The 72089-nt window shown below is 35.7% G+C and overlaps 1 protein-coding gene across 4 annotated transcripts; it reads left to right on the top strand.

Moving 5' to 3' along the window:
- The first annotated feature begins 22471 nt into the window (after nucleotides 1–22471).
- UACA (uveal autoantigen with coiled-coil domains and ankyrin repeats) lies at nucleotides 22472–65312 on the top strand. 4 transcript variants are annotated; one of them, XM_032244662.1, is made up of 19 exons: nucleotides 22472–25557; nucleotides 27751–27884; nucleotides 31959–32047; nucleotides 34960–35024; nucleotides 35822–35879; nucleotides 38523–38593; nucleotides 38697–38803; nucleotides 41277–41458; nucleotides 42817–42854; nucleotides 45915–45983; nucleotides 47352–47459; nucleotides 48433–48465; nucleotides 48992–49090; nucleotides 51689–51725; nucleotides 52573–52625; nucleotides 54678–57416; nucleotides 59580–59732; nucleotides 61920–61985; nucleotides 65117–65312. In XM_032244662.1, exons 1-19 carry the CDS (start codon nucleotides 25519–25521, stop codon nucleotides 65186–65188), a joined length of 4212 nt encoding a protein of 1403 aa, XP_032100553.1. In that variant the 5' UTR covers nucleotides 22472–25518; the 3' UTR covers nucleotides 65189–65312. The 4 variants fall into 4 exon arrangements, with proteins under 4 accessions (XP_032100553.1, XP_032100552.1, XP_032100554.1 ...); XM_032244661.1 differs by lacking the exon at nucleotides 22472–25557 and adding an exon at nucleotides 27056–27649; XM_032244663.1 differs by lacking the exons at nucleotides 22472–25557; nucleotides 41277–41458.
- Nucleotides 65313–72089: the final 6777 nt, after the last annotated feature.

The following is a 72089-nucleotide window of genomic DNA, read 5'->3' as shown; positions in this document are numbered from 1 at the left end:
TATGTGTTTGTTACTTGTGTATATTGTGTGTTGCTGAGGTGTGTGGCATGAATGGTCCTGTAACCCAGGTATTGAGCAGAGTACCCAATATGTAGTTTTTCAGGCCTTTCATCTGCTCCTTCTCTCTGCCCTCTAGTGTCTTTTGTTCCAGTCTTTATGTCCATGTGTACTCAGAGTTTAGCTCCCACAGCATGTGGGATTTAGTTTTCTGTTTCTTCATTCATTTGTGTGGGATAATAGCTTCTGATTACATCTATGTTGCAGCAAACACATGGTTTCATTCTTTTTTATGGCTAAGTAGTATTCCATGGTATATATGTATCACATTTTCTTTTTCCAGTACATTGTTGATGGGCACCGAAGTTGGTTCCATGTATTTGTTATTGTGAATAGTGCTGCAATGAACATACAAGTGAAGTGTCTTTTGGGTGGAATTATTTTTTTTCCTTTGAGTATATACCAAGTAATGGGATTGCTGAGTTGAATGGTAGTTCTATTTTTAATTCTTTGAGAAATCTCCAAACTGCTTTCCACAGTGGCTGAACTAATTTACATTCTCACCAGCAGTACATATATGCATTCCGTTTTCTCCGTAGCCTTGCCAATATCTGTTATTTTTTGACTTTCTAAGAATAGCCATTCTGATTCATTTGAGATGGTAACTGATGGTGGTTTTTGATTTGCATTTATCTGATGATTAATGTTGTTGAGCACTTTTTTTTCATATGCTTGGTGGCCACTTGTATGTCTTCCTTTGAGAGGTGTCTATTCATGTTCTCTGCTCACTTTTTAATAGGGTTATTTGCTTTTCGCTTGTTGCATTAACTTACACATAGATTTAGTATATTAAACCTTTGTTGGATGCATAGTTTGTGACTATTTTCTCCTGTAAGTTGTCTGTTTACTCTGTTGAGTTTCTTTTGCTGTGAGGAAGCTCTTCAGTTTGATTAGGTCCCACTTGTAAATTTTTGCTTTTGTTACAGTTGCCTTTGAGGACTTAGTTGTAAATGTTTTGCATAAATGCAAACCATTTTCTTCTATGGTTTTTTTTTTTTTTTTTTTTTTTTAAGATGGAGTTTTGCTTTTGTTGCCCAGGCTGGAGTGCAATGGCGTGATCTCGGCTCACTGTAACCTCTGCTTCCTGGGTTCAAGCAATTCTCCTGCCTCAGTCTCCTGAGTAGCTGGGATTACAGGCATGCTCCACCATACCCAGCTAATTTTGTATTTTTAGTAGAGACAGAGTTTCTCCATGTTGGTCAGGCTGATCTGGAACTCCTGACCTCAAGTGATCTGCCTGCCTCAGCCTCGCAAAGTGCTGGGATTACAGGCATGAGCCACCGTGCCCAGCCTCTTCTATGATTTTTTATAGTTTTAGACCTTACATTTAAGTCTTTAATCCATCTTGAGTTAATTTTTGTATTTGGTGAAAGATAAGGGTATAGTTTCATTCTTCTATGTGTGGCTAGCCTATTATCCCGGTATTATTTAATGAATATAGGGAGTCCTTTCCCACCATTGCTTATTTTTGTCAGTTTTGTCAAAGATCAGATGGTTATAGGAATTTGGCTTTATTTCTGGGTTCTGTCTTCTGTTCCATTGGTCTGTGTGTCTGTTTTTGTACCAGTATCATGCTGTTTTGGTTAGTATTGTTAATGTTATGCACCAGGTTATTTTGATGAAAACCGTTTGCCTGCTATCTTTGAGCTGCTCTGTGAAGAGCCTTAGGTGGTTCAGGGAAAGAATACAGGCAGTGAAGAGGCCCTACTTTCAAACAGCGCCACCTTTCTTTCTGTCTTTGTTCATTTCAAGGCTTTTAAGAAAACTTCTGAAATTAGAAAGGTTTGAAACCCACTGTCTGAGATTACTGGCTATATTAAGTATAAGTTCTAGAACAGTTATATATAGTAATTAATACATTAAACATCACTGCCTTATGTGTATTTGTTTAGTTTCATAACACTTTCACAATTATTTTAATATTAACCAATTAAACCTGAACAAGACTAATGAAATGTATAATAAGAATTGAAATACTTCTACAGTGATGAGGCATTTTATATAATTTATAAATAGGTTGTTACTGTAAACTTGTCTACTCTGTGGACAGTAAAGTTCAGAAAAATGTCCCTTTAAAATAGAACCAGTCAATTTTAAAGTGCTTCTTATTATTTATATATGATGCGGTATCAAGTAATTTTAAAGTGAACTGTTTTTGCTTTTTGATTATCTATATTTTCTGGTTATACAGCAGTTTTTAACTTATGTAATAAAATGAGAGAAAACATAGGATATTGTGGCTTGTTAAATAATATTTTTATGATTTTTGGAAACATGCATCAATTATAAATTCTGTCATAGATTACTTTCTCTTCCCCCCAAAATATGCCAGGGAATGGGAATGGAGGGAAGGAGATTTTTTTTTAATATACCCTTCTTTATACTCTTGGATCTTTTTTAAAGCTATGATTATGTGTATTCCTTATATAATCTAAAAAGCATCAAATTTAATCCTTAAGAAAAATCTGCATGTTTTTCTAACCTTCTTATACCACAGCCTTATACTTAAAATGAAAGGAATTTGAAGTTTAAGATGGAGGCCAAAAAAGAATGTTTACAGCTGATAGTGAGTGGAAAACATGTGGAATAGAGCTCTGAGCAGTGTGCATGGCTGAGCATTGGCTGCGGTGCCTCTCATCCTCTGCTTGAGATTCCTGGAACAGAATTGACTCCCAGGCCACCCTCTAGCTCCTGACTTTATAGGGCTCTGCTCAGTTGTGGTTCCCATTATTTTCTGTGAGATTTCCTTTGTGATTCTTTGTATAGCTTTGTGATAAATCACAAAGAAATTGGATTGGTACTTGTTTCTTCCTAATAAAGAATCCTGGACAGAACAATATTTCTTGTAGAAAATTTAGAATGTAACTAACATAAAGAGAAAAAAAAAATCTTCTGTAATCTCATATCCCATAGCTGATAATTTTTTGGCTATTCCCTTACATTAGTCTTCTGAGTGTTTGTTTCTTAAAATGTGGTCTTAAAACCTTTTCAGGGTGCTGAGGTTTGTGATCTTATGTCTATTTCAGAAGAAAAGTTAAAGCCAAATGAAGTGAATGGAGGAACTTGTGAATACATATTTTTAATATCTGTATTTTGGAGATAATTTTGCTTCATTTTATACACGAACAGCAAAGAATATGGTTCTAAGCTGAAAATCAGTGCTGTCTATCTTTTTTTTTTTTTTTAAACAATTTCCTGCATGTTGCTCAGATACACATCTTGTAAAGGTTTGAGGAGTTTTGTTGGGGAAGATCCAATCCTCTGTTGCCAGGCGAAGGCCTTTTGTCATCTTGACAAATTTACCTTAGGCTTATTTAAGCAGAAACTCAATCTTGATTGGATTTGGGGGTGCTGAGTTACCCTGAAAGTTTACTGATGTTTAAATGTCATTTTATTAATGTGTTAGGAGAACTAAATAGCTGGTTGGTGGACTGAATACTTCCATGCAGTCTCTCCCTGTAGGGAAGCAAATTTATTGGAAGCTTGATTATTGAAGGTGGGAACAGTGGGAATGAATAAGATTCAAATGTTGAACGTCATCCTCTTTATTTATTTCAATACATTATATTTGTACATATTTATGGGGTACCTGTGAAATTTTGTTACATTCATAGAATGGGTAATGATCAAGTCAGGATATTCAGGGCACCCGTCACTTTGGTGTTTATCATTTCTGTGTGTTGGGTACATTTCAGGTTCTCTCTTCTAGCAGCTAGTTTGATGACTTTGTGTTTCCTTCATCTTCCTTGGATTGTTTCTGCATGGCTAGCGCCTGAATTCTCGAAAATCTTCCTTCTTAATATACGTCTGTTGGTTTTTATTTCTTGGTTAAATAGTAACATAGGAAATCTATTTATTGAATAAGATCACAGTTCTATCCACCTTCGTGGAGACTGGAGAATTAAGAGATCCAACATGAGAGATCCTCCTTAAGGTTAAAAGGACACTATGAAAATAGAAAGATTTCCTTTTCAGACAGGGAGAAGGCAAGTTTCCCTAAAGTTATCAGCTACTTCCTTTCACAACCATTGACAGCAAATGTTCCCTGTGACAATTAAAATGACCATGATGCTTTGCTTATATTACAGACTAGTGCCATATCCTCAGGAACCTGGGAGGTCTGTGGACATTCTTGGTCAGAGGAAATTGAGTGCTAAGCTTGATTTATCTGTATTCACCATGGGAGGGAGGCCAAATATAGTACCAATATTTACTTTTCCTGGACAAGATGAACCTCAAGGATTTGATTCTATTATAAATATGAGATATATTTTAAACTCTATTTTCCTTTAATCTAACAAGGGAAGAAATTAATTTTTTTATTTTTATATATCATGATGCAGCTTTTAGGGAAAAATAATTGCTGTTTTGGAGTCATAGGATTTACCAAAAATCTATCAGATAAATCTATCAAATATTCTATCAAATGAAGTTTTTTTTTTTTTTTTTTTTTTTTTTTTTTTTTTTTGCTGTGTTGCTCAGGCTAGAGTACAGCTGTGTGATTATGGCTCACTGCAGCCTTGACCTCCCTTGCTCAAGTGATCCTCCCAACTTAGCCTCCAGAATAGCTAGAACTACAAGGTACTTGCCTCCATACCTGACTAAACAATTTTTTTTTCTTTTTTTTTTTTTGTAGAGACAGAGTCTTTGCTATGTTGTTGAGGTTGGTCTCAAACTTCTGGGCTCAAGCATTCCTCTTGTCTTGGCCTCCCAAAGTGCTGGAGTTATAGGTGTGAGCTATAACTCATGGCCAACCCAAATCAAGATGTTAATGTAAGAGATGTATTGCAAACTTTGTAACTTTCTTTGGTTGGGGATTTCCAGATATCCTTTTTAATGGCTTGGTGAAAATGAATAGATGACAAAGATTGATACATTAATAAGCTTTGAAATTCTCAGTCAGGAATATTCATCAATAAGCAATTCCAGTGAACTCATATTAAGAATATGTTACCAAAATTTACTATGGGTTTGGGAATGCTTACTATATAGAGAAAGAGTTTAATCTATAAAAAGGCCACACTCTTTGAGGCAATTATAAGTGTACCTTGGTTTAAAATAGTTCAGTGCATACCTCCCAAGGAAGCCACGAAGCACACCTTTTAGCTAGTGATTGTTAGCTGTACTAGTTCATTCACCACAGTTTTTCTTGAAAAGTAAAACTATCTAGTACAGTTATAAAACACTCCGTTTTCAGACAAATTTTCAATTGGATATTTGCCACACAAAGCAAACCACGTATGTACTAAAATTTGAAAAAATTTAGAACTGAGGTGTTTAAAGGACTATCATTATATATTTAGGTTCTATGCTCTTAAGGATTCTTGTCCGAAGGGAATAACTTTCTCTGTGAGTATGGGTTAAATATATTTCTGAGTATTATTTTCTGTCAGCCTTTATGAACACTAGATAGCCTGAGAAGAAATACAGAGCGTGGTATTTGGAATATTATTTTACATTCCCATGACCATCTTTTATCTGAAGTAGGTTTTGAAAGAATTTTTTGATTGCAGTGTTGGTTAATTTTAGTTTGTTCAGTTGCTCAGCAGATACTTAAGTGCCTGCTCTATGTAGACAAACAGACTGCTAAGCTTGAACATGTACTCTTGCTCTTGAGAAATTTGTAGACAGAAAAGTGAGGGGAGACAGGATGAGAAGGCTAACACATTTAAAGTATAAAGCTACAGCTCTATGTAATAAGCTGTATGAAGTAGAGGTACACCAGAATGTATAATAGGGGGAGGGCCTGACTAAATCTGGGGAGTCAGGGGAAGTTTCTTTGAAAAAGTTGAGATGAGATCTGAAAAATGAGTTAGGATGAAGTAGCACAAAGGGGTAGCACTGTACCTTGGTACTCTGTGAGGGAACTTGGTACTTTTGAAGAACTTCGCTATGAAAAGAGATTGGAGGCTAGAGGGAGAGTGTCCAACTTCAATATTATACTTTAGAGGTAAGGAGGGACGAGACCATGGAGAATCTTAGAGGTCATTAAGGACTTTGGTCTTGAGGACAGCAAGTTTATTGTAAGAGTATCCCTGAGTAGCTGGGATTACAGACATATACCACCACTCCTGGCTAATTTTTTATAAAGACAGGATCTTACTATGCTGCCCAGGCTTGTCTCAGATGCCTGAGCTCAAGCGATCCTCCCTCTGGGCCTTCCAAAGTTTAGGATAACAGGTGTGAGCCACTGTGCCCACTGTTCTGTGTCAGTACTGTGGAGCATATTCAAAGTACAAATATATTAAGTCTAATTCTAATAACTAATGAAGTGGTTTATATTAGCATTATTTTTTAAATGAGGAAACTGACGCTCAAGGGGATTAAGTAACTTGACTAAGGTCAACTAGCAAACAAATGTCAAGTCAGGAACTCTGTCCAGATTTTTCTGATGTCAAATCCCTGTTGGCTAATAGAAATTCACTCAGAAAATGTCCATTTTACACTTTCTGGCCAAATTGTATCTTCAGATAGGTTCTTAAAGATTTTTAATAATGATGAATACTAGTGCTTCTGAGTAGAGCCACTTTAATTTTTTTCAAACTGAATTGAAAAAAAAAAAAAATAGCTTCTCTTAGTTACCACCAGAGGGAGCCAGAAAGATTGATATATTAATAAGCTTTGAAATTCTCAGTCAGGAATATTTATCAATAAGCAATTCCAGTGAACTCATATTAAGAATATTCCTTAAAGTGGTATATGTGTATAGTATGTCCTCTTTTTGACTTAAAAGTTTAATGTGTGTCTAGATATTGAAAAGAAGTTTGGAAAGACATATAACAAAATATAACATTACTGTTATCTGTTAATGGTGCTTTTGCAGGCCAGAATCCCAGCACTTTGGGAGGCCAGGAGGATTGCTTGAGCTCAGGAGTTTAAGACCAGCCTGGGCAACATAGCAAGACCTCTTCTTTAGTAAAAATTTAAAAAATTAGCTCAGTGTGATGGCTCTTCTTTTACGAAAGAAGAGATTTTTACTCTTCTTTAGTAAAAATTTAAAAAATTAGCTCAGCTGGAACCTGTAGTTCCAGCTACTCAGGAGGCTGAGGTAAGAGGATCACTTGAGCCCAGGAGACTGAGGCTGCAGTGAGCAATGATGGCACCACAGCACTCCAGCCTGGGCAACAGAATGAGATCCTGTCTAAAAAAAAAAAAAAAGTTATTTTGCTAGATTGTCTTTTTCTTCCCTCTTGCCTTCCTTTCCTCTTTGAGTATGTATTAGTATTTTCTCATTAATGTTTTCTTTTTTTCTACTATGAATTTATTAATGCATAATAAAAATGACATTTATAGTAAATATGGGGAGATGAAGGCTAAGTGGTTTATTAAGTGTTTTAAATGTCCAAATTGCATCACCCATCATTTGCATTATTAATTTGCCTGGGAAACATTTTTCATATCGAAAATAGGCCATTCCTTATCTGAGTCTTCAGAGTTCTGAATTAGTATAGTCTAAATTTAAGAAAACTTACCGAACAGAGATACAGAATGTTTTTAACTAGGATTCAGACTTAGAACTGAGTTCATGGTATCACTTTTCTTTTGTATCTACCTTGTAGAAAGGGCAAATGGTATAAAATGAGGTAACCACTTCACCTGAATGTTGACCAAATAATCTGTACCCCTTTTTTTGACAGCATGGTATAGAAAAAAATTAAAGTTTAGAATTAAATAGTCTCAGGTTTGAGTTTTACGTGTTTCTTGGCAACTGTGTAACACTGGCAGGTGACTGAACTTCTGTAAGTTTCTTTCTTTTTATGAAGATGGTAATAAAAGCCTGTGTTGATTATAGTTGAAGACTGTGCAAAGCGCTTGCTTAATAAAAGTTAATTTATTTGAATTGCAACCCTGGTTTTATATTTTGTCACACATCACATTCAACAACCGAACTGAACTTATTTATCCTTTAAAGAATCTATATTTACCCACATCCATAGCCATTCTGGAAACAGAATGGCTGTTCTTTACTTCACTAACTGTACTCATTTTACCACCTGAGGCATCTCACACTATATTCAAGTACTAGAATAATACTTGTATGTAACATAATTCCTCCCACTTTAACCTTTTGTTTCATTTGATTTCTGTATTAATCAACTTCGCTGCAGAAACGAACAATCCCCAAATCTTGGTGGTTTGTCAGCATTACAGCTGATGTAGGCTTTGGGCTGACTGTGCAAGTGGCTGCACTCCATATTTTCATCCTAAGATCCAGAATGATGGGCAGCCTCTGTCTCTACCTGCCATTTTCATGGTAGTGAGCAGAACTCAGGGCTGGCTGCAACTTGTGATACCTGTTGAATCTTCTGCTCAGGTGTGGAGTATTTCATGACTGCCAAAGCATGTTACATGGTCAGGTGCAGAGTCATGAGGTGCAGGGACGCATATTCTTCAAAGACAGGGCTGGCAAATACCAAACAGTAATATTATCTACAGCAGTTTGTCCTCTTGATCACAAATATTAACTTTCTTCTCTTCTGCATAAAAAGATATTTATCTCTTCCTCAAGGAAAATACTCCAAGAATTTCCTTCAATAGCGTTAGTCTTGAAGCCTAAACCTCTTTAGAATTTCCACATCTTTTATGTAGATTTTCTTTATCTGGAGATCAATAACTAAAATACCAGTTCTGCCTTCCATCTCTCGCAGTAGTGGAACAGAGTCAAGATATCCACAATAAACATTTCTGTTAAGAAAGAGGAAGAATGGGTGGGACATGGTGGCTCATGCCTGTAGTCTGAGCACTTTCCCTCCCTCCCTTCCTCCGTCATTCCCTCCCCCCTCCCTCCCTCCCTCCCTCCCTCCCTTCCTTCCTTCCTTCCTCCCTCCTTCCTATGATGAGGAGATTTCTTTTTCCTTTAATGAGTTAATCTAATGATACTTTATTAAATCTACTTAATGACAAAGTACAGGTTTTATAATCTTTTTGCCAAATTATTCAACTTTTTATGTGACAGTTTTATTTACCATTGCCTTATGTGGTTTGCTATTTTTCCATTCTTCAATAACAGTTTTCTTGCTGTCTGTCACCTGGTTTCAGAGGCTGTATATCACATATTTTAAAATTATTTTTGGTGGTAGCAGTTGTTAAGGTAGCACCTCACTTTCGGTACCAAATTTTATAGTGTTCAGCCTTGTTATAGTAATTACCACCAAATTTAAGTGGCTTCTCAAGATAGAAGTGGGAACTTACATTTCCCACTAATTTTACATTATAGACTATGATTCAACATCAGTTCTGCCCTGACCCATGGCTGTGCTCCAGACTTTTTCTCATCTGGTAACCAAGACTGAAGGAAGTCCTCGTGTGATGCACACCAGTCTCTTCACAAAGCACTAAAGCAAGAAGGCTGGCCCTAACTCGGATTGCGGCTTAAAGCTTTTGGTAACATGCGGTGTACCTCTCTTTTGTTCACATTCTGTTTGCCAAACATATCACATGGCAGATTCCCCAAAGCAATAACCTAGGGATGTATACACACACACACACACACACACACAGCACTCTCTCTCACTCTTTCCCTGTCTCCCCACCCCCCGCTCCCTTTCCTTCCCCCTTCCATCCCTACCTCCCTTTTTCCCTCTCCCTCTGTCTCTCTCTCCCTCCTTTCCTCTCCCTCTATCTCTCTCTTCCACCTTGTAAGGAAGCAGGAGAATAAATCATTTCAAATAGTAATTCAATCTACAATGACTTTCAGAATATCCCTTTTTAAATGTAAGGACATACTACCTTAGCATGTCAATCAGGGTTATACAGAGAAATAAAACTAATAGGATATATGTATATATGTAAAACAAAATTTATTTTAAGGAATTGGCTGATGTGATTATGGTACTGGCAAATCTGAAATTTTTAGTGCAGGCAGGGAGGTCAGGCGGGATTTCTATATTACAGTCTTGAGGTAGAATTGCTTCTTCTCTGAGAATCCTGTTTTTGCTCTTCAGTCCTTCAAGGGATTGAGGCTTACCTACGTTATAGAGGGTTATCTCCTTTACTTCAGGTCAACTGATTACAGGTGCTAATCACATCTACAAAATACCTTCACAGTTACATCTAGGCTTGTATCTGACCAAACAGCTGGGCACCATAGCAGAACCAAATTGATACAAAATTTAACCATCACATATACATCGTGCAATTTTGCAGATAGCAAAATGTGAGTATAGTGAGTACTTTCTGGTAGGTCTTATGAGAAGGCAGTATATAGATTAGCTTGATCAGAGCCAATAAACTAGGTGTCTCTTAGCCAAAGATCATAGAGTACTTAAAACAAGGGTTGACAAACTATGGCCTACTGCCCATTTTTACAAATAAAGCATTAGTGGAAAACAGCCATGCTTATTCATTACATGTTGCCTGTGGCTGTTTTAGTTTACAGTGGCAGAGATGAATAGTTACAACAGAAACCACACACAGCCTGCAAAGTCTAAAATACTTATTATATAATCTTTTACTGAAAAAGTTTGCCAAACCCTAAAGGATACACATAGAGAAGGCTCATATTGTTCTTGCTCTGTTGTGGTCCATGCCTAGTTTAGTGTTTCCATTCAAGTATGAATGTATACTGATTAGATATTACAGTAGCAATGTTTCATTGTTTGAAGCCACAAATTTTATTAGATTAATAAAAATTAATTTATTTTTATTGCATGGCCATTCATATTGTCTTTTAGATCAGGTGCTGAGTTCAGCTTTTATCGATAAAACATAAATGAATGCTGTTAGGTTTTAAATGAATACTTTCATATCTTCGGGAAAGAGGAAAAAGTACTTTTTCTATAAAATTTTATCAGCTTTAATACTATTAACATCATGTCTATTTTCCTTTTAGGAGGGTAAAAAGATGTGTTTCTGTTCCCAACTCATCCCTATTTTTAGATAATGGATAAAAAAACTATAAACTATTATTTCTCAATGTGGCTGCCTCTTATATCTATAAAATTGAATTAGACTATAAGATGTAAGATGTTTGTATTTCTAAACCAAAGAGTAATTGCAGCTTTAGTTAGTGGAGAGAGTCTAGGATCTGGATTCAGACAGTCCTAGGTTTAAATTTAGTGGCTTATAATAACTGTTTTATTTGCTGATGACTCTGTAGGTTAGCAATTTGGGCTGGACTATGCTACATGGTTCTGCTGGTCTGTCTGGGGTCATTCATGTGGCTGGAGACGTCTGGTGGCTGCATGAGGACTGGATGGTCTAAAATGGCAGCACTGTTAATGTCTGGCACATGATGCTCACTGGCATGGCTGGGTGGCTGGGTGACTGAGCTCTTTTTCTGTCATGCTCTCCTATCCTCAAGGGGGCTAGCTTGTTCACAGCATGCTAGCAACATTCCCAGAGTAGAAAGGAAGCAGCAAGATCTCTTGAGACCTAGGTTCAGAAGTCCTGCAAGGTCACTTCTGCCACATTCTATTTGTCAAATTAAGTTACAAGTCCAGGCTGGATTCAACGGATGAGGAAATAAATGCCATTTCTTGATGTGAGGAGTGGCACAATCACATTGCAAAGGGATGGCTTGTAGCAGTGAAAGGAATGGATAATGGCTGTCATCATCCACTGCAGTAAATTAGTTAACTTCTTTATTCCCCATTTGAAAAGTGGAAATAATGGTCTGACTTAACTTGAAGGGTTCTTCTTCAAGTTTAATAATTTTGTGCATACAACACTTAGAAGTTTTCCTAAACAATTTTGAAATAGAATCCTTATTTATAATGCTATGTTTTTATTATAGACATAAATGTGAGAACAAACATTCTTTCTCATTATTAATTTGGCCAATTTGGCCATGTATTTTTAATATGGGAGACATGTATGAAGTCTTACTGGAAGGAGATCCTGTGTGAAATAGCTGTGTTTGGGGGAAGTTATGCCTTTGTGGAGAAGTATTATTTAATAAATAAAAGGAAGAGCAGCTAACTTCTAATGTGTTTACAAAAACACATGCTTTCCTGTAATCCTCTGCTTTTATATATATAACCTGATAATTCTCATTTGAGATTCTAAAAATATTGGCTAATAGTATAATGTTTGTTGTTTTCAGCTTAGTACTTGAAGAATCTTTTGAATTGTAGTGAACATATTTTTGTTTAATTAATGTTTCTTTGCAAAGCCAAGAAAAAGCCAAAGGTACAAAAATACCTTTTGTTGGTTTTCTTTGTGATCAACTCCATCAGAGGCTCTTTAATAAGCGTATCTATTTTGCGTTTTACTTTGTTGGGAATAAACAGAATGCTTTCTAAAACTCTTTTTGAGATATATATCAAACATTGGCAAAAATATCTGTTAAAACTCACTGTATTACTATGTTCATTGGTATGTATAGGGATAGAAGGCATAATGACCCTCCTTGGTTTTTAGCTTTATATTTAAAAAATTTTACTTATGACATTTAGGCTTTTTAAGAACTCTAATTTGAAAACACTTTTCAAAAAATATCAAGGAAACAAAATTTATTTTTTTCAGATAACCAGTTGCTTAGCATTTTTAAGGGACTATTAAACAAAATCTTAACCAGCCTGAGAGCTCCATTCTTTTTTATTTTTTTTTTTAAAGATGGGGTTTCACCATGATGGCCAGGCTGGTCTTGAACTCCTGACCTCAGGTGAGCCACCCACCTCGGCCTCCCAAAGTGCTAGGATTACAGGCATGGGCCACCGTGCCTGGCTGAGAACTCCATTCTTGTATGGTATGCATTATAATTTGTTCTGAGATCTGTGTTTATATTTACTTAGTAATTTAATCCATCTTCTCTTGAGGAAGGGTAAAATAAGTAATATTATGTACAAATGATAACTGTTAAACTTGGAGAAGCCACATCTTGTCTGTATTTTAAATAAACTCTTTTAAGTGCCTAGACAGTTCTAATAAAGGAACAAATACCTGCATTAGGGAGGGGTAGACAGTCTGGTATTTACATAACAGACTAGAATAGAATCAAACTGGGTGGTTAGGAAATCTTGGCAAAACAGTGCTTTCTGAATCTTTCTGACTCCAGTTCTTTAATTTTTTTTTCATATTTCATAGCCACCTTAAATGCTGAGGAGGTTAGATTTATTATTTAAATCATCAGCACCTTTTTTGTCCTTTATATTTTTATGTAGAAGAATCCAGCAAAGTGAGATTAAGCCTGTTCTTGCCTTGGTCAGGAAAATGACTGATAGGATATAATTTTCCCTTTCCTCTATTTGTTCCATTGAGGCCAAACTGCATACTTTCAAATCATACAGTGGAAGGATAACAGAAGCAAATGAAGCATAATTAACTAAGGATAAGGGAAATAATAAAGAGAAGAGAGTCATGGGTCAGGGAGAAAGAAGCTGGCTCTACAGCTTTTGTTTTCCTGGTATATTTTAACATTTTTTTTTTCTTTTCTATTACATAAGCTCTAATTTGCTGTTATATAAGTGGGAGGACTAAATCACCTTTGGACTAAATGGAATGGGGGAAATATTTCTAACCATCATCAATCCAATGAACTGCAGAACAGTTCTTAATTGTGCAGCCTAATCTTCAAGGAATGTTTATGCTTTGTAAGCTTTGCTCTGTTGTTCTGAATTGTGATAGTGCTTGTGTAAGGAAGAATGTTGGTACTTACAGGGTACTATAGAAGCCTGTTGTACTTGGTTAATTCGATGTTTTGGGGGAGTTTCCCTAAACATCAATGATGTTTAGTTTTATTTAGGATATATATTTTTTCCCACTGGAGAAGACTTTCTTTTCCTGGAACCTTATCTGGAGGATAGTGACTGTTTATGAAACTCTGTTTTGGGGAGTGCTATTTTTATACTGGATTTTTTTTTAGCATTGTTCATTGCAAAGTTTATTTAGATTTCTGGGTCAGAAGTGGGTGAGGTATGTAAGATATCTATTAAAATAATTGATTAATCTTGTAAACACTTCAAAGCAAGTTAAGATTCAACTGGTAATATTACTCAATATAAATTATTGGAAGTGAAAAAATATAGTATGTCAGGACGAATTATTTTTGTAGACTTGATTCCAAAGTGACCAAAAGAACTTCATGAAAATACAGTTGCCTTAATCCTTAAAGAAGTCCCTTTTGAAAATGTTTATGATAAAACTGAGGAACCCCATGTTATAGATCTGGTGGTGCCTGCCTTCTTATCTCATTCTGGGATTGGTCTTACTCATTATGCATCAGCTACACTGGCCTTCTTTCAGACCTGTCAAGCTCCTTTCCCTAATTGTTCCCACTGTCTGGGATGTAAATTCCCTGTCATTCAGCTATCACTGTCAAGATCCGGTTCTTACAACAGCCTTTTCCAGTTACCCAACCGAACAGTCAACTCTCAGCATTTCCATAACATCTCCTTCCCTATTCTTACGTGATAGTTTGTTTTCTTTAGTTGCTTACTTTCTGTCTTTCTTCATAGGAACATCAACTTCCATGAGAAGAGACAGTCGGGCTGCCCTCCATGCCTGACAGTAGTAGGTACTTCGTAAAAGTTTGCCTATGCAAATATGGAAGTTTTCATCCTTTTTGCTATAAAGGACATCTAAGTTTATTATGTTGAAATTTTAAAAAGATACCTTCATTTTTGCATTGAAGAATTTTTTCAGATGATTAGAGAAATGGAAATAGCTTAATTAGTAGAAAGGGCACTGGGCAAAAAGTCAAAACAACAGGATTCTTTAATCATTCTGCAACTAATTACAGTTGCCTTATAGCAGACCAAATCCTCTAATCTAGTGACTCCATTTCTGATGTATAAAATGAGAAACAGGGTTAACTTTCCATATGATATGAGGAGGCAAGTGAGGGCAGCACTGTGCAGGGATTTTTACCTCCGTCAAATAACTTTGTGTTTATCCTACAAGCAAAAGAAAGCTACTGAAAGAATTTTAACTGAGGTGGGATAGGATATAGGGAAGTGCTGGTGGTGGTAGTATGATTAAGTTTCTGTTTTAGAAAAATTACTGACTGCAGTGTGGAGAACACAAGGAAAGGGGCTAGAATGAACAGGAACAAACCATGTAGGAGAAAAATGCAGCCATCCTGGTGAGGGATGGTGCTAACTTGGAATAGGGTAATTTCGAAGGACATGGAGATGAGCAGGTAGATTCAAGTAAGATGGGGAGGTAAAATCAGCAGGATTTGGTGATGGGGACAAAGGAAAGGAAGGTGTCAAGATTAATATCTAGATTTCTGTCTGCAGGCAACCAGCTGGATTCTGGTATCTTTGCTGTATTAGTGAAACTTGGAATAGGATCAGAATTCAGGAGGAAGAACATGTCCCTTCATATTTAGGACATGTAGGTGCTTTTAAAACAAGAATCACGAAGACGGTATAAGGAGATACATATATGTATATATGTATATATATGCCTGGAGCTTAGAGAAGCCTGGGTTGCAGATGTGTCATTTGCATGTTGATTTTAATGGATACATTGATGAGTCATTTGCATGTAGATTTTAATGGATACATATATCATGAATATAAAGTACTTTGTAGACCATAAAAGGCCACACGTTGTGTTTGTAGTTGTAAACACATAAAACCATAAAAGGCCACACGTTGTAGTTTAATGGATATATATGTGAGTCATTTGCATGTAGATTTTAATGGATACATACATCATGAATATAAAGTGCTTTGTAGACCATAAAAGGCCACACGTTGTGTTTGTAGTTTCCTAAATCTGTGGTTGTATTTCAAACTTGATGATTTTCTGCTTACCTTGTGATAGGTAGGTTAGTCATCTTCTCTATTGGTACTTAATAACATTATGTAAATACATATTTTTTCTTTTTTTGCTGCTTCTCCTTATATTAGGGTTTAAAAAATTTATTTGGGGGTTTATGGATTCTATATTGAGTAAAGGAGGTCAATGAACCCTTTGAAAATAAATATAAATTTTTCTGAATTTGTTCTTATGATATTATGATGTTGAGAAAGGAGGAAGGAGACCCTTAATCCTCTTAAGCTTCTACGACCCCTTACCTCAGGACTTCTACATTGCATTTCAATAGAAATAAAGGCTGGCACACCGGGCGCCACCATTAATCTCACTCTTGTAGATCACAGGCATGGTATGGAGGAATCTTTCCAGAAGGCATTGTTTTTGCTTATACATGATCAAACCCCTATCTAGTCATGTACGCCATTCCTACTTCATGGATCAAGACCCTTTCACATGTAATTTCTGGAATTGTAAGCCTTTAAAGGGCAAGGATTTTCTTTGTCGAGGAGCTTGGTTGTTAAGGTATTTTCACCTGCCATAGCTCCTGGTCGAATAAATCACCACTTCCTTCCCTGTCCCTGCTTCAGTGTAACAAGAGAGATATATTTGATCCCTGCCTCTGGTTTCTGGCACACAACTACTAAAACCCTTGGAATCTCCAGAGAGAAAAGAGTGCCTTTTCTGTGCTAATGGGATGACTGGAAGCCCCTGCATAGTTTCAGGATGGGGTCTAGTCTTACAGAAAGACCAAAGCATGATTAGAGGGTTGGACTTTCAGCCCACCCCAACCTCAGGGGAGGAGAAAGGGGCTGATGGTTGAGTTATCACCAACAGCCAGTGATGTAATCAGTTACACCTATGCAGTGTGGCATCCATAAAAGCCCCAAAAGGAGAGGGTTCAGAGAGCTTCCTGGTTGCTGAACACATGGAGGCACCTGGAGGATGGTGAGCCAGGTGAGGGCAAGAAAGTCCTTCGTCCCTTCCCACATTCTTTGTGTTTTGCATCTCTTCCATCTGCAAGCTTTGTAATATCCTTTACAATAAATGAGTAAGCATAGGTAAAGTGTTTCCTTGAATCCTGTTAGCTACTCTAGCAAGTTAATCGTTGGTTAGAAGCACAGGTCAAAACCTGGGGCTTGTAATTGGCATCTGAAGGGTGGGAGTGACAGTCAGTCTTATGGGACTGAGTCTGTAGCTCTGTGGGATCTGACACTATCTCCAGGTAGCTAATGTCAGAAATGAGTTAAATTATAGGAGACCCAGATGTGTGCTGGAGAATTGCTCCGTAAGTGGGGAAAACCTTTCTACATTTGGTCACAGAAGTATTCTGTGGTGAATGTGAGAGTTGGGAAAAGTTTGATTTTTCCAATCTCACAAAGTGCTTATATGCAATTATAATAAAAAGAGGGTCCATTGCTTTTGTCAGAATTTTTGTTTTTCTGTTTTTGGCGACAGGGTCTCGCTGTAACAGACAGGCTGGAATGTAGTGTCATGAACTTGGCTCACTGCAGCCTCGACTTCCCAGGACCAGGTGATTCTCCCACCTCAGCATTCCGAGTAGCTGGGACTACAGGTGTGTGCCACCATGCCTAAGTTTTTGTGTTTTTTGTAGAGGCAGGGTTTCCTCATGTTGCCCAGGGTGGTCTCAATTCCTGAGCTCAAGTGATCCCAAAGTTCTGGGATTATACCTGAGAGCCACCGCGCTCTGCCTCATTAGATTTTTAAAGGGATCCATGACACCAAAATTATTAAGATCTGTGAATTAGATACATTTGTTCAGGATGACTCCTCTTGGCTTTAAGCAGTTTCCTATAAAGATTTTGCTATCATTCTATATAAATTGCCGTTAGGCTAAAACTAGTTACCTAATCATTTTAGCTATGATCTGTTGAGTCTACCTATTAAACAGTATAAGGTATTTCATATGGATTTGCATGTATGTTACTGTCTGCTTATTTATTTGCATCTATAAATTTCTTATCAGGAGACTTTCTGTCCTAAATATTGAATAAATTAATATTCAATATTGGACTCAGGGGTTTAAAGAAATCTTGTTTAGACTTTTTAATAGAAAAAAGTCTAGATGTAACATTTTTAATAATGTTTATTTCTGCATGCATGGTAGAATTGTGGGTTGTCTCTTTTTCATTTATAAACTTAAATGCATTCTAAACTTTCTATATTAAACATATATTACTTTTCAAATTAAAATTTTTATATATCATTTCTGGAAAAGTTATGAATTTATAATTGATATTAATATAAGAGTCAATGTCAAAACTTCTAAGTGATTTCTTTTATGTTGATTTAGAGTTTAAAGTTGTCCAGTTAGATCTACCTAGAGAAATAACTGATTTGTGTTAAAATACTTGTTATTAGAAACAACTATATTTTGCCTTTTACCATAGATACTTTGGCTTGCTGCATTCTGAATAAGATGAATGTCTCCTTTTCAAACCAACATAATAACTGTAGAAATTTACTTTTTATAAAATATGGTAAACATTAATGCCCCTCAAAAAATTTACCACTTCTTTTAGAAGGCTTTCATTTGATATTATGGGGCTTACCTTGTAAGTATATGACTGTGGACTCACCAAGATATATTGAAATGTTAATACTCTCTTTTGAAGCAGAGAGGTATCTTTTGTTAAAGGATTAGCGTGGAAAGGGTGTGCTGCTTTCCCTGCCACAGTAATGACTCAGTGAAAGGCATTGGTGATAATGATCTAATGCAGTTTAAAAATGTACACATCAGCCAACAATTTATTGGACCATGTATTAACAGTGAAATATATAGAAGTTGAGAGAATAGTTTACTATAATGAACTCCCATGAACCTACAACTCAGCTTTAGCAGTTATTAACCTGTGGCCAATCTTGCTTTATCTGTACTCCCAAATCCCTGATTGATTTAAAAAAAATTAATATTCGTATTAATCATGCAATAGGCCAGCTGGGAACAGTGGCTTACGCCTGTAATCCCAGCACTTTGGGAGGCTGAGGTGGGCAGATCACTTGAGGTCAGCAGTTCAAGACTAGCCTGGCTAACCTGGCGAAACCCTGTCTCTACTAAAAATACCATAAAATTAGCCAAACATAGGTGTTGTGTGCCTGTAACCCCAGCTACTCAGGAATGGCTTGAACCTGGAAGGTGGAGTTTGCAGTGAGCCGAGATTGTGCCATTGCACTCCAGCCTAGGTGATAGAACAAGACTCTGTCTCAAAAAAAAAAAAAAAAGATGATATTGTAAGAGATTGCATTTATGTTTTTATTTTTATTTGTTAATTGTACTGGAAACACATAACAATTTATTATCTTTACCATTTTAAATTCAGATGTTAAGTATGTTTATATTGTTATGCAACCAATCTTTAGAACTTTTTCATCTTGCAAAATTGAAACTCTATACGCATTAAACAATAGCTCCCCATCTCTGTCCCTGCCACAGCCCTGATATCCACCATTCTGTTTTGTTTCTATAAATTTGACTGCTTTGGGAACCTCATGTCAGTAAATCATGTAGTATTTGTCTTTTTTTGAGTGGCTAAGTTCTTTTAGCATAATGTTTTCAAGGTTCATCTATGTGGTAGCATGTGACAGGATTTCCTTCCTTTTAAAGGCTAAATAATATTCCATTGTATGTATATACCACATTTTGTTTATCTGTTTAACCATCAATGGACATTCAGATTATTTCCATCTCTTGGCTATTGTGAATAATGCTACTATGAATATGGATGTGCAAATATCTCTATGAGACCCTGCTTTCAACTCATTTGGATATATACCCAGAAGTAGGATGACTGGATCATATGGTAGTTCTATTTATAATTTTTTTGAGGAATCACCATATGCGTTCCATCATAGTTGCACTATTTTACAATCCCAACAGTGCACAAGGGTTCTAATTTCTACACATTCTTGCTAACACTTGTTCTTATTCCCTTTTTTGGGGGATGTTAAGCATGCCTAATGAGTGTGAGGTTATATCTCACTGTGGTTTTGATTTGCTTTTCTCTGATGATTAGTGACATTGGACATCTTTTTATATGTTTATTGGCTATTTGTGTATTGTTTTTGTAGAAATCTCTATTCAAGTCCTTGGCCCATTTAAAAATCTTTGTTGTTGTTGAGTCATGGTAATTAAAAAATGTAATTTATGTATTAGCCCCTTCTTTGACATGTGATTTGAAAATATTTCTGTGCATTCTCTAGGTTGTCTTTTTATTCTGTTGATTGTTTCCCTTGCTGCACAGAAGTCTGCTATAGTTTCATTGGTCTATTGGTCTATTTTTGGTTTTGTAGCTGAGCTTTTGGTGTCACATCCAGGAAATCATTGCCAAATCCAATTTATGAAGTTTTCTTCTAGGAGTTTTATAGTTTGGGGTCTTATGTTTAGGTCTTCAATCAATTTTGAGTCATTTTTCACATCTGGTATAAGATAAAGGTTCAACTTTATTCTTTTGCACGTGGATATCCAGTTTTCCCAACACTGTTGAAGAGATTGTTCTTTCTCCATTGAGTGCTCTTGGCACCTTGTTTAAGATCATTTCACTGTTGTGTGGGGGTTTATCTATGGGCTCTTGACTTTATTGCATTGGTTTGTATGTCTGTCTTTATGCCACTGTGACACTGTTTTGATTACTATAGCTTCGTAATATGCTTTGAAATCAGGAAGTGTAAGGCCTCCAACATCCTTCTTCCTTTTCAAGACTGTTTGCCTATTTGAGGTCCCTTGAGATTCCATATACATTTTAAGATTATTTTTCTATTTCTGCAAAAAATGCCATTGGGATTTTGATAGGGATTGCACTGATCTCTGGATTGCCTCGGGTGGTATTGACATCTTAACGGTATTAAATTTTCCAAATCTGTGAACCTGGGATATCTTTAGATTTATTTGTCACTTCTTTAATTTCAAAAATGTTTTGTCATTTTCAGTGTACAATTTTTTTTAACCTATTTGACTAGGCTTATTCCTAAAAATTAATTCTTTTTGATAATATTGTAAATGGAATCATTTTCTTAATTTTGTTTTTGGATTGTTCATTGTTATTGTATAGAAATGCAACAGATTTTTGTGTGCTGATGTTTCTCTCCCAAACCTTTCCTGAATTTATTCTAACAGGTTTTTGTTTCATTTGTGTGTGTGAGTATGTGTGTATGCGTAATCTTTAAAATCTTTTTTTTAAAAATAAGATCATGTCATTTGAGAACAGAGATGATTCAACTTCCTTTCTGGTTTGGATGTCTTTTGTTTGTTTTTCCTGCCTAATTGCCTTCCAATACTATGCTAAATGGAAATGGTGAGAACAGCATCTTTGTCTTCTGCCTGATCTTAGAGGAAAAGCTTTCAGTTTTCCACGGTCGAGTATAATGTTAGCAGTAGGCTTTTCCTATATGGTCTTTATTATACTGAGGCAGTTTCCTTCTAGTCCCAGTTTTTTGAGTATTTTTATCATGAAAGGATGTTGAATCTTGTCAAATGCTTTTTCTATATCAACTTACATGATCATTGTGATTTTTGGTCTTTATTCTGTTAAGGTGGTATATTACGTTGAGTTTCATATCTTGAAATGTCCTTGCATTCCAGGAATAAAGATTATACACTCGATCATGGTGTATAATCTTTTAAATGTGCTATTGGATTAGGTTTGACCCTTCATTGTTTTGATTGTTTTTGAAGCAAATACCAGGTGTCTTATCACTTGATTCATTTGATCTAAAAATATTTTAATATATATTTTTAAAACATGGGGATTTTAAGAAATAATTATAACATCATCACATCAGAAACCTCAGTTTACTGTAATTCTTTAATGCCATGTAATATCCCATCAGTAGTCTTATTTTCTCATTTTATTTTTATAGATATAGTTTGTTTAATCAGGGTACTTAAGTTCTATGACTTATGATTGCTTCATAGGTTTCTGGTCACTTTTAATCTATAGGTTAAATTCTGTCTTTTTAATCTTGCCATATTTTGTTTAAGAAACCATGGTTTACTCTATGATATGTCTTTCTGATCACATCCTGTGATGTAATCTTTGTGATATAGTTTATTATAGTTTCTGTCCCCTGTATTTCTTGTAAATTGTTAGTTCTAGAGGTTTGGTTGGATTTTTATTTTTAAATGTTTTCTTAAACTACTTCTTACATGGTGATAGGATGGCATATGACCATCAGAAGGTGCTTAAGATCTGGTTATCTTCTTGTAATGTTAGTAGCCACTGAGGATCATTGCCTAGATTTATTGAGTTGGGATTGCAAAATGGTGACATGCTATTAGTCTTTTTTTTTTTTTTTGCTGTAATCCTTTTATAAACTTACCTATATTAACTATTTGGTTATCCTGAGGTACAGTTGATGTAGGAAAGGCAGAATAAATGCTTGAACTTTTTTTTTTTTTTTACTTCTTTGTTAATTTTTTAAAGAAGTGTTTTTCTGCTTAGTAATGTTAAAGCAAACTAAATATGGCCTGAGAAGGACTCTGTACTTCTATATTTGAGTTCTTGTGCATGAACCTTAACCTAACTTAATAAGTAGACAAGATTGAAAACCAAATTTAGGAGTATGTGTCCGTAAAAATAGCTCAGTCTTGGCCAATCCCAGCAGCCACATACTTCAACCACTCATACACTGCTGAGTGTTCAAACTGTATTCAAATAAGGCAAATGCCAACCTGTAACCAATGCAGCTGTTTCTGTACCTCACTTCCGATTTCTATACATCATTTCCCTTTTTAATCTATAAATTTGTTCTGACCACGAGGCATCCCTGGAATCTCACGAAATCTGCTGTGATTCTGGGGACTGCCTGATTTCTGAATTGTTCATTGTTCATTTAAACTCCTTTAAATTTAATTTAGCTGAAGTTTTTCTTTTAACAGTAACTCTGACCTGGAGCAGGACCCCTTGCGACTATCGCCAGTGCCTACAATTTTGGGGCATAACCATCTGCCGTGCCTCGTACTAAGATCATTCACATCTATTAGCTATTTGATTTTACATAGATAGTTTCTCTGTTGTTATCTTTGCTTTGTAGTTGAGGGCACTGATGCCTAGAAAGTGTAAATAAATTGTGCCACTGGTGTACAGCAGGTAGGTATCAGAGCTGGACTCTGAACCCAGGTTTGCCTGACTTTTGAGTCAGGCAAAATTCTGAAGAACAAGTGTTTTAAAAACTAAAGTGCTTTTTGAAGAGTCCAGTGGGATTTGTAGACTGGTAAAGAAAGCTTGAGGTGTGGGATGTGCAGGAGTAAGTGTGAAGAAGAATCTTTTATTGACAACGAGCAATGGAATCATTTGCTCAGTTGCAATCAACTGAGCCACACTCACGGGCTAACTGCCATCATCTCAGGTCAATAGATATTTGTTGTCTGAATGTGGATAGTTTACTGGGAAACAATGTTGCTGGTAAATGGGTGTTACAGATTTAGCCTATTTAACAATTTAGTCAAAGAGGAAAGGATTCATGAAGCAGATATGGATTCTGGTCCTTAAGGTGGGTAAGAATCTAGTGACTACCAAATTACTTACTGAAAAATTAGTTTTATAGTTTCAAACCAGACACAGAAGAAACCTTAGATATAGTCAAATTAGAATGGAGCTGGGGAGACAGACAGTAAACTAATGAACAGGTAAACATCTGATATAGTGGCAGATACTAATGAGCTCCTTGCAGATAAATAAAACAGGGCACAAGGATAAAGAGTGGTGGGATAGAGTGGGACATGGGCTGTTTAGATGCCAAGGTCTGAGAAGCCCCCTCTGAGGAAGTGACATTGGAGAAGAACCTGAAAGTAGGGGAAGAAGAACTTTATAGGCAAAGGGGACAGCAAAGGGGTGGGAATTTGCTTAGGGCTCTTGGGAAATAGCTATGAAGGATGCTGTGAGAGCAGGATAGGAGATTAAGCCCCAGAGGCTGGGGAGGTGGCAGGCAGCTCAGGACATCCATAACACTAGGAGACACAAATCCTATCTCCTGAGGATGGGCAGCTCATTATATGGCTTTAGTTACTTGTTGCTGATTTCCCCCTTCCTTTGCCTTTGCTGTCCTATTTCTAGAAAGAATGTGCTTGCTTTGTTACTCAAAGGACAGGGCCTGAGTTCCATCACAGATTTCCTCTGAAGGAGGGTGAAATAGACTGGGCAGAGTCTCTGGGTTTAGCCAAATGAATCCATTGTGGTATCTTGTGGTTTGGGGGGAAAAATCATTGCTTCAGAAACAAGATATGGTCTATGACTCTTATATATTTTATAATTAGAATATGGGCCTAATGTTTTAAAGTTAAATTGTAGGAAACGCATTTCTTGTGGAAGTTCATGGCAGAATTTTTAATGGGCAGCATGATCTATAATTTAGCAGCTACCTCCTTTCTATAAACACTTGTGTTAGAATGTTTTGCATTCCCATGAAACAATTTTCCCAAATGTGTCTTTTTGGAGGAAGTGTAAATTATTCTCATGCTATTGTGGTAATGAGAACATGGTAAAAAAATAAATAAAATAAAAACAAAAACCCTGAGCTTGCACTGGTCTTGGTAATATAAGAAATGTTGATACAAGTATGTGATCATAGAGAATACAGAGAATTTATCTGCTTTGTCCCCAAATGGAGATTTTTTTTTTAAATAGTCTAGCTCATTGTCTTATGTGTATTTGCCTCTTTTAGTGTTTAATCAGTTTTTTTTAAATCCAATGAATCCAGGTAATTTGACTTTCCACCAATAAAATATTAACTTGTCATATTAGGCAGGCGCTAAACTTGGAAATTAAAAGTAATGAGTTAAATTTAAAATTTGTTGAAAAGTATTCATCATGATGTATTCTATTTAATGTTTTGGCAGTGCCTCTGGCTGTTCTCATTTAACATGCTAGGAGACAGACTGGCAGCAGTTGTAAGCTGAAACCTGGTTGTATGCAGAATGAGACTGATAGGGGTACAAAATAAAATGGAGAAAATTCGAAAGTGTTACTGTGTGTGTTTCCTTAAAGTGTGACACGTTTGCTTAAAATAGAATTTTATATTCTGTTTGTCAAGGCTATTATAACTTCATGTTAGATGATCCTAAGACTGAAATTGGTTTTACATTTTGTTTTGTGGAATAACCAAATTTGTCTCTTAAAATGTTGTCATTATGTCACACAATTTGTTTTGATATAATAAGCATATTTTACAATATGTTTGAGTCATTTTCCCTAGTAGACCTGAAATTTATTACTCAGAGGAAAAGCATGCATTTACAATATATTCTTAGCTGCTCCTTTCTATCATTCAGCTGTCAAGTCCTATGGAATCTAAAATAAAACTCAACCAATGGGAGACAGCCTCCACACTGTTTACTGGACGATTGGGATGTGGACAGTTTTATCATGCACTGCAGCGTCTGTGTTGCAGTGTTGAGGCAGCAGGATGCAGAGTGCTGTTCCAGTTTTCCAGAGGGGTCCCAGAACGGGACAACTTTGAAAGCTTCTAAAGCATAAGAAATAGACAGAGTTACTGTACCTGACTTGGGGCTGCTCTTAATCAAGTGCTGCGTTGCAAGGAAGATAATATTCGAGCGTTATGAAGGCGGAGAAGGATCCTGAAGAAGAAGAAAATATCGTTAGAGATCCAAGCTAAGTGTAGCACAGCATGTGAGGGACTGAGTCACTTCAGGAGTTTGTTTGAGGGTTTTCTTTGTTAGCAACAGAGATTTGTAACTTAATGCAAAGTGGTTTGCCGTTAGCAACAAGAAACTAAATCCTGTCTATGATGAACTGTTGGTTTTCTTGTGCTCCTAAGAACAGAGTAGGTATCCCAGTAGTCTAGTTTAACAAAAGATTATTGGTTAAGCTCTCAGAACTGTGTTCTTTGAAAGTGCACTACTGTTTTATTAATTTGGTTTGTTTTATTATTTTCTTTCTGATTTAGTTGATTAGTAGATTGGGGTTAGTAATAGAAAACAAAAGTTCTTCTTTCTTTCTCTGGGTTTAAAAAGCATATGATAAAATCTTAATAATTGTAGTGTTACTGTTACGTGACAGTAAACCAGAGCTGAAAATGGTGCTTGATATGAAAATCATATGCTAATGTGAGATTTTAATCACATTTAATTCTCTTTAAAGAAAGCCTTACATTTGGATTTTTACAACTTTTTGGTGATTTAAATAGCTCTTTTCTCCACCAGTAAGATTACTTGGAAATAAACTTGAGATTGTTTTAATTGTAAGGCTAGACTAATCAATGTAGAGCAAGCATTTGTGTGTTAAACATGATTTAATTTTTTAGGCATTTAAAAACACAATGTCTTGTAAGCTTATGTCCATTACCATTCCCCAAATTAGAGTCAGTAAACTGTTTTGTTTCTGTTTTAAAGCTTAAGAAAGGTGATGCGTAAAATGTAGTTTAGACTTGGAGCCCGTAGGTCGAGTTATTTTATACTTGTAGTTGGCACTTTAAACTTTGAAGCCTGGAGGAAGTGGGTTCATCACCAAATTTAACTAATTTAGAGACAATTCTAAAATCTGTATGGGTGCTTGAACCAGGTTCCATTAAAATATTAAATTTCAGCAGTGAGTTAAAATTTTAATGTATTTTTCTTTTTTCATATTTAGTTTTCATATTCATTTTCTACATCAAGTATTTAATTTTACATTGCTTAAGAAAATTGGTGATGGTGATTTTTTTTAACTTTATGTTTATAGGGAATAGTAAATATAAAATTATCATATTGATCAAACATTTAGAGGATATTCAGGTGATTTGAGTTTTTTTTCTCAAGAGATTTGTTAGGGTATTTGTGGCCATGTGATTTATTTTGTCAGTTAAGTGAAAAATGCCATGTCTTTTTTTGTTGTTGTTCTAGAAATAATAGTGGATTTAGCATAGAATTTACTAGTAAATTGGTATATTTTAAAAGGCTAAAATATCACCTGTTTAAGTAAGATGTGTTTTAGTTCTGTGTTTCAACATTTCTGCTTGAGAAAGGATCTAAGTTTTTGACTTCAGAATGCCTTGAATGTATTTTCTCTGATCAAAGTTAAATATAACCCTGATACGATTAAAATGTACATTATATGAGACACCCTCCGTAAAAACCCCACCTTTAATCTTCTAAATACACATACACAGAATTTTTATTAAAGTTAAAAATCCATTTTTTTTTTTACAAAATAATACATGTGGAATGTAAAAAGGGAGAAAATGAAAGTAACCTGTAATCTTAATATTTTCAGATTTTAAACGGTTAATACTTTAGAGTCTGTCATTTTTAGTTTTTTCTCTGTAAAAGTTTCATTTGATTCTAATATATAAACATAATGAATTGCTTTCTCTGTAGAATGTGTGTGTGTGAATATATAATTTGCCTCCATAAATATATTTCCAACAGTACTTTTTAAATAAATGTGTATGGGGGTTGGGGGGAGTAGTTTCTTAAAATGTATATAGAATTCCACTGCATCTAAGAGTCCTAGGAAATGTGTAACCAGAGCCAAATCTGAAAGTGTGATTTGAAATCCGAAAGGGTATGGGAAAAGCACACTGATTTTAGAACTACTGAAGTCATGGTTGGGCTTGAACACTTAAGACATTTACTGTTCCTGGGGCCTTGGCTTTTCTTACCTGCTGAATGGAGATGATAATTTTAGTTTACTAGGGTTTATTGGGACTTTAGTGCCTGGTACAGGGTAGGTGTTCGGTAGTTATTTATTTCTTTTTTTGCCCCAAAGGCATAGAGAACTGGGCAGAGAACAAAAGAAACATGCTTTCCCTCAAAAGTATAATTTTAAATGTTTCTTGTATATCGTGTGTTTTGGGAAGATTTTATAACTCTGCTCTCCTAATGAAGTTAGCACAGAAGGGAGAAGGAAATTTGGAATGCAATTGGAAAATAAGTGATGTATTATGCAGCACTACTTTCCCTTCTCTTTTCTTTCCTTCTTTGGAAAACCTTAAGTAATGTAGTATGCCATATTTACTTTTTTTTTTTCCTTTTTGTAGCATGCAACAGATTGGAATAAATATGATGACCGATTGATGAAAGCAGCAGAAAGGGGGGATGTAGAAAAAGTGTCCTCAATCCTTGCTAAAAAGGGTGTCAATCCAGGCAAACTAGATGTGGAAGGCAGATCTGTGTAAGTATTATTGGTGATAAAAGCATGTCTGAAGGGAATTTGGATAGTCTTGGGATACAAATGAAACTTGTGAATTGTGGTTATCAATTAAGAAATTCTTATTAAGAATTAAGAAATTATTACTTATTAAGAAATTCTGCTAAAACCTGCACTATAAAATCTTTTAAACAAACTAATAATTGTTCTCAATTTAAAAGTTTCCAGTCTAGAGAAAGAACACTAGAATACTATCCAGTGGTTTAGAATTGTTTAAGCCCTGTGACAAACCACAGCCTGAGGTTATTTGGTACATTTTCATTATAAGCTTTTTTATATTCCTTATCATATTTGCTCTTTGAAGCAGCCTGATAAAAGAAGTGGGAAAAAGTTTATGGAGGTTAAATAATTTGGTCTCATTTCAGGTAAAGTCACAGAGCTGGAAAGTGAACCCAAGCTTTCTGTCTTTGAAGAGTTCTGTAAATCATACTATCTTTTCTCCCAACCCTCAGTCCATTTTTATACTTGGATAATTTGTTTAAATGAGAATGCTTAGAGCAGAAAGGAGGCAGAATAACTAGTGTGGTTTAGGGAGATACAGGTAATAATCTTGCCCTTTTGTTTTGTGTTACTGAGGAGAACAGCTGGTTGTATATATGCTCATGGACCATATGCCTGTCTTCTCCCCCTCCCTGTCCCAAATCTTCATTATTTCCCTTCTCGTTGTGGATGGGGAGCAGTTGGGTTAAAGGGTAGATCTAAGGTCTGTTACAACTCTCTATACTTACAGCATTTAAAACCTTATCTGGGAACTCTTCCAAAGTTAGAGGTGAAAAGTCTCATTTCTTAAAATTCTTCTCAGTCTTGTACTTGCATGAGTTTATTCAGAATATTATAACTGGAACCAGATACTAAATATAGAAATGAATATGAGGAAGTGAATAGTTAATGTGTGATGTGGGTCACTACCTTGGAATGCTTAGATATTAAATACAGTAAAGATAACAAAACAGGACTATAAATTACGTAGTTTTTAAGAGCAATGAAGTTTGAAAAGTTTCAAGTTCATAATGTTTCACTTTTATCAAGCAGCGTTTTGATAGCTATGGAAACGCTGGTTATTTTGAAACTTGCCCGTTTTTACTGAATTTTAAGCTAATTTATAGGGCTCATCGTGTAAATTGTGAAAATTTAATATCCAAAAGTGACATTGCTTTCATGTTTCTTTTTTCTCAAATGTTAATATGTTAAAAGGTGAAGGGAATCTTCTTTGGGATAAAACTTTTCAGTGAAACCTACATCACTGAAATCAGTTCTGCCCTTCTTACTTTGAATGTTTTGAGTGAATGGTGGCCCGAGTTTTCTTTGGAGTTTTTGATATAAGGTCCAATTTTGAGTGACATTAAATAGATATAATGGTGTAATTTGATGAACTATGAACTTTGTGAAATATTTGAGGAGTGTTAGTCTTGAGGTTTTCATTGTAGAGACTGGAATTCTTTCTAGGATTCATAAAATATTTCTCTTTTTTTACTCACACATACACTTTATTCTTAAAGCATATTGTATTTAGTCAAGTATGGGACATGTTACAAATATATTTTCTTTATAATTTGCAATTATAAAAACAATTTGTTTCAAATGATTATTTTTAATTTTGAAATTCATTTATAAATTTAAGACAAAAGAATATGTGCTTCTTGAGGTCAATTTGATTTCAAAAATGAAATAGAAGCCTATCCATAGTTACTGCAAGGATCTGCTTTCTTCCTGTTCACCTCTCTCCTAAGGTACAGTCCTTCGAGGGCCAACCCAAGATGGGGAAGATTCACCAAAGATTCTCTTGCTACTTGGAGAGCAGTGGACTCCAGTTCGTATCTCCCCATTTCCTCAGGGCTGTCACACTGCTGTTCAGCCTCCTGTTTATCTGGAATCAGCAAATGTTCCCCGGGAAAAAGTGGCCTCAAATACTAAGCTCAATTCTCTGGGCCTTCGTCCTACCCTGCATCCTGGCCCAGTAATTTTTTGCTATTTTGTTAGCTCACTGACACCGTTAAGCATAAGTCTCATATTTTGTGCAGTTTTTCTAGTTGCCCTCAGTAGTAACGTTTGTACAAGTTACATATATCTCCTGTTACGGAAGCAGAAGTCCATGTCTTGTTTTTTAAAAAAGAAAACATAGAGTTGCTTTTTAAATTGCAAAACAGTATTTTTTATAAAGCAATTTTTCAAATTTCCTATACAATTCTTTGCATATGTTTTAATGATTGATATATCTTCTTTCCAAAACACATCTATTTATAGCACATCAGCATTAATAATGCATTGTAGATTTGTTGTGATTTCTGCCCTATTGTACATCATCATTATGTTGATCTCTTTTGAAGAAAGAGGTCTTCCAAATTTTGTGAGCTAAGAAATGAAAACAAGCAAACAACAAAAACAATGATATCTCTAAGATTGCTGGGAGACTACCTTTGCTTAAAGGAAATTAGCATTCTTCAAAAGGTTCTAATGGTACATTGCATAATATAATTCCCAGTTTCAGTGTGACAGAGAGATTATAAGATGGAGATACTCAGCCTTATAGCAATTTAATTATTCTAGTAGAAGGAGAACTTACCTGACTCTTAAGAACACAATATTCCTTTTACCAGAAACATCTTTCTAATTCAGATTGTACACAAGCCTGCTTTACTTGGTAGTGCTTGGTCTATTTGCATTTATATCTGTTATAACACTAATGGCATCGCAAGACTGAGTCTTGTAATATCTGGAAATTTGCAAGCTATCTTGAGATTTTGTCTCCAAGCATGCAGTTATTCAAATATTTGAGGATTTGCCATTTGTCTGGCACTGTTATTGTTTCTGGGGATGTAATAGGAAGCAAAACCAGAGAAAAATCCCTGCTTTGGTTGAGTTTATAGTTGATAGACCATACAGAAAGTTGGTAATGAATTTGTCTATTGTGTTACAAAATATTAAGTCCTGTATAGAATAATAAAGGCAGAGATTGGGGGAACTGGGAATACTGAGGTTTGGGTGAATGGGGAAATGTGAACAATTTTAATGATGTGGTCAGGGAAGACCTCTGCTGAGAGTGTGCTACAAGATTGTACCTGTATCCTGGAACCTCCTGAGCACTTTCACATCCTTCGTTTCCTGGCATCTTCAGAATGATTATTGCACTTGTTTAAGGCCTCAGTTCTCTTTCCACCTGAGTTCAACATCCTTTGCCAACAACTATTGTATTTACCAGTTTGGATTTGGTAGAGTGCTATTCAGTGTCAGTGGCAGTTCTGTTTTTGGTTTTTTTTTTTTTAACTCAGCATAATTCATAGGTTCACAGAATGTCAGTTCTCCTTACACGCAAAATATCTCTGTAAATGTTTGTTGATTAATAAAATATTAGATGATCAAATAAATAATGAAATACTGTTAATTAGAATTTTGAATACTTGATGGCTTAAAGTTAGGTTTTTAACTTTAACTTGCCTTATTAGGAAACTTATTCAATTTTTCCTGTTCATGTCCCCAGGCCTTTGAACAAAAGGAAGAATTAGTTGATAGTTGGTGATTAGTTGACACCGTTTGGGAAGAAGGCGCTGGTTCTTTTCTGATTTTAAGGGTAGTTTAGCTTGTTTTGAAAGCTTTTCTAAGTCAGGTTTAGTTTGATAATTCTAAAGAGAAGAGGTAAGTGTTTGGATCTCTCTTTGGCCTCAGCATTCTGTTAAACTAAATAAATAATGAAACTATGTGAAACTACATAAAATAATCTGATAGAAATTTTTCAGTGCATTTATTAAGCTCCAAGCACCAGTACTTTTGCTATTAAAATGATAAACTTTAGAGTTAATGGTATTATAGTATAAACTTACTCTTATTAAGGCTTTTGCACATAACCATAGTTCATTGATTCTAAGCAGGTATTTTTAGAAAGTATTGGCCCCTTATTAAATGAGATAGGTGTTCTAATGTTTAAAATGTGTGTGTGTGTGTGTGTGTGTGTATGTTAAATAAGGGAGGTGACATTAATGTAACATTTAAAGTGACCTTTGGTAGCTTCCTTAGCATAACAAATATTTTGTTTTTGTTTAGCTTCCATGTTGTGGCCTCAAAGGGGAATCTTGAGTGTTTGAATGCCATCCTTATACATGGAGTTGATATTACAACCAGTGACACTGCAGGTATGTTTGCCTCTGTCGTTAATTGCAAAACATAAACCAAATACAAACATTGTCCACTGCTAATATTTTTACCCAGCCCTAAATGTGATTTAAAAAGAGATGTCCTCAATTTTCTGTTTTTAAATACCCGAGAAAGAGTTTACTTCTGAGGTATTGTGGGAGTGGTCAAGTATAGGGAATTTAGGAGAAAGGATTGCTTTACTGACGAGCAGTTGGAGACCTGAATTCTAGTGCAAGTCCTAGTAGTGTTACAGGATCCTAAAATCTCAGATTTTGAAGAACCATTAGGGGCCATTTAGTTTATATTCATACACTATTGATTAATGAATCATTTCTATTGTGAGGTCATTTGGCATTTGGTTGGACGTTTCTTGTGGTGGAGAACCAACTGCCTCATAACAACATTATCATCAATGACGACAATAATAACAAGAGTAGCTGACAGGTGTATAACATTTAATAGCTATTCTTCTAAGCGCTTTGCCTACTCATTTTATCCCCACATCAACCCAGTGAGATTCTGAGGCCCTGAGCTGTTAAGTAACTCGACCCAAGGCCCTTCAGTAGCTAATTCGAAGTCAGAATCTGTATTCTTAACCATTATGCCTCATAAGGAAGTCATTCTGTACCTAGCTATATTTATAAAAAATCATTTTTAATAGAGAATCAAAATATTTTTCTCACTCAGTTTTCTGCTTACACTTATTCTCAGTTTGTCTGTCCTTTAAAATCTTTCAACAGAAGTTTGTACATCAAAGGTAGACCTTTGAGTATTTGAATATAGCTATCTCTTTTGTTCCATGAGAGTGCTAGTTTTCTATCTATCAGTATAAACATTCTCACTTATCTGGGACTGTTGACAACTTACTTCTTTGTAGTTCTACTTTGTTTTTCTATTAAATATAGGAGGTGACCCAGAACTGAAAGGTTTTTGTTTGTTTTCATAATTTTTTATTCTGTGATTCCATGAATGGGCAAATTTATGTTACTATGCTTTAGATCTGATGCTTCCTTGATTTTTTGCTGCCATATCTCAAGTGGATTTGGTATTTTCTTAGCCCTGACCCGACATTTTTCTGTGACGTAACTTTCTGTAGCATTTTATCGAACACCGGGTCTGTTGCCACTGTGCCTAACCCTACCATCTCCACTTCATGCTCTTACTTTACATGTACATAAGTTATTTTAGTCACTTTTCACAATGTGGAATGTTTGTAGGACACTTGTCTCTAAACAGGAGCAAATTGAAATTTGAAATGATCACATCTGATTGACTTGTAATTAGAGGATGTTTGGGTGTGGATGAATATATTGTGCTTGCACCTATTGAAAGACCTTAAAGACCTGGACTCAGTATATTTTGTTTTGCAGCCTGGTTAGTCGGCTACACGGAAGTGACCAGAGAGTTGAAAGCCAATTTATTTATCCATCCAAGATGAATAAAACATAAATTACTTTTCTAGCAAAAAGGTCTACTTATAAAATCAAATTATGGTGTTTTTGTTTTTGTTTTTTTCTGACAGGGTTTAGCTCTGTCACTTAGGCTAGACTGTGGTGGCATGATCATGGCTACTGTAGCCTTGAACTCCTGTGCTCAAGTGATCCTCTGGCCTCAGCCTCCTGAGTAGCCGGGACTATAGGCATGCTCCACTACACCTGATTAATTTTTGTATATTTTGTGGAGATGGGATTTCACTATGTTGCCCGGGCTGGTCTCAAACTCCCAGGCTAAAGCAATCCACCTGCCAAGGCCTCTCAAAGTGCTGGGATTACAGATGTGAGCCACTGTGTCCGGCCCCCAAATTATATTTTCATAAGTTTGTGGCCAGGTGTGGTGTCTCATGCCTGTAATCTTAGCACTTTGGGAGGCCAAAGCAGCAGGATTCCTTGAGGCCAGGGATTCAAGACCTGCCCGGGCAATACAGTGAGACCCTGTCTCTGCACAAAATAAAAGTGAGCTGTGGATGGTGGCACGAGCCTATAGTCTTAGCTGCTCTGGAGGCTGAGCTGTGAGGATCGTTTGAGCCCAGGCATTTGAGGCTGCACTGAGCTGTGAGGCTGCACTCTAGCCTGCACGACAGAGTGAAACCTTGTCTCTGAAAAATAAACTGAAAAGCAGTTTGTGAGATTAGAGGGAAATTAAGAGCATTGCATGTTAGAAGTTGGAATAGTCTGGTGAAATCCTTGTATCTTTCACCATCCAAGAGGTGTTTGTATAAAGAAATATAACTAGCAAAAATAGTGTTTGGAGGCAGGAAGTTAGTTCTCTAAAAGTTACCTTTTCTGGCATTCAGAATTAACCTTTCAGATTATCTGGTAACGTCTACCCCTTTTGGCATTTCTTTTAAAATCCACATTTTATACACATTATATTTGAACAAGTTGACTGGTTTTCAGAGATACAATTTCATAATAAATTGAATTTTAGCTGAAGCATGAAAATCAGTTGAGGAATACCCTTGCTATGACTTACACTTTTAACCTTCTCAGTTTTCAGTGTCCACACTGCCTATTTGGAAATGTTACATGAAATCTCAGTATTTATTTCTCTCTCTTCTTTCCTCATCGTCTTTCTCTCCCTTCCCTTTTCTCTGTGCCAGTGTAATTACCTACTGTGTTTTAGGTACTGTTGTACATGCTGCGTATATAGTGGTGAATACAACAAAGTTCCTGCTTGTTACAGATTTGTATAATTAATTTTTCTTTCTACCTTCATTGTTTTGGTTATGTATATTATCTCTTCTTAAAATATCCAACTAGATGAAACATCTTTGGAAACTTAAAATATACTTACAGATTAAATATCTTGTCAACTAGTTTTGGAAGAAGCTAATTACATTTCTTTTAAAATCCTCAATTCACATATGAAGAAGATAATCCTTCATATGTATTTTAAATTATTTATTTTATAGGGAGAAATGCTCTTCACCTGGCTGCTAAGTATGGACATGCGTTGTGTCTGCAAAAACTTCTACAGGTAGTGGAAGTGGTTAATACTTCAGCTTTATTATTTTGACTACAAACCATAGATGAGTTTTTAATGTGTTTTTGGAATTTGAGATCAAAGAGGATAGTAAACTAACTTTGAGTATGAGCTTACATATTTTTTTCCATCATTTGTGAAGGAATGTGGACAATAAAGAGCAGAAACTCTGAGGGAAGCGAATTGCATAACTCAGTGTATTAAAAATAAATAACAAAGGCTTGACCTTCCTGTTGACATTAGCTGAAGGTTGGAATTTTTTGTTGTCTAGACTATCATGTAAGATAAAGTCATACAACATAGGATCTATATATTTCTATACAAACATAGATAATTTATACTACATAATATTGTTATATTTTTAATCAGGTAACCACAAAATTCTAACTAGTTGGCTAATTAAAGTTTCCATCAAAGATTTTAGTCATACACTTTTATAAATATATTTGCCACGAAGTTTCATGGCAAAACTCACTTGCTTTTCTGATTAAGTAGCTCAAGTTTTAATTCTTGGTGGAAAAAAAAACCCAAACAATACATATTTTCCTGTATTTCATGCCATTCATTATAATGTACCATATGTTTCCTGTTTGGTTAAACATTGTTAATTTAGTTATATAATGTTACTGTATTTGTTCCATGTCAAAATATTTAATGGATTGTCTGATAGTCTTTAGCTTCTTTGATAAGTGGAATGTTTTAAGATTAAATAACAGCTGTTCATCTGAGATTGGATATCTAATTTTAAAATGAAACTTTCCTAGGTTACTAAGTTTTCTATATTTTAACAGTACAACTGTCCCACTGAACATGCAGACTTGCAGGGAAGAACTGCACTTCACGATGCAGGTAAGCAGAGGTCTCCCTTGAATACAAATATTTGTTAAAATGTCTAGTCATTAGAATTAATTTCAGGATTTTAACACATAGTTATTTTTATAATTCATGGAGAAACAAAGAATATTAAAAAGCTGAATGCACAAATTTGAAATTTATCAGGTTATACAGCTTAAAAAGATTCAGTCAATATTTACAGGCCAGTTTGCTAGGTACTAAAGGTACAAAGGTAGATAAACTATAACCTTGCAAGGAGCTCCAAGCTGTGTGTGTGTGTGTGTGTGTGTGTGTGTGTGTGTGTGTGTGTGTGAGAGAGAGAGAGAGAGAGAGAGAGAGAGAGAGAGAGAATGAGAAACTGTGTGTGTATGTGTGTGTCTGTGTTTCATATCTTTGGGAATTGGAGAAATGGGAAGAAGACTTTCCTTAAACAAGGTTTAAACCTCTTTTTTCTCATTTGTAAAATGAAGTTAATATTACTACTGCAATAAGTAGTATTAATAAGTATAATCAAATCATAAGTAGTGCCTGGCACATAATTTCTTAATTAATAGTGGTGGTAGTTGTTTTCTTTTAGAGATGTCAGTGCTGAATTTCATATCACTGTGAATGTGCTATATCTTAAAAGAGATTTATACTGATAATTTTTAGAGATTTTATTATACTTGTGTGTCTGAATTTATTTGCATTATTCTTAAGGTATCTTAAAGAATGCACTTTGAAAAAAGTGATATATTTAGGTATTTTTAGAATGTAAGATATCCTTACCTCTTGCTAAGTCTGATATTCCTACATTAAACTCTAAGGTCAAAGGAAAAAAAGTCTACCTTTTCATGTATATGGAATATATGCAGTAGATTAAGGTGGTCTGCATTAAAGACATACTATACTTCAAATTTCCTTCAAATTTTTCTACCTTAATTAAAAACATTTTTGCTTTTTGTATTTTATGTGCTTTTATGATAATTCCTCAGACAATGCATTTTTTTAATATAGAATGGTATTACTGTATTTGCAAAGCATTTTTTCATTATCATTTGAGCCTCACAATGACCCCTGTGAGTTACCTGTATATTTTATTCTCCCCGCTGTTAAAACTGGCACAACTTGACCAATTGAAAACTTAGTATTTGTTAGTTAGATGCATTAGCTAGGGTGGAAACTAAGTTGCTATAACAAAAGAACTCCAATGTCAGCTGCTTATTTAAAAAATTGTTGAGTGATATATGTTGACAGGTGACTCAGTGCCATTTTTAAACTGTATTCTTTCTATCTTGTTTCTCCACCTACCTCTGGGTATCTTCGTTAACTACAAGGTTGAAGCAGAGTTGTGGTCATAGCAGTATTCTAGCTAGTAGGAAGGAGAAGGAGAGAGCGTAGAGGAATACATCCCCAAAGTCTAGAGCTCAGACTTAGAAGTAGTAGATTATTCTCCATTCATATTCTACTGATAGGAGCAAAATCAGTTGGCTATATTTATTTGCAGGGGAGGCTCAGAAAAATAGATACTCACTAGGTGACTAGTCATATTCTACCTACTGTATAGTAAGAGAAGAGGAGAACAAATTTTGCTAAAATATTTCATTTTCTACTACAATTCAACTCTCTGGCCTTCCAAATATCTCCAAAGCTCCTACTTCCCACACACTCCCAAAGGAGAGGATATGACATATAAAGCACCTCATTTACTTCATCTAGCTCAAATTCTAGGATTTCTAGGTGATATGCAATTTTCTCTTTGGCTCTTCATGGTCTAGTAATTTGCAAACTCTCAAATTCATGATGGTTAACATTTTAAAATTCTCATTTATAATTGGACCAAAAGGGTTGCTAATTTTACAGTTCCTGAATTAATGTGTTCAGGTTCAGTTTATCTTTTTCTTAAGGCTGATTATACATTTTATATAAAAGATTTGCTGGATTAGAGGTGAGAAGTGAAAATTTCCTTGATTTTCTTATGTTTGGTTTAATTCTACTATTTCACCAAGAAAAAAAAGAATGCTTACTTCATCAGCACTTTTTGTGCTTATAATTTATGTCAACTCATAAGACTTAAAAAATTCATGGGGATTGTAAACATAATCCTATTTTATGAATTTAACAATAATTTTTCCTAATATAAATATGAACCATAGTGTTAGTCAAAGAAGCATAATGTGATTTTATAATTATTAGCAAAAGACCTTACTTTGCATAACTAAAGTTGGACATTGCAATCTCTGCTTTTATGAGAAATATGAGTTGTATGATTCATACTTTACTTACTGTGACTGTTCTATAAAAAATGGATATGATCTTTAAAAAAACTGAGCCAACACTTCAAGGATCAAGTCAGTTATAGCCATGTTTAAAAATATACTGTAAGTACGAAATTTAACTTTGATTTTTATTATCTGTGCTTATCCTTAGAATAGTAGTGTATTCTTGTCTTCTGCAAGGTTGACATTATTCCTTGGTCCTAATAAATTATAGACAATTTATAATATGATCTTGTCTAATCCATTTTCAGATGAAAAATTGATGTGTTTAATGCTAAACTAAGAGTGAAGGATGTGAATCTTGGTAGTTTAGGAACTGAAGAACTTATTTACCTAGAATAACACCATGTGTCTTACCAGCAGATGTTCACCATTTATCATTTTCCTTTGTTCCTTAAAGCAATGGCAGATTGTCCTTCTAGCATACAGCTGCTTTGTGACCATGGGGCCTCTGTGAATGCCAAAGATGTAGTAAGTTAGTTTATGTTTATTCTCATTTCAACTCATGTGTTCTAACTTTTACATTTTGGGAGATCTGTTGTCTTAATGCTGTTTTATTTTTCCTGTTGCTTAGGATGGGCGGACACCACTTGTTCTGGCTACTCAGATGTGTAGGCCGACAATATGTCAACTGCTGATAGATAGAGGAGCGGATGTTAATTCCAGAGACAAACAAAACAGGTAATTCTTTTATCATGGCTCCCCAGATACCAGCTGGATACACAGGGATGGAAAGGCCAAGTCAAAGTTGCAGCTCTGTTCTCCCACTTGGCCTTTCTTTCCCCTGGGTTCTCCCCTTCCTTGGCTTGCTTTTACTTGGAATTAACATCTACTTCTCAGTTTTCTTCAGAGTCTGCTGAAGAAAGAAGGAGAGGGAAATAGAGAAAATGACAGGGTAAATGTGGACAAAAAAGCAGTGATTAGGTCCTATATTTGGATCAAAGAACTGAAGGAAAGAGGAATTATATCTCAAGTGTTTTAAGCGTAAAAAACTCTTTAATGAAATGGGTGCAAATAAGATACATGGGAGAAGAATTTTAAAATTACATCTATAGTTACTTCTTCATTAGTGAATCTTTTTTCTTGGGTGTTCTGGAAATTAATATGTTTCAGTATAGATTTTCTCAAAGTGTTTTTTCTTCTTACTCTGCCAGGGTACAGTGCCATCTTCTCTGAACCTGTCCATTTCTGTTTTGCAAGGTCCCTTGGTTTATTTTTGCTTCTGTATTTGATATTATTTTAGTTGGTATGCTGTAATAATTTCTACCCAGAAGTCTCCGTATCTCTGTCTGCAGGTCTAATATATCATAGTGCTTGCTGTCTTACAATATTGATGTTTATGGTCACAAAGTATCTGAAATACACCCCCTCCATTTAATTCAAGTATTACAGTAAATTAAACTAAAATTTCTGGGATTTTTCTAGTTAATTACTAGTAAAATTGTTGGTTTCTTTTGACTTAGTTTTATTCTTCCAAACATGTATTCTATTGTTTGTAGTTCATTAGAATTATAAAAGTATAAAAATTAGCCTTTGTCAGATTGTATAGCTGTAATTGTTTACACATCTCAAAGGAGGAAATTTTTAAGCAGTTAAATCATGTGATTAAGAAAGTGGCTTTTTAATATTACTTTGTTTTTGTAGATACTATAATCAGATTCCAAGCATGATGAAGAATATTGGATATTAAAATTAAATTTTATGGCCAGGCGTGGTGGCTCATGCCTGTGATCCTGGCACTTTGGGAGCCTAAGGTGGGCGGATCACTTGAAGTCAGGAGTTCAAGACCAGCCTGCCCAACATGGCACAACCACATCTCTACCAAAAATATAAAAATTAGCCAGGTGTGGTGGCGCGCACCTGTAATCCCAGCTACCCAAGAGGCTGAGGCTGGAGAATTGCTGGAACCCAGGAGACAGAGGTTGCAGTGAGCTGAGATTGTGCCACTGCAGTCTAACCTGGGCAACAGAGTGAGATTCTGTCTCAAAAAAAAAAAGAGAAAAAATAATAATAAAATTAAATTTTAGGATCAGAGAGGGATATTCTGGTTGATCTACATATAATGCTTTGTATTTTTTGTAGCTCTTATATTTTTCAAAGCACTTTATCTGTGTTTTTTCATTGGGAGTTCACAAAAAGCCAATGAGGCAGGGAAGTGTATATTGTATAGACTAAATAGCAGATGGTTTTAAACATAATTTATAACCCCAGTTTCTAATACTTTATATTCAAGGTTTCTTTTTTCCTGTTTTATATTTTGCATTTTTTAAATAACAAAAACTTTGTTAATGCTTGTTTTGTACAGAATTTGTTATCAGCAACCACAGGGGAGTTGGGGAACAAGGCAGGAATATGAGAAACACAGCATACCTAGTGGAGAGAAGGCAAGAGTCAGTTTCCTTAAGAAATCCAATATTCACAATTGAAGACTGAGTTAGATATAGGATAAGTAATTTCATTTAATTATGGGTTGATTAGCTCAACCCTAAAAAAATAGAGGATTAGACAAAATAATTTCTCGGGTCCTTCTAGATTTCCATGACAATTTAATTATTTTGTTGCGTGATTAGTATTTGCTGAGGTACTGTGAGATGTTCGAGTGCCATTGGTTCTATCGCAGCAAAGTAAAGCAGTGATGCCTGTTGCATGGGGTTAGTTGTAGTCTGAAGATGTGAAGGTCTTCAGGTAGAAGAATCAAGGTTCTTCTAAGTAGGAACATCAGGAATGGAATCTGATACTTCTCTTGGAGGAGAAGGGATTCATAGGTTTGCATGATGTGATTCAGTTCATGAAGAGACTGGAACAGTTGGGTTTTGAGCACATGGGTGACAGTATTAGTTGTGGACAATTTTTATGGTGATTATTTACCTGTAGGACATTGAAGAAGTTGAATAAATGAGGTTTGCTTGGTAGTAGAAGTAGTTAAAGTATATAAGGAGATAGAATATTTTAGCTTTGCAAATTAAGACACAAAGCAGGTGTTTTTTATAAATGCAATGAACTTAAAATATAATATAAAGTAAAATCTATATCTGTAACAGGCATGACTTCTTAAAGCAGTGTCTATTCTTTAAGAAGGGAGCCTCTGGCAGAATGTGTCTGCAATATTTCCTTGGATTTTTCTCAGTCTTTTACTCTTCATTTTTCCATTTAGAACTGCCCTCATGCTAGGTTGCGAGTATGGTTGCAGAGATGCAGTAGAAGTCTTAATTAAAAATGGTGCTGATTTAAGCTTGCTGGATGCCCTTGGCCATGATAGTTCTTACTATGCAAGAATTGGTGACAATCTGGACATTCTAACCTTGTTGAAGACTGCATCGGAAAATACCAACAAAGGTATCAGCAGTTTTCTGTGACTAGAAAAGTCCACGTTAACAAGGAGCCACTTTCTAAAGACTTAGGTGGCAGAACTACAGTTTATAAGAAGGAAAACATTACTTACTGATAAACACTGTTGGTTCATCTCCCTCTATAACATGGAGATTTATTTATGTGTTTTTTTGGTGAAGAGGGGTAAAGCTCCTAACTTTTATACTTTTACAAAGTTTTAAAGAAAGAATCGTTGTTTAAACATGTATATAAAATATTCAGCTGATATTTATCAAATGCCTATGCCATGATTGTTGTGTTTTCTCAAAACAGGAAAATACAGAAAAGCACAATGAATAAAGTTAGTCACGCATTATCACTAAGGAGCCTCTCTTAACATTTTGAGAAATATTCTTCTAGTCATTTCCCATAAACTTGAATTCACCTGTAAATCTGAGTTGCAGCTTACGTTTTTATGTAACACATCTTGAAGGCCTTTTCCTCATAAATATTTTTTCTATAGTATGATTTTTGTTGGTTTATAAGATTCCATTTATTTAAGTTTCATTTAATAAAGCAATTTTCTACATGTAGTGTTTAAGCTATTTATAATTATTCATTAGTATGCAAAGGTTGTGACTGTCCTTATGTATAAATATTTTAGTATATTTTTATTACCCTTTAGTGTCAATTCCTAGAAATTGAATCACTGAGTTTCAGGGCATGCACATTTCATTAAGCTTTTGATCTATGTTGACAAATTGCCTTTTAATTTAGGAACTTTTAAAATTCCTCCCCCCTCCTTTTTTTTTTTTTTCAGAGATGGGGTCTGTCTTTGTTGCCCAGGCTAGAGTACAGTAGTGCCATCATAGCTCACTATAGCCTCGAACTCCTGGGCTCAAGCTATCTTCCTGCCTCAGCCTCTTGAGTAGTTGGGACTGTAGGCATGCACCACCATGCCCAGCTAATTTTTTATATTTTTTTGTAGAGATGGGGTCTTGCCATGTTGCCCAGACTAGTCTTGAACTCCTAGCCTCAAGTGATCCTCCTGCCTCAGCCTCCCAAAGTGCTGGGATTACAGGTGTAAGCCACTATACCCAGCCTAAATAAATTTTCCATTTTTTACCTGCCTCCCCTCCTTAGTTTTTAATGTTACCTACTTGAATGTTGTTATAAAAAACTTGCTAATTTGGTAGGCAAAAATGAGATTTCATTATTGTTTTAAGCATATGTTTTGGAAATAAAACAAAAAAGTTGTAAGCTCTAGAAGAAACTTTCAAGTTTATTTATTTAATATTGACTCAATTGTATAGTTAGGGAATGCATATCTACCCCCAGTTGACCTACCATTTTGTCGTTTCTCTTTTTCTCTCTTAAAATCTTAGGGAGAGAACTTTGGAAGAAAGGACCATCTTTGCAACAGGTATATCTTAATTTTTAATTTTTAAAAATTGTATGTATTGTACAGTTTAAGTAAAGGGCTTTGAGAAACTAGTTAATTGTTATGCATAGCTCTTCTGAGTTTAAATGCATTCTATCCCTCTTCTCAGTTAATCAAGCCCTTGTAGATTCTGGGTATTTAGATCATGAGGTCCTATTAAGATATTGCCACTTAGCTTGAGACACAGTAGATCTCAATTTCAATGAAGGTACCCAGTGGGAAAGAAATAGCCTCCTGATGTGAGCATTCAACTCTTTCAAGTATTAGACATTGTAACTTGTTAAATGATGAACTGTAGCTTGGTAGATCATAGACAGTTTCCCCCTAGTTTCTCTTAATAACAGAGCAAAATATTTACTCTTATGGGAAAATTCTTTCAGTGTAATAAGAAATGAAGAAAACAGAGTTCTAAACTGATTATATATTGTGATTTCAATGCTACTGTTAGCATTTTTATTTCTTCAGTCTTTTTTTCTCTGTGTGTTTAATTGAGGACTTTACAAAATAACAACACATGAAATAATTCTTGCTTTGCACTAATTTTATTATTAAAGTACTGTTTAACCCTGTTTTGATGTCCCACTTTGTGAAATGTCTTATGCTTTCGACTAATCTATTTGTGTTAAGTGGGGTTGGTTTACAGCACTATGGCTCAAAAGCTAGTGTAGGCAGCTTTCCTCTCCTGCTGGCTGTTCCCTTCCAGGCTTTTCTCTAGTGAGAGGAACCTAAGCACTTGCAAACCCTGAAGAGAAAGTAATCAGGTACTTTGAGCAATTCTGATCATCCTGTGTCATTTTTCTACCTCTCACCTCAATCTGAAAGTTACATTAAAAAATTTTGTTACTTTATTTTACTTTTAAGTTCTGGGATACATGTGCTGAACGTGCAGTTTTGTTACATAGATATACATGTGGCATGGTGGTTTGTGCACCTATCATGAAAGTTACATTAAAGCTTGTTTTGCTTTTTAATCCATCTGAATTAATATGTTAATGCATGGGTCATGTCTGTTGATACTTTTCCATCTGGAGCATCTCTTCCAACCTTCTCCTCTGTGCCTCATATAACCTAAGTGTAAGTAGAGTGAGAAAAATGTACACTACTATGTCTGTACTAGCTGTCTCACACAGAACCAGAGAAAAATGATTTCTGAAATATATAGATATTTAAAAAGAATTATTGAATATTAATACGGGAACAGTGCTGTGCTCAATGCTCTAGGAAATATTGAAGTGAATACAGGAGTTAATATTCTACTAGGAACAGAATGACACTGCTCCTAATTACTGTGTTTCCAGCGTTTATTGAATAAAGTTGTTAAAAATATGTGGAAAATAGGATTTCTTATACTAAGGCACATGTAATCTCTTTTATCAAGTATCGTTGCAAATGTAAGACTCACTCAGTTGTTTGTTCCACAGATAGCTGTTGAACACTTACAACATGGCAACTACTGTTTTAAGTGCTGGGGATATTGTAGTGTACAGTCTTTGCCCTTAGGGAACTCCCAGCTTAGTCAGAGATGAAAAATAAGCACAGGAATATTTAGTATCTTAGCAGATGCTATGAAGAAAAACAAAAGACAATTAAGGGATGAAGAAGGAGTGGGTGGAGGTCTGTGGGAGACGCCTCACAGGCCAAGGGAAGGGCAGGTGCCCAGCCCCTGATGAGGGCGCAGGGTAGACATGTCCATGAGGCGGGAGCAGGTTTGACATGCCCATGGGGCAGCAGCAGACAAGTGTGACAGGAACGATGTGCCCATCATGGAGGGAGCAGAAGAGACTGCTAAAGTAACAAAGTACTAGGTTAGGAAGGGCTTTGTATGTTAAGGACTTTGGATATGTATCCACCAATAACTACCAGATGGCAGAAGGCAGGATGTGTGTACCCCAATCAGTGGAGCCAAGAGGTGCAAGAGAGGTTCTTGTAGTGTGCTCATAGCAAGACTTGTCAGGAAGGTGGATCTTTAATTAAGAATGGGATTGATACAGTATGTCTGAGCTGGAATATAGTGGAGGCAGTAGGTGAGGATTCTGAAGTGAAGGCTGGGAATGAAAGTGGTATGGTCAGGTGAGCTGTGAGAAGATGTCAGATCCCACTTGAAGAACAGCCCTTTGGTAGAAGGAATGAGGCTAGAAACACAGGGCCAAATTGTGGATATAGAATATTTTTTAAATGGGACTTGTTCTTCTAGCTCTAGGTCCAGGCCCACTCGAATGATAGTTTAAAAACATGATCAAGCAAAACTAAACAAATAATGTAAAACGTGAAAAAATTAGCTCAAAGAATTGAAGTAGTAGTTTTTTTTTTTTAATAATCAGAAAGGAAGAAAGAAATAGCTTTCTACATTAGCTATTGTAGATATTTAAAGATCATTTGTGGTTTTTTTTTTAAAGGGGGGTTATTTGTTCTTGTTTAATAATCATTTTGTGTTTTTGTTAAAGCAAATCTCTAAGCTGGAATAAAGTTGCAAAGCAGTAAGTTACAAAAACAGAACATATACCCAACCAAGTTGTTTAGAGACCTTTTTATATAGCTTGGGTCAGAAGACTATCTCTTCCTTACCATACCTCTTGATATTTTATTTAGGCGGTGCTCAGAGAAGTAAATAATTTCTGTATTGTCTTTCAAAATTAATAGACTTCCGCTTCCTCCTCCTTTGTTTTTAAAATTGAGTTCTTTTAGGAGTAGTTGGCAATGCAGTGCTTTATAGCCCAACTTTTGTTATGCGCTTATTACAAATTCTCCTTTTTAAAATTTTGTGACTTTAGTTAAAATAAATCCTTAGTAATAAATATTTTAAAATTTGTTATCATTTAGTATTTTTAAGTAAATTATCCTTGATTTGTTTAAAACATAGCCTTAAAGGTGCTTTCCATTTTGGGGTTTTAAATAGAAATACTGCCACCTTGTGTTTTGTGCAGCAAAATTTAATGTTGGATAAACTGAAAATCACTAATTGGGTATATTGCCAATTGAGGAAAATACACTTTTCTGTATTCTCACACTTGCTGTCCTGTGTTTCCTTATGTTTTACCAAAGCGAAATTTGACACACATGCAAGACGAAGTAAATGTGAAGTCATATCAGAGGGAGCATCAAAATATTCAGGTAAAAAGAAAAAAATATGATATCTTCCTTTAAAAAGAATTCCAGTATTTGTAGTGGGATTGAGAGAGAAGAGAGGAAGGAAGACAGTAGGTGAAATGAGTGGGGCAACAAAAGGGAAGCTTGTTAAAATTGTGATTCTCTTTTTTCTTCCCTAATCTCCCTTTTTTTTTTTTTTTTTTTTTGAGAGACTCTCACTCGGTCCCCCAGGCTGGAGTGCGATGGCGTGGTGTTGGCTTACTGCAACCTCCACCTCCTGGGACCACGTGATTCTCCCGTCTCACCCTCCCGAGTAGCTGGGACTATAGGCATGTGCCACCACACTCGGCTAGTTTTTGCATTTTTAGTAGAGACGGGGTTTTACAATGTTGGCAAAGTAAAAACTCCTAACCTCCTGATCCGCCCGCCTCAGCCTCCCAGAGTGCTGGGATTACAGACATGAGCCACTGCACCCAGCTGATGCCTAATCTCTTCTTAAAGAATTGACTTTTGTTATCAGTGTTTGGGTCTAGTATTGTAAAATTAAATTACGTATATAATATGAAGTATGGTGTAGGAAGTATTGTTTTGATATATATTAGAAGAAGCAACTTTATATAACTATTTGATTTTAAATGTGTCTGTTTTGTGATATAAACCATACATTTGTGTTTATTTAGGAAAATTATGTCAATAAAGATGATTAATGTAAATTAAATTTGAATTTTTTCTTAAAGTATTTTCTATTTTGATTAAGAAAAATAATTTTGTTTAACTACATAGTACTTTTTACCTTTTATATTGGTCAAAGTTTTCAAAAAATATGCAGATTATTTGAGAGGAAGAACCCATAATTAGTTTATTTTATGACTGAAACACCATTAAATGATAAATTGAATAGCTGTTTTAAATATAATAAAGCAAAAGCATTTTATTTGGGTTTTCTTAGTTTACTATGCAGTGTAAGAAAATGAACTATGTCCTTAAATTGGAGTCTTTATCTTTTACCAGAGCATTGAAAATGATGATTAGTTCATCAAAAGCATTAGAAGATTCTCATAAACTTGGGAGGTCTTAAGCAAAAGTTAAAATGGCATATTCTTTTGCTCTTTACTATATCTAAGTGCTTTTTTTTTTTTATTGGAATGATGATGATTTTCCCTCTTGTAGTCTATACTCATATTTATTAGCTATCATACGATAGTAACTATTTTATTTTTGATCTGTAGATTTTAAATCATTGGAGTATCATTGAAATTATTGTATCTTTGTACGTAGTGTTTTACATATGTATGTACGTGTATGTGATAGTTAACTGCTTTTAAAAATTTCTTCTATAAGAATTTGCTCTTTTAAGATTGGCGTGGCACCTTATTATCTTTATTATTTAAGGGTTTGGAGATTGAAAATGAAGATTTGAAAGAGAGGTTGAGAAAAATGCAGCAAGAACAAAGAATACTTTTGGATAAAGTCAATGGTTTACAGTTACAACTGAATGAGGTAAATAAATCTGCATAATAAAAAAGGATCAAAAACTGTCTTACTACATCATCAATAGCAAATTGTTAATGATTGTGTTAAAGAAGGTAAAATTAGGTTATTGCACTTCAGAGGAGTTAAATCTTACTGAAGACAAGGCTTTTTACATGAAATTTAAAATTTTAAATTTAAAGTAGCATAAGCTAACAAGTAACGAGAGTGTAAAGAATGTTCAGGGAAGTGAAGAGAGATCATTGCGGGCTGCCGCGTCTGAGGGGGCACTTCCTGTGGGAGATGATACTTCTGTTGAATTTTGAAGGAAGTAAGAGGGAATCAGAGGGCATGCCAGAGAATATTGTGATGAGCAAAATCACAGAAGCGGTGACCTATGATATATTCCTTGTTGTATAAAAAATTGGAAATACAAGAAATATTCATAAATCATTCTTTTTAGAGGGAAAGTAGAATATATATGAAATTTAGTGTATCAGTTCACTCTTTATACATTTTATTAGGCACAGGACATCACAGGTGAAATCTTTTGTGATATTTACATTTCAGAAGTAAGAAGTAAATGCATGATTGGTACAGCTGTGTCCTTGTGATTCTAATTTTTGGTATCACTTTAATATCTTGCTATCTGTGTTAGATTTTCCTAAAATTGAACATATGCAAAAACAAAAGGCTGAACTATAGTTAGGGCCATGGGATTAGAGAGGAAAGAGCAGACAGAAGATATGAGGAGGAAGAACAAGTAGAACTTGGTGGTTGATAGGTTCTCAAGAGAATCAAAAGTGCTTCTGAACCTGGATAGTGAGAAGAATGAATGACAACTCATACAATAGAATTGGTAGTACATAATTTTCTTCTCATATCCTTGGCCCCAATCTTAAAGACATGTGCCAATCTTTTATTTAAAAGATCTTTGCCAAGTTCATGCCTTTTAAAATAAGCTTTTAAGAATTAAAATATTTTGTGTTCTTTTGAAATTTAGGAAGTTATGGTTGCTGATGATCTGGAAAGTGAGGTAGGATGACATTTTATTTTAAAGCCATAAAAATGTTTTATGAATTGAAGATGATTAGTAGTAAAAGTTTAAGTCCTGAATTGAGATAGAGACCAGGATTCTATTTGTGGTTTATTATTTAAAGGGAAATTGAAAATCTATACGTGACTAAAAAAGGATGTTTTGAATATAGTGGTGTAGATTATTGCAGGCATTTTGTTGTTATTGCCTCTGAAAATCTTACCTTCTATGAAACTTGTCCTGAAAATAATGTAAAATTCTAAATATAAAGAAAATGTCTGAAAACATTAAGATTGAAAACAAACACCAGAGATTTGAATTTTTCATGATTTTGTTTATAGATATTTTATGTTTCATTAGTATATTTGTAGAAATTATCAACTCTACTAGTAGTTAAAATTCACCAGGTTGGAGAATTCATTAACTCCAGTCCTCAGTGTAATTCCCATTCATGTTTTCTAAAACACATTTTTAACCCAATTTCAACCACAGGGTGATCTTACTCTGTTTCCTCTGTTCATTTCAGAGAGAAAAGCTGAAGTCCCTTTTGGCAGTTAAAGAAAAGCAACATGAAGAAAGCCTAAGAACCATTGAGGCTCTGAAAAATAGATTTAAATATTTTGAGGTACAGAAAGGTTAAATTATTTCCTATAATTCACAATGGCTAATGGTAAGGAGCTTGGCATCAGACTTGAATTTGATTTATAAATCTCTTTTTTATAGTGTGACCTTGGGCTGCTTATTTAAAGTTGCCTCTTTGGTAAAATTGGGGTGATTGTCTCTTTTTCCACATAGTTATAAAGGTTAAGTGAGATCATTTAAATTGACTAGTATGTAATTGACATTTAGTTTCATTCCAGTTTCTCTTCATTGTCCATCCTTACCTTTTTGAAACATCATATTTTCACCTATAAATTTGCAATGAGTATAATGATAAAAAGCATTCATATAAATGAATAATGATATGTCCAGGATTATCTCAGAAAGAATTTGTCACTGGGCATCACTGAAGGCAGCTGATTCAGCATGAATCTTTTATCTTTATTGGTGAATACAGCCCTAAAGTACACTAAAAAAGTGTCTTAGTCCATTTGTGCTGCTCTAATAGAATACAGAAAATTTATGAAGAACAAATTTATTTCTCACAGTTCTGGAGGCTGGAAAGTCCAAGATGAAGGCTCTGGCATTCATGTCTGGTGAGGGCCTTCTTGCTGCATTCTCACCTGGCAGAAGGCGAAAGGCAAAAAGGGGCCTAAGTGAAGACCTCATGACTTAAGCACTTTGCAAAAGGCCCCACCTGTTAATATCAGCACAGTGGGAATTAAGTTTCAACATATTTTCGCAGACATTCAGGCCATAGCAAAAATAATATTTTTCTTTGTAAATAAAAAACTATGTGTGCATTATGAAAAATTACATAAGACATGTTGTATGGGTCTCACAGACATAATGTTGCATGGAAGAAATCAGACACACAGAGTACATACTGCACAATTCTATTTTTATGAAGTTCAAAAGCAGATAAAACTAATCTGTCATATTAGATATTAGTTATTAGAATAGAGGCCACCCTTTGGTTGGTTACTGAGTAAGGTTGCGTTTGAAGAAACTTCTGGGGTCCTGGAAATGTTCTATATCTTAATCTGGGTTGTGTATAATTACAAAAGGTATGTATGTACAAAAATTCATTGTATTGTACATATTTAATATGTGTGCATATTTATGTGACTGAATTTTCAAGATTATTCAGAAACATGCTTTTATAACCCAAAGAATGATGTAGCTATAGTGGCTTCTATTTTTTCACATTTGAAGACTCTTTTTTAGGTTAATTTTGGTGATTGCTAATATTTTTGTAGCACTGACCATGTACTTTGCATTCTTGACATACATCATAAAATAAATCAACTCTATGTGACAAGTTTTATTGTCACCTGACTTCATAGGTAAGGAGGCTGAGGCACGGAGAGGCTTACCCATGAGGATTTCACAAATATTAAGTGGCAGGGTCAGGACTTGAACCCAAGCATCTGGCTCCTTTGTGCTTTCAACTACATTGCTAGTTTTAATTACACTTAGAATTACTTGAATGAGAAAATTTAGGAGTATATACGAGGCCTTTTTAGTATTCGTCAAAGTTTGACACCTATAATTTGGGTACTATTTATGTACATACTTCTTTTAGGAGCTAGACTTACTGCATGTCTTAAGTGTAAGATGTAGGCGGGGTGCAGTGTCTCATTCCTGTACTCCCTGCCACCATGCCTAGCTAATTTTTTTGTGTTTTTAATAGAGATGGGGTTTCACTATGTTGGCCAGGCTGGTCTTGAACTCCTGACTTCAGGTGATCCATCTGCCTCAGCCTCCCAAAGTGCTGGAATTACAAGCGTGAGCTACCACGTCCAGCTTGTTTTTGTAATTTTTGTAGAGACAGGGTCTTGCCATGTTGCCTAGGCTGGTGTTGAACTCCTGGGTTCAAGTGATCTGCCCTTCTCAGCCTTCCAAAGTGCTGAGATTATAGGTGTGAGCCACTGCGCCTGGCCTATTCTTACTCATGAAGTGTAATATTTTAATTTGTATGTTAGATTCTTTGTATTTGACTTACTTAGGAAAAGGAACAACCCAGTCTATTTTGATTCACTGTATCTGGAGTTTCTCTATTATTTCCTAACTAATGGATTGAGGGATTTATTACTATGTGTAGGTCTCTCTGCCTCAGTTTTATTTCCTGCTGTCTTTCTCCTTTTACTTTCAAAGTAATTGGTATTTTATAAACTCTGAAAGAAGGAGTTATGTTGATATTTCATTGTCAATGAGGTAGCGTTTCCGCTTCCTACAGTGGTAAAGTAAAATGAGTTATTGATGTGAATGTGGCCACTTCCTTCCTTTTGAGGTAAAGCAGTAGCAAACAGTAGGTTTTGAAAGCTATTTCAGTTCTTTTAGGGCTTACATTTTTTTCTTTTGAGCAATAAAGTTTTTCCTTAAAACATTTGGCTGCTTTTATTAAAATACTTGGTGAAGTAGTTTATTCCCAACTGATCTCTCTCAGTCGCTAGTGCTGTGTCTTTTTGTGGGTTTGAGTAGAATAATGCTCAGGAGAAACAAGGAATGTCAAAAATGTGGTTTTAATGACTGCATCATTTACAGCTAAAACAGATACAGAATTTAACAAAATGAGGCAGCATTCCCCCTAAAATGTTTTAATTTATGCTTCTGATTTCAGAGTGATCATTTAGGATCAGGAAGTCATTTCAGTAACCGTAAGTATGAGTATGGATTATCATTATAGTTCACCTAGTTCAAGCAAAGAAGAATGTTTATTCATATTTGTTTAACTGTAAAAGATATTCCTGCTGTTAAACTTCAACATATGGAACTAGGAAGATGTTAAGATGACTACTGTAACCGCTAACATATATTCTGATAATTACTGAAGCTCTGATTCTCCTTAGATACCTGTATTTTAAAATCGTATATTGTATGAATTACCAAATTTGCCTTGTTGATTAGCAGACATAGACATTTGTCCTGTGATATTTGGGGTTCATTTTTTATGGAAAGAACATAAACATAGTTTTCTAATTTGAAGAAATCAGTCTCAATCCAGGTAGCCATTTAAAAATTACATGTTCAATAAACAATTAGGAATTATTTTTAGACTATACACAATCTTCTTTATTCTGCAATGTTAAACAATTTCTCTAGAAAATCTATTTTTGTTTATTTCCTAGTGACCATTAAACTATCCTCTTGTACAACAGTAATATTTATGCTATCATACATGTTTTATTATCGTGTAGCCTAGTTAGTTTAATGGTCTTAGATGTTTCCGAAATCTTACTTAGTGATTCTGCCGAGACAGAGCATAGAAAAAAGTAAGCAAAAAAACCTTAGTATCGATTGTGCAGTAGACTCTGTAGGTACTTCTCTTTTATGTTTATAGAAATAATAACAGGGAAAATGGGTATTTTAGAATGAGGATTCTTTTATGTTGTACCTTCTGCTTCTCTTTTATTTGAATAATAAAGGAAGTAACGTCAAATTGATGCTTAGCCTACTTTTGTATGGATATTTAAGTTAAAATGTCATTTATTTGCATTTATTTAGGAAAAGAAGATATGCTTCTTAAACAGGGTCAGATGTATATGGCAGACTCACAGGTAATAAGTGTCTTTATTTTAAAAATCATTTAAAGAAAATTTCTGTGCCTTTATAGAAAGAGGAGAAAGGAACATTGTATATATTAAGCATATATTCATAAAGTGAGGTTTTCATTATCAAAAAATATTGGTTCTGCTTTCTTGGGTTTAATAAAAACAGATATTGCTGTTTCTGGTGCCCTCTAGAGTGTTTTTGATGATAGTGGTTATAGTAAGAGATTTGAATTACAGTTTCATTGCATTTGATGCTAAGCTTCTGTTCATTAACAGTGATCAGTTACCTCTTCATATTTACCTATATAAAAGGGAAGATAGATATGAATAATTCAAAAGTAATTTGTTTTGGATTTGAAATATATTTTCCCTGACAACTAAATATATTATATTTTGGAAATTTACCTCGAAATACAGAAAACTTCCAGGAGGTAGAGTGTAGTCTGATTTTCTTACCTGCTTTTCTGCTCCTCGCTTCACATTTCATTAGATACAGGGTTTGCCTTTCTGGCATTTTCTGTGGACTGCAGAACTGGTAAATATCTGGGCTTTTAAAGACATTTCTTACATATCTTCATTTGTAGGTAGAGTGAGTTAGGCTAGATGCCTCAGATCTCTTTAAGATGGAAAAATCTAAGATTCTAAATTAGGAGAGTGGTTATCAGCTTGACCAGTAATTAAAAAGATTAGATAAATATTTGATTATGGTGAAACAAGTGGGAAGTTGTGAAGCTATGTAAGTAATTCTTCATAAATTATAGTAGTCTTAGTTTAAAGATAATTGATAAGTTGAAAGATAATTTAGAAGCAGACGGAGGCTGGGAAATTATTCCATGTTGTCAGTTTTTTTTCCTCTTGATTCAGGGGAAAGGCAGTTCCGATTTAACTGACAGTAAATCTGTAGGGGTCTGCAGCAAGCTCTGTCCTTGCCTCGTAAGAGGCAAGGATTTGGCTGAAGGGCAGAAGTAGGCTTAAGGCAGAGGGAGAGACCAAGGGAAGTTTTAGGGCAGGAGTGAGTTTATTAAAAAGTGTTAGAGCAGGAACAAAAAGAAGCAAAGTACACTTGAAAGAAGACCAAGTGGGTGGCTTGAGAGATCCCAGTGCCCTGTTCAGCCCTTAGCTTGGGATTTTTATACAGTGGCTTGGTTTGGGGGTTTGCATTTCTCCTCCCTTGATTCTTCTCTTGGGGCAGGCTATCTGCATGCATAGTGACCTGTCAGCACTTAGGAGGGGCCACATGTGTAGTGCCTTTGCTAAGGTTGTGCACATGCTCTCTAGAGACTATTTTCCTTGACCAGTCAGATGCCCCCAGAAGAAGGTCATACATCCACCATTTTACCTCTTAGTTCACATGCTTGAGCCAATTCATCCAGCTCCTGAGATCTTACCGGAAAGCTGCCAGTCACCAGCTCCAGGTGTTTTCTATCTATTGGGAGACTCTTCTGGTTCTGGCTGTGACCAGTCATTCTCTTGACAACTTTAATAACTAGCTGGGTTTATTTTGGTGGTATTTTTATAATTTAAAGAATATTCTGTTGGAATTAACAGCAAAGGTACGCAGAAGTAAAAAATCTTATTAGCACTTAATCTATAATTCTATGAAATTATCTGCAAATTCAAAATTACAGTACTTGTTTTTATTGAAGGATACAATGGTTTTCTTCAGAATTTGAAGTTCTAAGCACATTATGTGACATAAAACAGAAATAATAAATATGTTTTGATAAAGTTGATGGTTTTCATATGTGGGTAGGTATTATAAATGGGGAAAGAAAGACAAAATAGCACCCAGTGACCATGGTCATTTTTCCTTTGTTCTTCCTGGAATAGACTTAAGTGAAGAGAACTCTCAATATGTTGTGGCTATCTTAGGGAAATCATATCCAGAACTGTTTTTCTTACCACAGAAATGAACATTTGATATTTTTCCGTCGTACTACCTCATCTGAAAACCCTTTGACTCCCGATGATCTGCAAACTTTCCATAAGTTTGGTGAAAAAGTATAGTAAATATCTCATTTAGGCTTTTGTAATTGATGTCTTTTTTTTTCTTTTTAGTGTACTTCCCCAGGTATACCAGCCCATGTGCAAAGCAGATCTATGTTAAGACCTCTGGAGCTATCTTTATCCAGTCCAACATCATACTCTGAAAATGAAATTTTAAGGAAAGAGTTAGACACAATGCGAACTTTCTGTGAGTCAGCAAAACAAGACCGACTGAAGCTCCAAAATGAACTGGCACACAAAGTGGCAGAATGCAAAGCATTAGCATTAGAATGTGAAAGGGTCAAGGAGGATTCAGATGAACAGATAAAGCAATTAGAAGATGCATTAAAAGATGTACAGAAGAGGATGTATGAATCAGAAGGTAAAGTTAAACAAATGCAGACCCACTTTCTTGCCCTTAAAGAACACTTAACAAGTGAAGCAGCTACAGGGAATCACAGACTAACCGAGGAACTAAAGGATCAGTTGAAAGACATGAAAGCAAAATATGAAGGTGCTTCAGCAGAAGTGGGGAAATTAAGAAACCAAATCAAACAAAATGAGATGATAGTAGAAGAGTTTAAGAGGGATGAAGGCAAGCTGATAGAAGAAAATAAGCGATTGCAGAAGGAACTTAGTATGTGTGAAATGGAGCGAGAGAAGAAAGGAAGAAAGGTCACAGAGATGGAAGGCCAGGCAAAAGAATTGTTAGCAAAGTTGGCCCTTTCCATTCCAGCTGAAAAATTTGAAAACATGAAGAGCTCATTATCAAATGAAGTGAATGAGAAAGCAAAAAAATTAGCAGACATGGAAAGAGAATATGAAAAATCACTTAGTGAAATTAGACAGTTAAAGAGAGAACTTGAGAATGGTAAGGCTAAGCTTGCTCAGCATGTCAAACTGGAGGAACATGAACAGGTTAAGAGCAGATTAGAGCAGAAATCAGGAGAACTTGGGAAGAAGATCACCGAGTTAACATTGAAAAATCAGACATTACAAAAGGAAATTGAAAAAGTTTATCTGGATAATAAGCTCCTTAAGGAGCAAGCACATAACTTAACAATTGAAATGAAAAATCATTATGTTCCTTTAAAACTAAATGAAGATATGAAAAAGTCACATAATGCAATTATTGATGATCTTAATAGAAAGCTTTTAGATGTAACACAAAAATATACAGAAAAGAAATTGGAAATGGAGAAATTGCTACTGGAAAATGACAGCTTAAGCAAGAATGTGAGTCGCCTAGAAACTGTGTTTGTACCTCCTGAGAAACATGAAAAAGAGGTAACAGCTCTGAAATCCAATATTGTTGAAGTTAAGAAACAGCTGTCTGAACTTAAGAAAAAATGTGGCGAAGACCAGGAGAAAATACATGCTCTCATGTCTGAAAACACTAACTTGAAGAAGATGATGAATAATCAGTATGTGCCAGTTAAAACCCATGAAGAAATTAAAACAACACTGAATAACACGTTAGATAAAACTAACAGAGAATTATTAGATATGAAGAAAAAATATGAAGATATAAATCAGGAATTTATAAAACTAAAAGATAAGAATGAAATATTAAAAAGAGACCTGGAAAACACTCAGAACCAAATAAAAGCTGAGTACATCAGCCTGGCAGAGCACGAGGCAAAGATGAGCTCGCTAAGTCAGAGCATGAGAAAGGTGCAGGATAGTAATGCTGAAATCCTGGCCAACTACAGAAAAGGCCAAGAAGAGATTGTGACACTGCATGCCGAAATTAAAGCCCAGAAGAAGGAGCTCGACACAATACAAGAATGCATTAAAGTAAAATATGCACCAATTGTCAGCTTTGAGGAGTGTGAGAGAAAATTTAAAGCAACAGAGAAAGAACTAAAAGATCAGTTATCAGAGCAGACACAGAAGTATAGTGTCAGTGAAGAAGAAGCCAAGAAAAACAGGCAAGAGAATGACAAGTTAAAGAAGGAGATTTTTACCCTTCAGAAAGATTTGAGAGATAAGACGGTTCTCATTGAGAAGTCTCATGAAATGGAAAGAGCATTAAGCAGAAAAACAGAAGAGCTAAACAAACAGTTAAAAGACTTGTCACAGAAATACACAGAAGTAAAGAATGTGAAAGAGAAGCTAGCAGAAGAAAATGCCAAACAGGCTTCTGAGATACTTGCAGTGCAAAATCTTTTGCAAAAGCAACATGTTCCATTGGAACAGGTTGAGGCTCTGAAAAAATCTCTTAATGGCACAATTGAGAATCTAAAGGAAGAACTGAAGAACATGCACAGGTGTTATGAGAAAGAGCAGCAGACAGTGACCAAACTGCATCAGTTGTTGGAGAATCAAAAGAACTCTTCTGTGCCCCTGGCAGAGCATTTACAGATTAAAGAAGCATTTGAGAAAGAAGTTGGAATCATAAAAGCTAGCTTGAAAGAAAAGGAAGAAGAAAGCCAAAACAAAATGGAAGAAGTCTCCAAACTTCAGTCTGAGGTTCAGAATACTAAACAAGCATTAAAAAAGTTAGAGACTAGAGAGGTAGTTGATTTGTCTAAATATAAAGCAACAAAAAGCGATTTGGAGACACAGATTTCCAGCTTAAATGAAAAATTGGCCAATCTGAATAGAAAGTATGAGGAAGTATGTGAGGAAGTTTTGCATGCCAAAAAGAAGGAAATATCTGCAAAAGATGAGAAGGAATTACTACATTTCAGCATTGAACAAGAAATCAAGGATCAGAAGGAACGATGTGATAAGTCCTTAACAACAATCACAGAGTTACAAAGAAGAATACAAGAGTCTGCTAAACAAATAGAAGCAAAAGATAATAAGGTAGGTACAGAGTGGCCTGTCTGCACGGCTAATGTGTTGGAACCCCAGAGCAGCACTGGCAGAGTCGAAAGAGAATAGGACTCTACCACAGAATCTCACAGGGAGCTATACACAGGTATTAACAAAGTGACCGGGCTGTGCTACACTTTCCCAGTTAAATTCTGAAGCCCATAAATGTATGAAAAGGTTAAAAAACAAACAAACAAACAAATTAGACACACCCTTTCCAGTCTGGCAACTTGTGTGCAAAAATTCTGAATCGTAAAAAATGAAGTAACATAAACAAAAATCAAAAGCATTTTTCCTTCTGTTTCTTTAGCTGTTCTAGCCAAGAATTGAGGAACAGCGGGGAGACTTAAGGTTCATAGATGGAGAGTCAAAAGTCAGTGGGTTTGTGGCATGTGAAAGATGGGGAAGGGGATGGTGGGGAAGCTCTCTTCCTGGGCTGCAAGAAACCAAGCACTCTGGGGAGCATCCAGAGTTGATCTTGGCACTCACCCACCGTTGTAAACTGAGCCCTCCAATTTATTTTATGTTCGGTTGCTCATGTCTTTCTACAGACTAGTTTCCTCACCCAGAATGTCCTTTTCCTCCTTTTACTGAGTTGAATCCTATACATTCTTCAACATGTTATCCTCCTTCCTAAAGCCCTCACTGTCCAATCTAGCCTATAGTAAATAGTTCGCCCTCCAAGATGCATGTTTGGTTGTGGCTTTGCCATCCATTTAAAACATTTATATTACCTTGTTAGAATTATGTGATTGATCTTCCCAATCAGTTTTTAAGAGGAGGGTTTATAACTTAACTTTCCATCTTATCTTTCATTCTCAACAATATTTTTGAAACTGATATTGCATTAAGCTTGTACTATGGAGATGAAATATGAAGATTGACTGCAGTTTTATCAATCAACATGTAATGATTAATTGCCTTCTGCATGTCATGTGCTGGAGATACAGTTGAGTAAACACAGACACAGACTGCCCTCCCCAGTGAGAGTACTTGTACGTACTATCCTCTGGCACACCACCTCCATGATTGATAATTTAAGTGCGCTAAGCTTGTTCAGAAGGTAGTTACGGTATATATAGTAATATATAATTATAAGCATTAATTAATAGCTACTTGTCATTTATTGAGCATGTTACTTATAATTGCATTTGATTGCCTTTTTTTGTCCTATTATTATTTTTCAATAAAAAATTTTGTGGGGGAAGGGATGGAGTTATATTGCCCAGGCTGGTCTTGAATTCCTTGAATTGGATGACTACTGTATAGCAGGCATGATATTAAACATTTTACATACCTTATCTGTAAACTTTATCTTCATCACAATCCCACAAAACAGGTTTATTTCCTCCATTTGATTCTTAAGGAAACAAAGAGTACAACACTTGATGCCTGGGGTCATTCAGCTCGGGTATAAATCTGAAACTGGCTGACTCCAAATCTAGTTTAAACAATCCTCCTGCCTTGGCTTTCCAAAGTGTTGGGATCATAGGTGTGAGCCACTGTGCCCAACCTGATTTTCTTCACTCTGAAAGATTATCCAGCTTTCAGCAATGTGGAATCTAAGGCTCAGAAAAGTGAAGGAAATTAGCCACATTCTTATAAGTCAACTCTGTCTGACTTTAAAGTAGGGGAGAAAAGCTATGTTTCTAGGGACTTCCTATAAACAGCCACCTTGTTTTTTTTTTTTTTTTTTTTTTCCCTTGACAGCAAAGTGGTCTTAAATAATACAACTCTTGGAAGGTACAAGAAACATGTTAATTCTAGACTTACATGGGCTACACCCTTTTACTTTTTACACTTCATTGCAGGGAATCCCCCTTCCCTTCCTGTGTTCCAGAAGTTACCTGGAAAATAGTACATATGCCTTCATAGATGCTTATATATTATCTAAAAGTAAGAACACTATACTCACATCTTAGGAGATATGTAATATTTATTCTTAATTTGGTATTGCTTTTGTAAAGAATTTCTGGAAAGGAATTTAATTATAAATTACATATTGATAACAATCTTGGCAATATTCATACCTCAGTTTTCTGGTGTATAAAGATAAAGCTTGTGTCTCCAGAAAGGAATGATTTCTGTACAGAGATGTTCATTATACATGAATAAGTGAATAATATGTTTCTCCCACAACTTTTTTTTTTAAAGATAACTGAATTGCTTAATGATGTGGAAAGACTAAAACAGGCACTCAATGGCCTTTCCCAGCTCACCTACACAAGTGGGAACCCCACCAAGAGACAGAGCCAGCTGATTGACACTCTGCAACACCAAGTGAAATCTCTGCAGCAACAGCTGGCTGTGAGTAACCAGACACATGGGTCTTTGCGTGAATATGTGCTGTTTCCCTGTAGTTAGTTTGTAAGGCTAATTTAGAAATTAACTGTAGCTGTGTTCAGATCCAAGAATGTAATTGTTTTTATATACCAAAAGTTACCTACACTGGTGGTGTAATAATACGCATTGGATGACTACTGTATAGCAGGCATGATATTAAACATTTTACATACCTTATCTGTAAACTTTATCTTCATCACAATCCCACAAAACAGGTTTATTTCCTCCATTTGATTCTTAAGGAAACAAAGAGTACAACACTTGATGCCTGGGGTCATTCAGCTCGGGTATAAATCTGAAACTGGCTGACTCCAAATCTAGCATCTTTCTCACTGCAGTGTACCCTCTAAAATATTGGTCCCACTAAACTAACGGAGGTTTTAAAATAATCTTTTATCTTTGTGAATAAAGAGGCATTCCTATGGTTTTATACCTTGCATAGAAGGATAAGTGCCTGGATTTAGAAGCTTAAATTGGAAGCTGTGGTCTAAGTCCTGCCACTTATAAGGAAGTGACAAGGAACATTCCCTTTAACCCTTGGTTTTCTCATCCAGAAAATAGAATAATAACTGATTACTTGCTTGTCTGCATGTTTTAAAGATGAGTTCTTGCTATATTGCTTATTAGGCTGGTCTCCCGTGGGGTCTTACTGTAGGCTGATCTGGGCTCAAGTGATCCGATTGCCTCAGCTTCTTGAGTATCTGGGACTATATTTTTAATTGAATGCACTAATACACATTGAAATGCTAAGTAAAATGGTCCAATCACATGTAAATTGTTGCCAGTGTTTTCCTATTTCATAGAATTGTTTATGAGTTTTTTTTTAATACAAGAAAGGTTTTTTTTTTTTTTTTTTTAGTGTTTATTTTTTAACACTGTAGGCCTACAGATGAAGGATGGCAAATTGTGGATTTGGATCTTATCCGAGGAGTATAGTGTCTCTTTAATAACTGGAAATATTTGTTTATTGTTTTTTATGTTCATGATGCTGTGCTAAGCGGGGATGAAGAAAGCATGCCATTCCTGTCCCCACGGAGTTGTGGGTAGAGAGGCAAAATATAGATCCATAAAAAGTGAAATGACAAGATGAGAGATGTCAAATATAGAATTGAGAATGCAGATTCTAAGTGATAGGGGTTTCCAGGAAGGAAAGCTTAGTGGTGTGGTGGAAGCTAGTTTTAAAGAAGGGAGTACATGGCTTGAACTTGTAAAGTAGATGCTACTTTGGTAGGTGAAAGGAAAGTACAGGCTCTTCCTCCAAAGAAAACAGGGTAAAAAAAGACATGGAGGTGGAATACAAGTGGCATGGCCAGAGGGCAGTAAAAGGCCTGCCTGTAGAGTAGTCCCCCTCTTATCCACTGAGGGTATGTTCCAAGACCCCCAGTGGATGCCTGAAATCATGGATAGGACCTGCTGAACCCTATATATGCTGTTTTTCCCCCATTTTTACATACCTGTGATAAAGTGTAATTTAGAAATTGGGCACAGTAAGAGATTAATAACAACAACATCATAAAATAGAACAATGATAACAATATGTCATAATAAAAGTAATGTGAATGCAACCTCTCTGTGTATCTCAAACTGAAATAGAGAAAGTGAAACCACCGATCGCAAAACTCCCGATAAGAGGGGATTGCCGTACTTGAGAGTGAATGTTTGAAGCCAAACTAGAAGCCATTGAGAACCAAACTGATGCATTTGGATTCTCTCTTGTATGTAAAGGAGTATCACTCAAGGCCTTCGAGCCAAAAGTGATGTGAGGAAAGAGCTACCTTAGTCTCAGAGGCATGATAAGGAATACAGTGTGGAGATAGTAAGACAGGGTAGGAAGCGTTTGCAATAATCCAAACGTGTGGCAAGTGTCTGCAGAAGTTCATGGCACTAGATGTGAACTAAAGCAATAATTTCATGTTACTTAAGGAAAGTAGCATTGCTGTCGTTATGAATGTTCCCACGTATTCATTAGAGGAGTTTATATTGTTATGTTTTGGAATTATGCATCTGGTAGGTCCGAGGCAGTCTGTTGTTAGAAGCAGTAGGAGTGCCTTAATAATAATGGTAGTTTTGTAGCATGAGGCCTGAGCATTGTCCAGACTTCAGAAATGTGAACGCCGACATTCAGATCTGCTCATCTTTTCACATTTCTAGGATGCTGACAGACAGCACCAAGAAGTAATTGCAATTTATCGGACACACCTTCTTAGTGCTGCACAGGTAAAGAACTACTTCTCCTTTGGAAAGAATATTGCTTTAGAGATAATAATTTTTTATTTTCAAATAAATTTATGTGAAAGTAACTGATGTTTAAAGTAGCTGCACCCCATATCCTTACTTTAATTATGTTTCTTTTAATCATGGTTTGTGCATCTCCAGAAAAAATTTACAACGCTATATGGCAACACAACATCTTAAATTTAGTGCTGTCTCCATCTGCTTGTCACTCAGTTTATAGACAGTTTGGTAACATGTGCTGGCCGCACACGTTAATGGTGTTGCTAGCTGGAGTCGGTGCCTGGACATCCACACGTGACTGTCATCTAAAAGGAGAGTGGGAACGACTTTGAATTCTAGAAAAGCACAAAAGTGACAATCAGGGTGTTGTGTGTAGGATTGTAATAATCAAAGAAAAAGTGATCTCTTAAGAGAGAATTGATAATAGTTATTTACCAAGCCTTAATTTGGCTTGGTAAAGCCAAGGAATAATTAAGGAAGAATATTATGAACTGCCATTTTTAGGGGGGTACTGAGAAAGTTATGGTTAAAAAAACATACTAAGAAGTGATTAGCATAGAAAGGATACTATTCTTAATTTCCTGTAGAAACCCCATGAGCTGCATCTCCAAAATTCTCAGAATAGATTTTTCAGGAAGAAAATGTACTAAAAGAAACAAATTTTAGAGTGACAGGAGAGAGAGCATGGGAATTATTTGGATTTGAAGTGTGTTAGGCCAAACTGTAAAAACCAGCAAGCAAAAAAAAAACAAAGAAAAAACAAAAATAACAACCGAAAACAAAACCAAAGAAGGGAAAGATGGATGTTGAGAGAAAGCTTCAAAAAAAGATCAATTTTAAAAAGAGAACTAGATAAAATAATAAAAAGAAAGATACTTTATGAGTCAAATTCTTAAAATCAGTAGACCTGGCTTTTCTATAGGAGATGGAGGGGAAACTTAACTAATGAAAAAGAATGAATGATATGATAGAAGAAGGTATCTTAGCTACTCTCTTTTGAATAAATAAAAGATAAACCAGAATTTTAAAGTTGATTGCAATTATTAAGAGAAGACTATTGAGGGACAGTGAATAGGAACTTTAAGTGGGGGAAACAGTCATAGAAAATCTATATTAGACAGGCTGAGAAACTCACTGGTATTGGTTATGAGAGGAAGAGCCTGCTCTTAATGAAAAAATACAGCAAACTAACAAGCCTTTCCACTTTGCATACTATGTACTTCTGGAATTTGAAATTATTTTCTACTGCGTGCTAATGAAACATAACAAAAGCAGTTGGCATCAGAAATAGTCTTGCCTTCTGGCATCATAAAGTTAACTAAGATATTAAGTTTAGTCAACTATGGCTAATGTTTGAAATTTAAACACCCTGATGTTATAGAAACAGATTTTGGAAGCAAAACTTTTTATATTAATGGGAAGTGTTGTGCTGAAACCTCTTCAAGTATTCCAGGAAAGAAAAGGTGTGCATGTATGTGTGCGTGTGTGTGTGTGTGTGTGTGTGTGTGTGCGTGTGTTGGGAGGGGGTGCAATATTATAATAAGTCCACCACATTGACTTGCATTTAATCAACTTGTGCCACCATTTTAAGTTTAAAGTATTTTTAAAAAATATAAATAGCTAACATGCATGTAAAAAAGATACTTGGTTTCATCAGTAATGGTGGAGATGCAAATGAATAAGAACATACCATTTTTCACCTGCAGGACTGGCAGTATTACACAAGATTATAGTCGGTTGGGTTAGCCAGAGTGTATGGGAAATGGGCATTTTTACTCTGTTGATGGTAGTGCAGATAGTTATAATCTCCATAGAGGGAAATTTTGTAGTACTTAACAGAATTAAAAATTGAGATGGCTTTTTGATCCAGCAGTTTCATCTCTAGTAATATGTCCATTAAGACTGGAAATACCTTAAATGTCCATTATTAAGGGAATGGGTAAAGAAATGAAATTCACCCATACAGTGGATATTATGCAATAATTTAAAATAATTGAGTAGTTCAAAGGAAAGATTTCTGTGACACTAGGTAAGAAAACAAGATCTTACTTATGTAAAAACAAATATGGGTTTTTTAAATCAATTACTTTAATTTCAAGTTTTTTTTTAAGAGACAGAGTCTTGCTCTGTCATCCAGGCTGGAGTGCAGTGGCACAATCAGCTCACACAGTCTCAACACCTGGGCACAGGTCAGCTCACACAGCCTCAACTTCTGGGCTCAAGTGATTGTCCTCCCTCAACCTACCAAGTAGGTGGGACTACAGGCATATGCCACCACACCCGGCTAATTTCTTTTTTTTTAAGTTTTTGAGATGGAGTCTCAGTATATTGTCTAAGCTGGTCTTAAACTCCTGGCCTCAAGTGATCCTCCCGCCTTGGCCTCCCAAAGTGCAGGGATTGCAGGTGTAAGCCACTGTGCTCGGCCATCAATTAGTTTTCTAATTAAAAAAAAAAAAAAAAAAAGAAACTCAGCAGCAATAACAACAAATTTCCTTGTAGTTTACTTTGCTCATTTATAACTTATGCTACCCCTATCATCCAAGGGTGTTACTAAAAAGAGAAAGAGGGAGGATTGTCCATTTGTTTTCTGGTAATGGATGTTAGAGCAACTGGTGGGCACTACACTTTTTTTTTTTTTAAAGACAGAGCCTTGTCCTGTCACCCAGGCTGGAGTGCAGTGTCACAATCTCGGCTTACTGCAACATCCACCTCCCAGGTTCAAGTGATTCTCCCATCTCAGCCTCCCAAGTAGCTGGGATTACAGGCGTGTGCCTCCACACATGGCTAATTTTTTATTTTTAGTAGAGATGAGGGTTTTGCCATGTTGGCCATTCTGGTCTTGAATTCCTGACCTCAACTGATCCACCTGCCTCGGCCTCCTAAAGTCCTGGGATTGCAGGCATGAGCCACCACGCCCGGCCATGCACTACTTATTAGTTGATCATGATAGAGCTGTACTCCCTTTTCCAGTAATTCCTTTAGATATCACTACAGTGGTGAGGATTTAGCACGTGATGAATCAATGACTAGTTATGTTCTGTAAAAGCTTTGTCTTTAGAATTCTTATGTAAACAAAGATGTCATAAAATATCGCTTCTCTTCTTTCTCTGAAGGGTCACATGGATGAAGATGTTCAGGCGGCTCTGCTCCAGATCATACAAATGCGGCAGGGGCTTGTGTGCTAGCAGTTAGCACTTGCTGCCAGTATCTGTTTTATCTTGCTGGTGCTGAACATTCTTTGTACAACTCCATGGTCTTTCTGGGCCGTACTGTGCTGGTATAATTAAAATAAAATATATTTTGTTCCATCGGTAGGTTTTTTAAAAATTAGATAAATATGTTAGTCTTTTTCAGTATCATTTCAAATCTTATTTTCTCTGTGTGTTAATTTTACAAACAGGCAAACAACATAGCACTTTGCCCTGGATTGACTGCATGTTTTTAAACCTTTGAGTCCCTAATAAAATGTGAGCCATCTGAGTGAGTCCATATGAAGGGAGGTTAGGCTGAACTAATTGCTTAAAGATTTCTTTCAGAGAAATGAATTTGGTTGGTGGCCCCTTTTGGATCAAAAGACCTTTCAGAACCTCACAACTTGAGACATACTACAGTTGCAAGGAATGCATTGTAACTTGGCTGGCTAAGTTATGTCTTTATTGAGGTAACTTCATTAGTGTCTTTGGCCTTTTCTGGAGGTGTAGATATTTTTTCTTTTTGCACTAATAACTTTTATGCCTTTTAAAATAAATTGATTTTCATAAATGGTTTACAGTGCTAAATTACATTTAAATGAAGAACAGGCAGGGGTGGAATATATCAGGAATTTATAATAAAATTGCCTCATAATCTCTACAACAGTACCTTAATTTTTACTTGTGGTGACTATTCTTGCCACAGTATTAGTGAATAATGATAAATGATATACTAGATTTTTCAAAGTGTCAAAACCTTTAGACTTTCTTTTGCAATTAGTTTGACATTTGCTACTATAGTAACCAAGCACTTATTATATATGCATCCTCCAAATGTTTCTTGCCTATTTATAGGAAAGTTATACTAATGAGATTAATAATGTGAAATACAGTTTTCCTGCAAAATTACCATTAGAGAATTGATTTTAGATAACCGATTTTTAAAGTTTTAAAGAAAAGTACAATAATACAGTAAACTGAAAGACTATATAGATAGCAATAAAGTAACATAAGTGGACATGTTTATAGTAAATACTCTGAAGTAACTAACCATTTTTATTAACTACATCTCATTAGGGAAAGTTTATATGTCTTGTTATTTTTTTATTAACATTTTATTTACCATTCAGAGTGAAAATTACTAATTTGACTGTTAACAAATAACTGAGCAAATGAATCGTCGGAGTTGGGTTTTCTTAAATTGCAAAATTTGCCTTAGCAATAATCTTTGAACATCCTGAACCAGATTTTTTTCTTCCCTTTTTGTTCAATAGGGCAAAAGTACCATCAGAATGGCTTCTCATACCAAAGACTAAGCCATCATGTTTTTTCAGTGTTAAAACAACAGTGAAAGTCAGAATTGGATTTATTTTTAATTCTTTATACAGTTTACTTAAGCAGTATCTGTTTCTTTAATTTTTTTTTTTTTTTTTTTTTGTTTTTTTTGCTTTTTTGAGACGGAGTTTTGTTCGTGTTGTCCAGGCTTGAGTGCAATGGCACAATCTTGGCTCACCGTAACCTCTGCCTCCAGGTTCAAGCAATTCTCCTGCCTCAGCCTCTCGTGTAGCTGGGATTACAGGTGCCTGTCACCATGCCCAGCTAATTTTTGTATTTTTTGTAGAGATGGGGTTTCACTGTGTTGGCGAGGCTGGTCCCAAACTCCTGATCCTGTGACCCACCTGCCTCGGCCTCCCCAAGTGCTGGGATTACAGGTGTGAGCCACCACGCTCGGCCTAATTATTATGTTTAATGTTGTCCTTCAGCATGAGTTCTGTTTCACAAGTTTTAGGCCACCTATTTAAAAATATATATATATATATATATAAATTAAAAGAGTACCTGGGCGCGGTGGCGCATACCTGTAATCCCAGCACTTTGGGAGGCCAAGGTGGGTGGATCACCTGAGGTCAGGAGTTCGACAATATGGTGAAACCCCATCTCTGCTAAAACTACAAAAATCAGCCAGGCATGGTGGCAGTTGCCTGTAGTCCCAGCTACTTGGGAGGCTGAGACAGGAGAATCGCTTCAACCGGGAAGGCAGAGGTAGTGAGCCAAGATCGCGCCACTGTACCCCAGCTTGGGTTACAAAGTGAGACTCCATCTCAAAAAAAAAAAATTAAAAATAAAAATAAAGCTCTACAATAGAGCAAAGTTTTAAACTGAATATTCATATTCAGTGTTTTATTTTCCACATTAGAGATGGGAAGGGAACCTTACGTGTATTTTATTTTGTTTTCAACCATCAAAGTTTCTCTAGAATATTGTTTTGAACATCCTTGTAAAAGAATTGCAAGTTAAATTGGTTTATTTACTGTCTTTGGGACAACTGGGAGTAGGACACGATAGGCTCCAAAATACAAATGAGAATACCCATTTTCATTCAGCTATCTGGAGTAAAATTATCAAGTGCCTCCTTTAATTAATCATGTTGTCTTGTTCACTCACATTTTGATAGCAAAGGCATAAATTGCATTTATAACACTGAAGACTAAAGCTTTTAAATTAGTAAACAAATGGAACATAGATAATGGACAATGCTGGTCACTGCCATGCTGTGTTCAGAAAGACTGTGAGGCCTGAACATATGGCAACAGGAAAGAAGAGTGATGCTGTCTAAGATGTACTGAGTGCTCCCTGAGAGAATCACTGAATTCCTATTGGAGTGCAATCCTTTGTTGAAAGTTTTATTACTCTGGTTTTACATAGTTGTTATCATGTCACTTCCCCCTCAGAAAAGCATATTCCTTTTGATCGAGGGTCAGTGTTATAAATAATTGTCTATTAAAAGAAAATCAAATATCTATGCATTGAACATCTTAAATTTTAATATTATGATGAGTGTAATCACTTATCTATATGGGCATTGTTTTAGAATTCTGGATAAATTTAGCTTTGTCTTTTTTATGGCTTTTTAGAATCTTTTCTCTTGACCCTAGCCAAATTTTATGGTTTACAATTTTCTACTCTTTATAAATGCATTGGCTTGTTGCTGCTTTAAAAATCTTGTAGCTTTAGAATATGAGCATCTTTTTCTCCAATGTTACCAGCTTTCCTCTGACAAGGACCTGAAAACTATTCCCACACATGTGCTTATTAACCTACCTGAATGTTCAGGTCTTTGACTTGTTTCAAAGTCAAACAGGGAAGAGTTTCAAATTAACTTTTGGTGTTCATGGTGACTAGAGACATCAGTGCCTGCTTACAGCAGTGCCAGACCTTAGCAGTGGTTATAAGCTTCTTTTGACATCTGCTTCACCGTGGTAGAAGACAGTTACTTCTTATTCTCTGTTTTCCTCATCACTGGATTCTGCAACCTAGTGATCTTTTTTCTTCTTGTTGGTTCTGTGCACCAAAGTAATGGTAGCACCTCTGGTACCATAATACGTGTTCAAAGAGAATTGCCTGTGATGAACATGGAAGATGTGGCTGACCTAGATCTTACCCCTGACCCCTAAGTTTTATGAATACTTTCAGAGGGAGGAAAAAAAGCACTAGATGAATAAAGGCAGGATTTGCACCATACAGCAGATTGTGCACAAAATACAAAATGAAAATTAGTATAGGCATTTCAGCTGTCATTTCATTCAGTGTTGTTCCCAGCTAAACTGGAAACTGGACCTCAGACTGTTGCTGGAAATTCAGTTCATTCCCATGTTTTGGTCTTAGCCATTTGAAGCAGGACTATTTAGACCAGCCTCTCCAGGTAAAGATTAACCTGATTCTTAGCATAATTTCTGATTATTACTGAACATATTGACCTTTGGGCTCAAGTGAGTAATGAATGTACAAATTTTTTTTTTTTTTTTAAAGATCACGCTGTATCGGAGATTGGCATTCCAACAAGGCTCCTTAGGCAATGAGGGTACTTGGGTTCAGTGTAATTGGGCATGTGACATCACTTATATATTAGAGGCATTTTCATTATTTATGCCTGCGTGAACAAACATCGATGATGAATGAATTCAACCAAAAAGAGAAGGTTACAAAAATGTCATATGTAAATGAAAAAGAGCAGGACTTGTGAGGGTTGCTTCTCTAGTTCATATATATATATATATATATATATAAAACTGAGTCTAATTTATATGTATATATAAAATATTCCATTCAGTAAAAAATAGAAAAGACATCAGTAAAAACAGTGCCCCCTGTAATTGATATTTGATATAAAATTGTACTTAATTGACTTGATTTTTTTTTTCTTTTTTTTTTGAGAAGGACTTTCACTCTTGTTTCCCAGGCTAGAGTGGTGTGACCTTGGCTCACCACAACCTCCCACTCCTGGCTTCAAGTGATTCCCCTGCCTCAGCCTCCCAAGCAGCTGGGATTACAGGCATGTACCACCATGCCTGGCTACTTTTGTATTTTTAGTAGAAATGGGGTTTCACTATGTTGGTCACGTTGGTCTTGAACTCCTGACCTCAGGTGATCCAACCACTTTAGCCTCCCGAAGTGCTGGGATGACAAGCGTGAGCCACCACGCCCAGCCTGATTTTTATAGCAAGCTGGCAGTTTTTTTCAAGATAGCAGTCCTGGGAATATTCTGAATTCTGAAAAGAGTTTAGAGAGGTTATTGCCTTCTTAATAATTTAGAGCGTCTATTGCTCTGCCAAGTCAGAAGATTAACATTTAATAGAAAAAAAATTATATATCTATAATTCAGTCACAGCTATTAGATCAGATGGATTTTACATTAAGTGAAAAAGATGTTGAGCATTTAAGGACCATTAAACTACAAGACTCTTTTATTGGGTTTTAAGGCCTCCAAGCCAGGGTCCTGCTGCGAAGAGTATTTATTTTACACATACAGAACCCATTAAGGATGGGAAAGGGGCACACATTTTAAAAGAAAATAGGCCATGAAAAAGTGTGATTTTCCACATTGTGAACAGCTACCATACAGATTCAGTCTTATTTTATAATAATTAGTTTTACGCATCATTAAGTAGCTTTCTTACCAGCTAGAAGAATATGTTGAAGGCCACTTTAAAAGTGGTACCTGCAGGAAATCCAAGTAGCTACATGTCCTTTGTTGATATTTCACTTTGAGAAACCGCATTTCTAGTAGTTTTCAGGATCCTTAAGGTTGCTATATATTGTCAGGAATTTAAGTTTGGAAATCCTTCTCCAGTGGCCCTTAAGGACCATGAAAACAAAGACCCAGAGAGGAGTTCTAGTGTTTACTTTTTCTAGCAATGTTCAAATTATCAATGAAAGAATGGAATTTGACCCTTGAGAAGAATCACTTGCTTATGGGAAGAAAGTCTGCACCATTCTCTTTATTAAGTGCTTACCACAATCCCATTGTTGGAATTAAACAATACCGTAATGTAAGTGTTTCTTACTATTTACACCATGCCTCCTGCCCCATTCCTACTTCCAAAAACCGGGGAAGAGTTTTAGGTAGGAGTCTAAAAGCAAATGACTCAGGGAGGATGTGAGAATGGAGTTAATATAATTCGTAACTTTTTTCCCCCTACAATGTCCAAACAAATTTGGTGATTTTCTTTCTTGCTATTCTAGGCTTTTTTAAATTGCCTCTGACTAAAGTGGCACCTTATGGGCTGCTTCAGAAATTTTCTTCAGGATTTAAAAATGAAGCCGATTCATATTCAGAGTCTTCCTGCTGAAAATCTGTTAAGCCAAAATAAAAATGACTGCTACTTAAAATTTTTTTTTCCTCTTTGTTGTTGCTGCAAACATTGTCTCACTTACAGGAGTTGCAAGATCTCATTTTATGCAGTTAAAAGTCACTCTGCTTTGTACAAATGGAGAGAGATGAACCATCCCAGGACTACCGATACAAGTCCTAAGGATTCAAGTGTATCTGTCTCAATCAAATAAATGTGAGCTGCTCTCCTGAGTGTGGAGGCTTTTTTTTTTTTTAAGTGAATTGTTCCAGTTGGCCTTAATCCCTAAGCAATATAGCTCCTTTAAAACCATCTTTATTCATTCACACCAATTGACACTTAAAATCCCCAGCCACTGTTCATCTAAGTCTAAATATATCTGTTAGAGTCAAATGTGTTTAAGAGGATTTGCAATCTGATTATCCAAAATACTATTTATTGTCAATGTTTTTGCTGTGCCATGGCCAATCTTATTATTATAATGTACGTAGCCATTTAACGACAGCAGAACCGAAAATATATCACAGCAATTGGGATAACCTGAAGGAGGGCTTTTCTCCAGCTCCGCGCTGTCGTTTTGGCACAGCTTGTGTGGCTACGAACATCAGAAAGAATTCCTTAATAAGCTCTTGCTCTCCTTCCAGACCCTTTTGGGCAATCTCGCCCTTCATGTTCTCTAAGTAGAGAGCAGTTACCAGGACAACAGAGAATTTGAGGAAGATTTAATTGTGATTTGATGTCTAACCAGAATAAAGAGCTAGTGCCTTGAATTTACATTCTAGGTTTCCAAGCAAATGTCAATATGCATATTTATTATTTTTGCCCTTCCTCATTATAAAAAGGATTTTGAGATGGTTCACTTTTTTTTTCTTAATATGGGAGAAGAGAGCGGGGATGATAAATAGTAAAAGGATAGGAAAAGCAGGCAGCAGTTCGTTACGCAGGAAACGTGCCATTAGACACTGTAACAGCCTGCTTTTCTGGGGCTGACCTCAGCGTGACTCTGAACTTCCCAGTGGCCAAGGTAATGATGAAAACATCACATATGTGAGGTACAGTGTCAGGCAGAGCACAGTTATTCCTGGTTCTGAAATTGGCGTGGTGTTCCCCACGGGTCCAGCACATCAGTTGGTGTACATCTCAAGCTGGAGTATGCTGTGCCTCAGGGCATATGCTGCGCTGTAAGAATGGCACATCTTCCTAAAGTGCTTCCATTGGACTTAATGCTAAGAAAGGTATTTGTAATATTTTTATTTTGGAATAAT

Source organism: Sapajus apella, unplaced genomic scaffold (genome assembly GCF_009761245.1).
Source record: "Sapajus apella isolate SASKATOON/1434 unplaced genomic scaffold, GSC_monkey_1.0 scaffold55, whole genome shotgun sequence".
Taxonomy (NCBI): Eukaryota; Metazoa; Chordata; class Mammalia; order Primates; family Cebidae; genus Sapajus; species Sapajus apella.
This window is presented reverse-complemented; position numbering and strand designations above follow the sequence as displayed.

What these genes read in the sequence shown, in the direction of transcription:
- UACA (XM_032244661.1), top strand. Translation starts at nt 27,512, where the DNA reads ATGCTTTCCCTCAAAAGTATAATTTTAAATGTTTCTTGTATATCGTGT. An exon ending in TACAGTTACAACTGAATGAG is followed by an intron (nt 47,460 to 48,432) that starts GTAAATAAATCT and finishes TTTGAAATTTAG; the next exon opens with GAAGTTATGGTTGCTGATGA. An exon ending in CTCTGCAGCAACAGCTGGCT is followed by an intron (nt 59,733 to 61,919) that starts GTGAGTAACCAG and finishes TCACATTTCTAG; the next exon opens with GATGCTGACAGACAGCACCA.